At 46.4% G+C, this 71872-nt stretch overlaps 3 protein-coding genes across 3 annotated transcripts; 2 read left to right on the forward strand and 1 right to left on the reverse strand.

Moving 5' to 3' along the window:
- Window positions 1–4108: 4108 nt before the first annotated feature.
- Window positions 4109–10069, forward strand: LOC127294229 (sec1 family domain-containing protein MIP3). Its single transcript, XM_051323994.2, has 7 exons — window positions 4109–4466; window positions 4751–4894; window positions 6256–6408; window positions 7046–7546; window positions 7646–9166; window positions 9248–9316; window positions 9699–10069. Exons 1-7 carry the CDS (start codon window positions 4419–4421, stop codon window positions 9825–9827), a joined length of 2565 nt encoding a protein of 854 aa, XP_051179954.1. The 5' UTR covers window positions 4109–4418; the 3' UTR covers window positions 9828–10069.
- Window positions 10070–12536: 2467 nt separating this feature from the next.
- Window positions 12537–14703, reverse strand: LOC127294230 (putative auxin transporter-like protein 4). The gene is made up of 3 exons (XM_051323995.2): window positions 13936–14703; window positions 13563–13844; window positions 12537–13468 (listed from the first exon to the last, which is right to left on the reverse strand). Exons 1-3 carry the CDS (start codon window positions 14433–14435, stop codon window positions 12808–12810), a joined length of 1443 nt encoding a protein of 480 aa, XP_051179955.1. The 5' UTR covers window positions 14436–14703; the 3' UTR covers window positions 12537–12807.
- A 55418-nt stretch (window positions 14704–70121) lies between these two features.
- Window positions 70122–71821, forward strand: LOC127294231 (transcription termination factor MTERF8, chloroplastic). The gene has a single exon (XM_051323996.2). The coding sequence runs from the start codon at window positions 70177–70179 to the stop codon at window positions 71341–71343; it is 1167 nt and encodes a 388-aa protein (XP_051179956.1). The 5' UTR covers window positions 70122–70176; the 3' UTR covers window positions 71344–71821.
- The last annotated feature ends 51 nt before the right edge of the window (window positions 71822–71872 follow it).

The following is a 71872-nucleotide window of genomic DNA, read 5'->3' on the forward strand; positions in this document are numbered from 1 at the left end:
GCTGATGCTCAAGCATCACTATGCTGCTGCTTACTTGTGCTGTTGCTCATTCAAGCTACTGGACTTCTCCAGTGGCTATGCTGCAGTGATTAAATTGTGTTGCCTTATATTATGCTGCTGTCAGTGCTAAGCATGGATCTGTGATAAATTCATGCTTGTATTAATTAAGTTATGATGAACTGCTTATGCAGTAATGATTTAAATGACTTGCTTGCAAATGATTTGGCTATTCATGATTGTTTAGCAAGCAAATGAATCTGAATCCATTCCTGGATAATGATGTGCTATATTAGGCTTTCTTTTAAATGGTGCCAAGTGTGATGTGACCTCAGTAGCCTTGCTACTGATTGGTTGCTTACCTATTTAATTGGATCTTGTGGCTACTCAACCATTGCTTGCATATTTGGGGATCATACTAGATATGAATGCCAATATGCTTGCCTGATGAAAATCTAGGGTTTACTGATGGTTCATAGCTTAGGATTTACTGTGTAGTCTTAAGTAGCTGCTAATCCTTGCAATTCATCTACTGGTGCTATCTGTGCATCTGATCTGGCTATTGTGTGCATCTGTGCATGTTTGCTAGCTTCTGTGTACAAGATCTGTACCTAGATGCTTTCTATTTTTAGTAGCTTTTTGACTGGCAGTAATCCTTGTACAAGATCTGCTCATTCCCATGCTTTTATCATGCATATATGATGGATCAGATCCATTGGATCTGTCCAGGAACTTGGTATACCTTGTTCCAGCTCCTAGATTGAAATATTTGGTTGTTGCAAACTTGAGGTTTTTGGTGCACAGCCCTTCACCTCCAGTTTTTGGTTGAGCTTCTCAGGTCACCATGATTCCTGGGGCTAAGTGGTTGTGTTTGGTTTCTGTTCTTGAGTATGAACTGGATGAACTGGTGCTGGTTCTTGCTTCACCCTTACCTGGTGATTTGCATATCTGGTCGACTGTCATGGTTCTAGGGTTTGTGTGCTATTTATATGGTCTCTACTTCTTACCTGGCCATGACACACAAGCCTGGTTACTTTATGACTCACCCCTTGCATTGCCTTGCTGTTGCTTGGCTAGCAACAGCCTTCATATGGTGAAACTTGAGCCCCTGTGGCTTGCTCAGTGCTGGTCTGCCTATGCCTATCTTGTGCTGTCCAAGAATTTGGACAAGCACAAGTGTGCTGTGACAGTTTCACTGTCCAAACTGAATTTTGTGTTATTTTTGCTAACTGTCTAAACTGAACTTGGCTAACACTTATATTCTGGTCTAGTATTTGCTCTTTGTTTTGCAGGTTTGAATTATGGCCAGAAGATCATCCTCAAGCCACTTAGTTTAGGTTTAGTTTAGAATAAACTTGTAATTTTCCTTTTCTTTTATTTCTGATCATTATGTCTCAATTCTTGTATCAAGAATATTGTAAAGACTTTGTAATTTCTGTTGTATATCAATAAAGCTCAAGTTTTGGTTTATGAGCTTTTGTATTATGTAATGTGTATATTCTTGATTAAATATTGTATTTGATATTCACTTTGAAATTCAAAGTAATTTGAATTTATATATTGTGTTTGAATTTTGAATTCATTGTTTAAATTGTGTGATGTTTATAGTTAAATGTTTAACACTTATCAAATGCAATCATTCCCCAAAGTAACAAGATACAAAAGAGATCATGTCGAAATTTCCCTAACTCACATTGCCTAACCCTAAGTGCAAAATGAGAGAGAACCTCGATCCCTCTTAGGTTTAGTTGCAATAAGGCGCGAAAATTTCCCTCGTTTTGCGATGAAATGCACATCCCATTTCTAAATCTACCCTTCGTTGTTCCTATGTTCTGGGTTATTACATGACCCGACCACTGCTAGTTCATGAGCCAGCGCCATTGTCGCTCCTTCTTTGTATGTTGGCGTTATTTCTCGATGTTGCTTCTACCCGTGCACCGACTGCCACCGATGTAGTTGTCTCTCACCGCCGGTCATTTTTGCAATAATAGGAGCTTTCCACAGTATATTTGTTCGTACCTAGGCACGAAGAATACAATATCAAGAGGTAGATGGTTCTAGGCGCTGGATCCAAATTCAGCGAGTTCGCGGAAATAAATTCTATAAAATGGTAGATGTTGCATAAGGTGTTGCCATTTGCTCCATGTGTGCATCTTTGTTGTTGTTTAAGCACGGTAAATTGCTACAAATATTTATGTGTATATGTTGAGCGATTTTGCTCCAATGATACGTAAGTGTTTCTGAAATGTTGGATAGTTAGACACAAATATTTGATTGCATTCTTTTTTTGTTGCATACTACGACATGATTATTACATTTTGGTACAAACAAATGAGGATTCGCTACATATTGTATCTTTTTGCTACATGGCATGTTAGAATTGTTGTAGAAGTTTTCTGCCGCACGTCGCAACTCTTATTCACGTAGAAATTAGTACGTCGTCACACTTTTGTTGCCATGATCAGAAGTGAGGGATTCGCTCACTTAATTTCATCTGACTGCTTCAGAGAAGGACAATTTTTTTTTTGGAGTTTCCTGCTACATGGCTTGATTTTTTTTTCTAGCGATATATCTTTACTATTAAATGCCTACGCGACCGTGGTACGTCGTCAGCCGTTTTGCATTATAGCTCCTCCTAAATTGGCTAATCAACCCTCCGTCCAGTCTCCTTCACACCCACGCAGGCGAAAAAATCTCGCACATAGCGACGCGAGTGGTTCCTCGGTTCCTCCAGCTCCAGTCCTGCTGCCGCCGCCTCCACAGGCCACTCCGGCCCCCGCCCCATCCATACCACGCCGCCGCACAGCGACGTGAGTGGTTCATCCAGCTCCAGTCCCGCCGCCGCCGCCACAGGCCACTCCAGCCCCGCCCCGGGCGCCATACCACGCCGCCGTTAGGATATACCACGCCGCCGTTGGCTTCCACATCCGCGTCCAAGGGACATCGTCCTGCAAGAGGTCGGCCAAGATGCGTGTGCTCTAGGCAGACGGGGCTCCGAGGCGGGTCGTCGCCGGACGGCTACATTGACAGAGATCATTCTCGTGGCGGGTGCATCTTCTGAGGAGCAGGTCGAGGTGGGGAGCGAAAGGAATCGCGGCGCCGCCGTGCCGCCGGAGGCGCGGTCATGCGTTACGATCGTGATGCTTTCAGAGGTCGGGTTTTTCCTGGTTTACCATGCCGCTGTTGGACTACATGTACGACTGGCGATCCACTTCATGGCAGCGAGAAGCTCGCCGACCTGCCCACGCGGCCGATGCTAAGCCTGACAGAACCGCTCTGGAATCCCCTGCGTGGAGTCTGATCTTTCTCCTAAAATGTGCGTTTTAATTGAACGCGTCCTGAGGCATGGACATCAGAAGATTGGAGCAGGCGAGACGGTGGGAGTTTGGCAGCTTCCCAAAACAACTTTTTGAGAATATATGCGGTGGTTACCATCCGTAGTTCTTCTCCTTTTAACCTAGGTGCTAACTGGTTGCAGTCTATTACAAATTTGTATCTCACACCTTGGATTGCTGATCACATGTTTGTAGTTACGCACGTAAATAGTTCTGTCAGCAATTGAGGTGGCGCCGGCAAAAAATGGGCAACTTTCAGGAAAAATGACGAAGAGCCAAGTACCCTTTTTTTTGACATAAGAGCCAAGTACTTCGGCCTGCAGAAGTCTAGATCAATATATTGGACAAGGAGCTACGAGAACATGAACTAGAGGGAAAATCATAAGTAGGGTGAGAAAAATAGAGTTAGAGTACACTTAAGGTACAATTAGTATTCTCAATTTCACACATATGGGTGGCTCGTTGCTGAATTTTACTGCCACTACTAACCGCTAAATTTTACTAGAACCTGCTCCCTGAATTTGGAAGGGATGTACCGGGATTCTAGACATCATCTTCAGTTGGTACATCATTGACGCAGATAATTGCCATCGCATAAGTTCGTCGTTTATAATTTTTGTTTTCGTAGCAACGCACGGGTATTATGCTAGTTATACCTAGTAAATAACTAAGATGCGCTTTTTTATTACTGTGAAAGAATAGAAAGAGAACCGGCGTTGCTTTTCTACTCCGACTGCCAGGTGTAGTTGGGCCGTAATCTCATGGGCCTAATAAACTAGACTGAAGTAAAACGGAGGTAATCCGGCGAGCTCCGTCCGCACCGTCTCCTCCGCCGCGCCGATCCTCTCCTGGAGGCTGGAGCAGCCAGCAACGCATCTCCGGCGAGCTGCAGCTCCGTAGGTGACATCGATCTCTCCTCCCGCTCCTCTTTCTCCCGCGGGCGGAGCGGCGCGGATATCCGGCCTCTGTAGCCGCGGTCTCCTTCCGGCTTCTCCCCTCCCGCCCCCCCGCACGATCCGACCGCATCACCAGGTGGCTTCGCGGCGAAGGTTCCGGGACCTTCTGGGAACCTGGGAGTGAAACGGCATGGTGGCGGTGGATCTGATTGCGTCCTGCCTCGACTCCATCCGCCAGGTTCGATCTCTTCCCGAATTCCCCTTTGCTGGTTCATTGTTTTCCTATCGACCCTTCGAGAAAAATCCAGTATTATTAGTGCAAAATTTCCCCACTGTTAAAAAGCCAAACATTTTAGAACGAGTGGTAAAACATGTGGCTGCCTTACTGTTGACTCACTCAACCTGCGAAAAACTCGACAATAACTGCTCATGCGTCATGATCTTTTTGAGTAGTGATATCATCCTCCTCCCAGCTTTCACTATCGAAGCTGATCTATTTCGTGGGCTGCTTCTGCTTTGCAGATTGGAGACGAGATTACGGACGCGCTAGTGTACCTAGACGCAGGCACTCTGGAGGCGTTCCAGCTCGTAGGAGCGTTCCCTCTGCTTCTTGAGCTTGGCGCTCGTGCAGTCTGCAGCTTGGAAAGCACGTCTCCGCTTGATGCTGTAAGGTTCCCCCTTGCTCTCTCTTGATGTGAAATATCGACTGAAATCTACACCTTGGCCTAAGTTGATTGTCGTGATGCAGTGTTTGTACTAGTGGTTTTGGTGGCAGTTTGGATGCTTAATCAATATCCTATTGTTCCGATGATTTATGCACCCTACCTGCATTATTGAAATGTTTTATGGCCAGCAGTTGTCATTTGAATGTATCACTTTTTAAACTGCTATTCAAACGTTTTCTTCGTATCAAGGGCTTGTTTGGTTGCTATACTAAGGCTGCCAACATTTGCCACACTTTTTTTTTTGGCCATTCATGCCTAAGGTTAAGCGACCAAAATGAGCGCCACACTTTTCTTAGCCTATTACTTTCCATAGCTTGCATCTTACATACAACTCTTCTTTATCTAATCATCTAACCTTTACCTAAACGTGACTAACTACAACTTTCATTTCAAGAATAACTACTCGAAAAAGGAATGCTTGTTTCACTTCAGGAGCTACTGAAATCATCTGGGTCTCTGGTTGCATAAAAAGAATCTTGCCACAAGTGTGGCTACCAATTAAACGGGTGACTAACTCAGACAAACTTGCCTAATTTGTTGTGTGGCAACGCTAGTATACCTACCAAACGTACCCTAATTTAGTAGGCAAGTCACATCTCACAGGTATACATACTAGGTTTTGACAATCCAGCCCCAAAGGAAAAGCCCTGATCAATAAAAAAGATGGACATTCATTGGTGTATGAATCTCAACTAAGATGTTAACCTTCTTTTAATATGAAAAAGGTAATCCAGAATTTTCACCCTCATTACAAAGTCATGCATACCTCATCCTTTCTTTCCTAACCATTAAGTCATATACGCTGGTAGAGCCAGATGTTAGAGCCGCCCTTGACACCAAGGGCCCAAGATGGTATTGGTGTGTGTCCGCTGATATTGATGACAGTAAAGTTGCAGTGCTTTTGTACTCCCTCTATCCCAAAATAGGATGCCTATAATATTTGGATAAAGTCAAACTTCTCAAAGTTTGATCAACTATATAGAAAAAAGTATCAACATTTGTAATCTTAAATTAATATTTTTAGAACCATCATGAAATATATTTTCATATTATGTGCATTTAAAATTTTAGATGTTGATATTTTTTGTATGTAGTTGCTCAAACTTCAAAAAGTTTGACTTTGACTGAAAACTATAGGCATCCTAATTTGGGAAGGAGGGAGTATGTAGTTAACAAGCTTTTCTGTGTCCTGCTATTGAAGCAGGGAAACTTGACATTTTTTTTTTGTATCTTTTTGAGAATGGGTTCGTTTTTGTTCTCCTGTTTTTTAACCTGATCACCTGCTGTATCGTGTGTTCACAGGCTGCTGAGTGGAATTCAAGTTTTGCTCATCCAGCAAGGAAGATTGTCATAATCACATCTCGCCTTCTTAGTGATGCACATCGGTACATTCTACGCTGCTTGGGCAACCATGGAACTGTTTCACATTGTACTGTATTGACAGCAATATCCGAGGTGCTTCACCCCTACAATAATATTTTACTTGTGATGTCTGGTTTCCTTCTGAAGTGCCTGACCATCCTGCAAATAATAATTATTAATTATTATTAAATTATTACTCTCAACAGCATTCAATATATTTTAACTGGCGTAAAAGTTCATTCTATTGAAAAGAACATCGAAATACATATTGGTTACCACAGATCATGCTGTTAGCATTGCATCTCCTCTATCTGCACTGTTTGATCTCTGTTTATTAGTGACTTGGATAGTTGCTTGCTCCCTGTTTCAGGACTCGTTTGATCCAGCTTAAGGTTGCCATGAGTCACACACTTTCTGATTTGTGTAGTATAGGGTATACCTTTTTGTGTGTATCTATTTTAAAACTTGCCCGACTTGCTTGAGGTCCTCATGAGTCCTGAACCATCTGATTCATGTAGTAGCCATATATGAGGAGGGTATCGGTAAGAACTTTGCGCACATTGCTTCCTCTGCAATCCACAGTAACTTCTGCATGGCTCAGCCGAAGTGTTGAGTAAATGCCCATCTTGCTATTTTTATTCACTTCATTATTTATAACCTTCATAAATCTATTTCAAATTATCCTAAATTGTGCAAGGAACCTATTGAACCTTTCATGAATCTATTGCAGATTGGTCACTCAGCCTACGTTGATTCCCCACTTGGACCAGATGCTTTCCGGGAGTATGAGACATTACTCATTCAGGATCATGAGGAACTTCTGAAGAAGAGTGGGAAGTTGAACAAGTATAAAGATAACATCCCTTACGCAGAGAGAGATTTTACCTCAGATGGTGATAATAAGTGGGGTTCTGGAGTGCACTATGGCCCTTCTGAATCTAGCCCGAGGAAAAAAGATTTCTCTGATGATGATTTAGGCCAGGTAGAAGCAGGAGGAAAGAGATTGTCTGTAATCGTGTGTCACTTTCCGATGATTTTCTCTCCCATTTCCTCAAGGACTTTTGTTTTGCCTTCGGAAGGTACAATTGCTGAATCATATTTGTCAAATCACCGTGAGGATTCCCTTAGCCCTGGTTTACCCTCCGTATCTACTGGTAAAGCTTTTGATGGTGATGAGGTGCCCCCTGGAGTAACGTTGACTGCTCAATTCCTGTACCATTTGGCCAATAAGGTAACGGCTTTCATATATGCAACATGCTGCATGGTAGTTTCTCTTATCTATTTTCAAGCGCACAACCTTTTGTTGATCTCCATTACAAAATGTGTGTAGATGGACCTAAAGCTTGATATATTTTCACTTGGTGATACATCAAAAGTTATTGGGAAACTGATGATGGATATGTCAAGTCTATATGATGTTGGTCGTAACAAGAGTTCTGCTGGTCTACTGATTGTAGATCGAACAATCGATCTCCTAACTCCTTGCTTCCATGGCGACTCATTTCTTGATAGGATGCTGTCCTCGTTGCCACGCAAGGAAAGAACTTCATCCTATCATGTGGCAAAAAATCCTCAAACTCCTAGTAAGCATACTCAAGCTGCTGTTAAACGTTCCCCACTAGATATAAAGGTCCCTTTCAAAACAGCCTTTAGCACGGAAGAAACTAAGAGTAGGACCAGTATGTTGTCTGAAAGTATGATGGCATTTGTGTCTGGCTGGAACTCTGCAGAGGTTGACTCTGAAGTTACCTGGCTACCTGATTACACTGACAAAGCACATGATGACAAAGTAGGCAGTATATGTGGTTCTTTCTTATCCAACTATGATGGAGTGCGCTACTTAGAAGCATTACTAGACAGAGGATCAAAAGATGGGTTAATGTTGATTAAGAAATGGCTTATGGAGGCTTTAAAGCTCGAGAAGTTGTCCTTTCCATCTAAGGGTCGACAAGCAGCTTCTGTTTCAGAGCTTCATTCTATGGTGCAAATGCTCTGTCAACACCAGTTGTCCTTGGTAAGAAACAGAGGGGTTATTCAGTTGGCACTGGCTGCAGAAATGGCTCTCCAGGAACCTCAAAGTACTCGCTGGGATGCCTTTACAAGTGCTGAGAGAATATTAAGTGTAACATCAGCAGAGACAACACAAAGTCTTGCCAGCGAGATTCGTGATTTCATCAACACCAGCACTTCAGTGGAATCTCACAAACAAGGTAATACCATGGGGTCTTCGGAAGGCCTTCTGACTTTCCAGGACATATTACTTTTAACTATTATTGGGTATATCTTGGCTGGTGAAAACTTTCCTACATCGATTGCTGGTGGTCCGTTCTCCTGGGAAGATGAGCGGTCACTGAAAGATGTTGTGGTGGACTCTATCCTTGAGAGGCCATCATCTGTGAAGTTCAGGTTCCTTGATGGCTTGGAGAAGGAACTTGAAGCTATAGCTAGATCTAAAGATGCTGATAGAAATAAGGACTCCAGTGAGCCTACATCCACCACTACCGATGATTTTGATGACCAATGGGATAACTGGGATGATGATGATAATACTGATAATCAAAAGGAGGAAGCTTATGGGAACATGCAACTTAAGTTGGAAGTACGGGATAGGGTGGATCAACTCTTTAAATTCTTTCACATCTTGTCCAGTATGAGGTTAAGGAATCAAGTTCTTGGAGAAGGGTTGGCAGCATTGAGTAGATTTGAGACTGATAGCTACTCAAGAAAAGGCTTGCTTTACAAGTTGATATTAGCTGTCTTGACTAGATACGACATACCTGGGCTTGAGTATCACTCATCAGCTGTTGGCCGTTTATTTAAAAGTGGGTTGGGTAGGTTTGGGCTTGGACAGGTGCGTTGGTCAATTTTTGTTTTTTGCTTGCTGTATCATCTCTCTGTCTATATTATGTGCTCATAGTTATTTTGCCTGCAGTCTAAACCAAGCTTTGGCGATCAAAGTGTTCTTATCATTTTTGTTGTGGGAGGTATCAATACTCTGGAGGTACATTCTGGTCCATTCTCTTTGACTCCATTTATTTTATCATGTCATGATGTCTATGTCACACTTTGTACTTTCTCGTCAATATTCTATCTCGACCTGGCACTAGAGTAAGAACACACAGCAAGCTTCTAATCCGATCATTGGAACTGTCCAGCTCAATGTACTATATTAAAATTATCCTCTATGACTACATAACGTATCTCCACAAACATCAGGTTTCTAATTCATGCGATTTGAGAAGCTTATGCCGAACCAACGACCTCTAAGCCAGTGATCGCAGTACACCAAAACTAACGTCTCTTAAGGAAAAGCATAGCCCAGAATCTATATTTCTCAATATTAAGAAGCAGTGTCTTATCAAACGTGATGTTTTTTATGAAAGGTCCGGGAAGTCATGAAGGCAATCTCAGAGAGCAGCAGGCCTGATGTGGAGCTTATTCTTGGTGGTACAACTCTTCTTTCCCCAGATGACATGTTTGAGTTGATGCTGGGCTCATCCAGCTTTACTTAGACTCTGACACAATTCTGTTTGCTTCCAAGAGCTGCTTAAAGGTACAGCAGCAATCATGTAAACTCAATCTGTACATTTTATTTACCCCCCAAGAAGAAACTTTACTGGCTTAGAGAACTGTCAAATTAGTCACAGTGTTGTAACTCATATAACTTCCTCCTCATTGCTCAGTAGCTTGTAAGATAATAACAGGATTCCTGCCCCACCTTCAAACCAGTAATCTGAAGTGTACCTGTGCACTACTATACTGTCAGTGATACAAGTTCATAACAAACCAAACAAGCAATGGCCAAAATTGGCAAATGACTTGCAAGGAAAAAGTTGCTATCTTCCATCAGAAAATTTCCATGTTTTTGTGTTATTCTTATATTTGTCTGCTACAGGAGATGTTTCACCATCTTTTTTCTTTCTCCTCTCTTCCTGAAACTTCCAAATGCACCATGACATTGCTTCATTTCCATCAACTCCCACAATCTTGGTTCTCTTGTTCTTGGACACTTTGGTGTCTGGAGATTCTTGAGGTCCCTTCTTTTATCGAACATGCATGTGTAGATTATATTGGATCCCCCAATTATTGCCACACGCACACATGTTGATGGATCAAGCTTCTCCAGATCTGATGTTTGACGTGAGAGGGTGTTGCTTGGGCGCCCTACAGTCTCTGGTCTGCAAGGCTATCGTTGTAGCTTTGCTTGGCCTGTAGCATGCCTGGCGGCATCTGCTTAATCTTATTAATCAGCTGCTAAGCACTCAGTGTCGACTGAACGGTGGACATGTCAGAGACCCTGAATAATTCATGCTCTTGGATTCATGGATGGATCTTTGCTTGATCTTGCTGTCCAGTTTGTTGCTGTCTGAATCTGGGGCTATGTATCTTGTGCTTTGCTCAATCAGTCTAAGTAGATCAGATTGGACACTTCTGTCAGCGAACTCTTTGTTTTTCATTTGTGCAAGATGATATAGGAGAAAAAAAATGGTATGAACAGCTTGTGTTGCTGATACTAAAAGAATTCGATATGGAGCATTACCTTTTAGAAATATATCATCATCTAGTTTGCTTTGCCAGACTCGAAAATTTGCAATGGCACACAGTATATCCATACTTGGGAGAAGAAGGTGAAGGATGTTTGGAGCTGGAGAAGATCTCCAGTCCTCTTCTTGCCGCTCGATCTGCACCTGTGCATGCTGCCGGAGGTGGAGAATGCGACGGCTGCTAGACACAAAGGCAACTCCACAGCTGCTGAGACTGCTCATAGTGGGAGTAACATAGCTAGTAACATCACACATCTCAAAGCATTTTGATGACGTGGCATGCCAATAAATGAAGAAAGAGAGTGAAGTGGTAACTAGCTATGTTACTATAAGGCTGGCCATAGTGGTAAGTATCATGTAGTAGTATCATGCATATGATACTTGTGTATGGTACTATCTCTATAGTGGGTAGTATCATGAAGTAGTATCATAGTCATGCTATATTTATTACTTTTTAGAATCTCAATGCAAATTTGTGCACAAGATTTGTTTGGCATTAACTTTTTCTTGTGACATGCACTATGATACAGTATCCACCCTATGTTACTCTAATCTCCTCTCTCTTCCTTAATTAGCTGCCACATCAGCATTTTTGTGGGACCAATGTGAATGATACTTGCTATGATACTAGCACTATGGCTAGACTAACATCACACACCCCAAGCCAAAATGAGTCTACAACATAATAAATGACACAATACATGACACCACATATAAGTTACTACCCACTATGAAGGTAGTAACCTAAACTAGTAACATGACATATGTTACTAGTCTAAGTTACTCTCCACTATGACCAGCCTGAGGCGTGTGCTTGATTGCTAGCGTCCTTGGTCCTCTCACCATGGTTTTAAATAGCCGGCTATAGGCTATAGTCGTGGCCTCCCAAAACAGCTATAGCCGGCTATTTAAGCACTTTGGCACCTTTAGCTATGTTATATCAGTTAGATGCATCATGCGGGAAAGGCTATAGCGGGGCTAACAGAGCCTCTCAGCCTGTCATCTTGTTGTTACCGTTTGCGTTTCTGTATTATAATCAGGTTGGCTTAAGTATGAAGTAGATGCTCTCACACAAGTATGGTCTCAAAGCTAGCTAGTCTCCTAGTCCTACCATTTCTTCACAACAAAGACATGCATGGACCAGCACCACGGAGATAGCCCTCTCACCTTTCTCCGGCATGTGATCCACAAAATCCTCTCATTGCAGCTGATCTTTCCTTCTTCATCTCTCAGTAGCACTTTAGTGTTCTAGGACAATTTAAAGGTGGACCAGTCACCATGCAATGTATGATCATGCAAGCATGCATGCAGGTTTCTCTTCCTCCTCTCTGTCATGTGATTCTTCTACAGGTGGTACTGGTTGTCCTGTGGGTATCATCAGTTAACAGGATGGATGCATCATAATCATCACCATAGGATGTCTGCTTTGTGAAGGGGATAGTGACATGGATCATCAATACTTGCTCTTGGTAGTAGCTAGATGGTAGGACCCATCAGGTATGTGAAGAGGCCCGAATTAACTAATCAGTAGGGTCACTGCAAATGAAAATGCAGTCATGGACAAGATTTGAGACAATCTCCTAAAATTTGTGATATAATCTTCCAGAATTCTCTCACAGAATGAACCTCTATTTAACAACTAAGGAGAAAGATCACGCAAGAGCAAGAACAGACCAGTGCACTAATTCAGAGATTGATATATCATCATGAGATACATACATACAACTCTCATGAACTGATAATTACAAACATGACACACGAAAACACAGCAGACAAGATCAAAATTCAAAACAAGCTCTGATTTGTATTTTTTATATTTTCTTTGTGAGATAAACTAAAGTTTCTCCTTGATCTCAAGAAGAACGCATGCACGCATCCAATAATTAATCTTTCAACTTCGGTTTGCTACTTTAGTTATATAGGAAGAAGATTAAAGCTAGGTAGTTAATTAGTGCCTAGGAGGGCACTGGTAGCACTTGGTGAAGAGTCCGAAGGTGTTGACCTGGCGGACGAAGTTGACGGTGCTGGCCCAGCCGCCGAAGCCGAATCCGACGACGAGCACCCACGCTGCCACAAAGCAGTTCACGGCGTACATGCCCGCCCAACCTCCGACCCACCGCGGCGGCCGCTCCACGGCGCCCTCCCTGGCCGCGGGCGACGCGAAGACGGCCATGTGGGCGGCCGCGGGGATGATGTAGACGGTGAAGCTGACGAGGAGTGAACCCACGGTGGAGTTGATAGGCCCGAAGAAGGGGAAGACGACGGCAAGGAACCAGATGGGCGCCACCACGGGGAGCCTCGCCGCCGCGCGGCGGAGCACCGTGGTCTTGTCGGAGTGCACGCCGATGGCCTTCTCCCAGACGAAGTAGAGCGGCGTGCAGGCAAAGCCGAAGGTGATGAACTGGTGGATGAGCATGAGCACGACAGCGGCGTCGCGGAAAGGGGTGCGCGGGAGGAGGGAGAATGCGTTGGAGTGGTCGAGGAGGGCGTCGCCAAAGGCCCAGTAAACGGCAGAGGCGGACGGCAGCGTTAGGGTGAGCACGTAGAGCGTGGCCATGAGGTAGATGAGCTTGAACTTCTGCGGCTTCCACATGGCGTGCATGATCTCACTGTCCAAGGCAATGCACAATATTACCTCCATCAATGGGAGCTCAACACAGTTCTGAAGAAAGAGAAGAATGGCAAATAGTTCGATATACTTACACAGTGACAGCGTGCCCTCCGAAGGTGTAGAGTATGTTGGTAGCCCCAGTGAAGTAGAGCACCATCTTGGTTGGCGCCGAGTGCGTCACCCCCTCCGCCTTGCCGTGGACGATGGCTGCGACGGTGAGGTACCAGGCGGTGTAGGTCGTCATGAGGAGGCCGAGGAAGGACCACATCCGGTAGTTGTGGAAGGAGGGGATGAAGACGGTGGTGGCGCAGCAGGCGCCGAAGATGTAGGTCCATGTCCGCTTATCCAGGGAGTCGTTGATGTAGTAGATGTTGCTGTTCAGATTACACATACTCTAATGTTTTGGACGACAAGGAAGGAAGGATAATGGTTTTCATATAAGCAGGAATACAGTAGCTAGTGTACCTGGCGCACGCGATGAGCTGGATGACGGATCCGAAGAGGAGGAATGTGCAGTTGAAGAAGAGGCCGACGTTCCGCCAGTGGCTGCCGAGGAGGCCATGGAGGACCTCGAACCACTGGATGACGTGGTTCCGGAAGTCCACCTTCTCCCGCTCCTTCCTCGTCCGGTACTCCACGTAGAGCACGCTGATCAGGTACGCCGTCCAGCTCCCCATGAGGCCGTAGAAGAGCTGGAAGGCGATGCCGCTCGCCATGCCCAGCTGCGAGAAGGAGTAGGGCAGCGTCAGCAGCACCTGCGCCACCTGGTTGGACGAGCAGCTGAACCAGGCGTCGTAGGCGGAGCCGCCGTGCCAGAAGAGGTTCGACACCAGCTTGCTTCTGCCCCCCGACGACGCGCCGGCGCCGCCACCGGGTCCGACGCCTCCTCTCTCGCCGTCGCCTCCTTCTCGCTCCATCTCCACGTAGTTCCCCGCCACCACCGTCTCCACCTTCTCGGACGCCATCTCCGCTCTTCAGATCGGATGATCTCTCTTCCCTTCTCGTATCTCTTCACTGTTGCTTCTCCTTCTATCCTGCTATGGCAGATTTCGCAGTACTATATAGGGAGCTAGGGTCGATCAAGCTGGCGAGATCGAATGAATGATAAACAAAAAACGTTGTTGGTGTGGCTAGTGATGGGTGTGTGCATGCATGGATGGGGGCAGCACACGAGCGCCCTGACCCATCCGGCAGCTGGCAAACTTGTGATCTTCCTCGCTTCTACCTTTTTTCTTTTCCTCCCCGCTTTGATTTGCATGAGAGATCTAGACATCTAGTACATAATATAGTGACTGTTCAGCGTATAGTTAGACAGATAGAGAGAAAGATGGAGAGAGAGAGAGATGGTGAATGCATCATTCAAAGCGTACTAGCAAGATTTCTAAACATGGACTCTGATCTTTGCTTCGGTAACCAGACGTGATTGGAGCGTAGTGGCCCATGCAAAGTTGGCGCATGACATGTCCTTGTACAAATCCATCATTGGTTGGAGCTAGCTGCTGATTAGTGTACAAAAGATTTCCTGCACAATACTATGAAATATTGTAGTGTGCACTTTCATTTGAGTTCAATGTATAGTTTCTGAATATATGCTGTGATATATAATATATAGTTAGATGTCTGTGAGTAAGACATGAAGCGCGTACTGTAAATTAATTTTGCAACTAACACAGAGAAAATATTCAGTTGAGTGAAGAACACAAATTATTAAGCTGGTTGCTAATCAGACCAGATTTGCTTGTCTTAAACTCTATTGTTTATATCGACACATTTTCCAATAATAATCTGCCGTACGATCGACAAGAAGATCAGTGCAAAGCAGCAAAACATCTAATTAGTTGTCACACGTGTGGGACAATAATGTGGAGCACTATCTCACACCCCTGGAGCAATCATGGTTAACATGAATGAAATAATGGAGGAATTAGAACAGCACATTCATAGTACTAGAGCAATTAAATAGTAATAACAACTAATACAATAACAATAATATGGATCCTTGAAACTCCCTCTCTCACAGTTTATTAGGCGTGTGCGTACCCCTAAGTCGCAAATTTCATCAAGTTATCATTACTTATATATTATATATATAAAAATTATATCATTAGAAAGTTTAGATGTTCTATTTTCTAATGGTATACTTTTTGCATTATATAATTTAAATTATATAGGTCAAATTGGCGACCTATGGATATGGGGAAGACTAGTAAACTGAGACGGAGGAAATACTATTAAATAGAGTATTAGATTAGTTGTTCACCAATTTTAAGATGACATCATGTTGCCGGACATCATTCTAAAGAAGTTTTTTCCATCGATTATTGAGTCCGAAATTTTAGCATACAAACTCATCACTTTAGAAATAAATCTTGAGATACGTGGCATGCACATAGGCAATATTTTACATGTTTATGTAAGCTGCGTATATTTCAGTTGAAAAGATAAGTAACACATAAATTAAAGTATTAATGTAGGGGGGAAGGAAAAAGTGAAAAGAAGGCGTGGGGACAAAAACCTATATATGCTTAGCTTTACAAGTACGTGTGGGTTCACAAGATACCATTAGGTGGACTCTTCAAGGAATCAAGGATGCAGGCTCTAACTTAAAACATTCCTTAGTTTTGTTTCCCTTTTATTCCTTCATTGTCCATCAATTAACTAACTAGCAAAGGAAAAAACTAGTACTTAATTAGTGTAGAATCAGATTTTCCCTTTTAGATATTCTCGGATTAAAAAAAAAAGAAATCACTCTCTACTCTGTAGGACCAAGAAGTCTTGATTATGATGATGGGTTCTTATCAAGGAAGCACGATGTAACATCAGATGAAGAGAACTGTGGCTGCTTATTGTGTGCCATCAGATCACATGATCTATATGGCCCTGGTTGATTTACAAAAAAAAAAAAAACAAATAATAGGATCCCACTTGTGCAATAGATTAATTTCCTCAAGTAGGAGTACTTCATAATTTGTCATGTTAGTTTCTTCGCAATGAAATCAGTAGTATAAGGAAAAAAAAATAGTGTCATGTATTTTCATTGTTCTATCTTTTTGTAATGCTGATTTATCAAATGAGTTGCAAACATTGATTTCCATGAACAGTGAATAAATGTTTTAATAAAATGCAAACAAGAAAACGATATGCAGTAGGTCGAAAATGATGTTACAATGCGTTGAGGGTGACAAACTAACCAATCTCCGTATTATTAGAACACTTCAATTAGTTTCATGGAGACCAGCTAGGCTACGTAATTCCTTAACCTCATAGTTGTACAAATTAACATGCTAGAAAGAAGTGATCCATAATGATGATGACGAACGTGCAAACATATGAGCCATCCACCAATCTTAATTGCTTGGTAGCTCGGATTCTTTTATCTTCATTGCTTGGTAGCTTCCTATTATGTGATCTTTACCTTTGGAGTTTTAGTTTACTAAACCAAGATCATCTGCTTGTGTGTGATGCATCCATGCAGCATGCACGAAGTTGCGGTGCCGTACTGGCCACCATATATAGTCTCTCTCTCATCATGGACTCCTCCTCTTCATGCATGCATGCATTATGCATGGACCTCCCTATCTTTATCCGGACACCCTTTTTGAATTGGGACCAATGCATTGATATATACTCTTTGAAAAACAAGGGACCATGGACTATCTCAACTTCTCAAGGGACATTGATAGAGCATATGTAAGACACGTACAAGTAGCTAGCCTCCTTTGTAAAACAAGATCTCATTATGATCAGATGGTGATCGAAGAATGTATGTATGTTCGCTGGACTTTTGGTCGTGATTCCTCCACCGTCCCGGATGCATCCATCATCCGCCCATATGGTGTTGAAATATTGGGCCCACATACAGTGGTCCATATTAGATTTCAGATTTTTCTATAAATCTCAAAACCCATATAGTGCCAGACCATGTGAGTTTGAGCCCAAATTGGCGGCAGCTCACTATGGAGTGACAAGAGGTGAGAAGTTTAGTCCCACATGGAAAGCTGAGAGAAAGTTAGACCACCTTATAACATGGGTTGTTCCACCACTAGTAAGTGAGTGAGAAGAGGAGTGGTACACGCAAACTCCTCCTCCTCCTCCCCCTCCTTGCTCAACTCGATATGTCACGATGCGCTCGTGGTGAGTGGATCGAATCGAGACTTTCCTTTCTTTTTCCAGTTCAGGAAAACGAACAGAGTCGACAGACGCGTCGCAGTTAGTCGGTTCGGGTAATCTCTTGCCTGGCTACCACAGAAACACATCCAATACACGAGTTAGGGTTTTGCCACCTCTCTCTGCTTGCGCCGTCATCGTAGCCTACTCCATCCCGCCCGCCGGCGTGCACCGACGAACGAGAGAGCAAGTCTCTGGAACCGCTCGCCTTTGCGATCTTGTATGGGAGAGGGTGAATTAGGTTTTTGAGAAGCGCTCTGCGCGACTGCTCAAGCTCTTCATCACGGGTCGTCTTCCATCCAAGTCGGGCGATGCTACCTACCATCGTCTTCAACGCCGTCTACTTTGACCCGTCGTCAACAACGTTGTCATCAACAACGTTACTGCTGCATCTGCGACTGCTACACCGCCACCACCACCCCCACCAGAGCGGTATGTGCGACATATCGATCTGTTTAGCAATGGATGTTGTGTCGTTTTCCCCGCTACTATTCATGTTGATTAATTCATCTAGTATGTTCGAGTTTCACATGTTAGTAGTTGCTATCGTCATGCTTAATATTTTGGAATTAATCATGAAAATTGTGCCTAATTCTCCGACAATCCAAAAACCTAACTGTAGGCAATTTCCTGAGTAAACAATGGCTGGTTTTCCTGATGCACTGAGGCTGGATAAGTTTACCGGTGTGCACTTTAAGAGGTGGCAGATTAAGGCCACGCTCTGGCTCACTCATCTAAAAATGTTCAAAGTTAGTAATGGCTTACCTGAAGGAACAATATCTGACCAAGATCAGAAAAATTTAAAGGAAGACAATACTCTCTTCGTCGGATGCGTTCTGAGTATTCTTATTGATGGTCTGTGTGATGTGTATATGCACATAACAGACGGTAAAGATCTCTGGGATGCACTGAATGCTAAATTTGGTGCAACCGATGCAGGCAGTGAACTGTACACCATGGAGAGCTTCCATGACATCAGGATGGTGAACAACCGTTCTGTAGTCGAACAAGCTCATGAGATATAGTGCTTTGCGAAAGAATTTGAACTCCTTAAGTGTGCCTTACCTGACAAGTTTGTGGCTGGATGCATTATCGCTAAGTTTCCCCCTTCATGGAGGAACTTTGCCACAACTCTCAAACACAAGAGACATGCGATACCAGTTGAAAATCTGATAGCGTCTCTTGATGTTGAGGAGAAAGCTCGGGCTAAGGATACTACTGAGAAAGGAGAGGGTCATTCTAGCGCCAATATGGTGCATAAGAAACCCTACAACAAGAACAAGGGGAATAACAATCCCTCCTTCAATAAGCCTATGAAGACTACAACCTTCAAGAAGAAGAAGATGATAAACAAAGCAGATCTGAACTGCATTACCTGTTGAGAGGCTGGTCACTTTTCTAAGGACTATCCAAAGCGGGCAGACCGTAAGAAAAAAGGTGAAGCATGTCAACACGGTGACCGCTAGCAATGCTAATGGGTACGGTAATCTTTTTACTATTCTTTCGGTATTTCAATCTCCATGCTGGTGGATTGATACGGGTGCTAATGTTCATGTGTGTGCTGACATATCCATGTTCACTTCTTACCAGTTCGCCCAGGATTCTTCCGTCTTGATAGGGAATGGGTCACATGCTTCTGTTCATGGTGTTGGCACGGTAGATCTGAAGTTCAATTCAGGGAAGATCGTGTAGCCGAGGAACGTGCAACATGTCCCTACTATGAACAAGAATCTCGTTAGCGGCTCCCTTCTATGAGAGATGGGTTTAAGGTTGTTTTAGAGTCTAATAAAGTTGTTGTTTCCAAGTTTGGATAATTCATTGATAAAGGCTATGAGTGAGGAGGCTTGTTCCGCTTTTCGCTTTCTGATTTCAGTAATAAGTATGCGAACCATATTTGTGGCAATGTTAGTGATGATACTAGTGTTCGGCATTGTCGTTTATGTCACATTAATTTTGGTTTAATGTCTCGGCTATCCAGTTGAGTTTAATTCCGAACTTCACCATTGCCAAAGGTTCTAAGTGCCATAGTTTTGTGCAATCAAAGCAACTTCGGAAGCCTCACAAGGCGGCCGAGGAGAGAAACTTGGCACCGCTAGAACTCATACATTCTAATCTATGCGAGATGAATGGTGTGTTGACAAAAGGTCGAAAGATATATTTCATGACATTGATTGATGATGCGACTAGATTTTGCTATGTTTATTTGTTTCGAAGTAAAGATGAAGCTTTATACTACTTTAAAATTTATAAGGCCGAAGTTGAAAATCAACTAGAGAGAAAGATCAAGCGTCTTAGGTCAGATCGTGGTGGTGAATATTTTCCTAATATCTTTGATGAATTCTGGGAGGAATATGGCATTATTCATGAGAGGACGCCTCCCTACTCGCCCCAATCAAACGGGGTTGCCGAGAGGGAAAACTGCACGCTAACTAACTTGGTGAATTCCATGTTAGCCATTGCTGGTTTATCAAAGGCATGGTAGGGGGGCTTTGTTGACTTCATGTCATATCCTGAATAGAGTTCCTAAAAAGAATAAAGATAAAACCCCTTACGAGGAGTGGGTTGGGAGAAAACCATCACTTTCGTATTTGTGCACATGGGGATGTTTGGCAGAAGTCAATATACCAACTACTAAGAAGCGCAAACTCGGACCAAAGACAGTGGATTGTATCTTTCTAGGTTATGCTCCGCGGAGTCTAGGCTATAGATTTTTAGCAGTTCAATCTGAGGTACCTGATACGCATGTTGATACTATTATGAAATCTCGTGATGCAACATTTTTTGAGAATATGTTTCCTATGAAATATGCATAATATTGCTAGAATTTCTACTGAGATAATTCCTGAATCTAGTACATCTAATGAGTATTGATGAGGGTGCTCCCCGGCAATGCCCACCATGAGGGGCTTAGGGTTGACGGAATCCTGCAGGCAAGCAGGAGAGATCAGATACCAAACAAACGGGGAGAGAGATTTACCCAGGTTCGGGGCCCTCGATGAGGTAAAACCCTTACTTCCTACTTGTCTGATCTTGATTATCGAGTATATCGGTTTACAATGGGGTAGCCGATAGGCTGTGTTGGTTGTCTCACCGAGAGGCAAAGATTCTAGGTTTCTGGCTCTAACTTGTGGTGGTTCTACGTATTGAAATTTTGTCTCAACAGGCTCTCTCCTGGCCTTTATATAGCAGGCCAGGTCCCGAGAGTCCTGTCTGAACTCGACTAGGTTACAACAAGATCTATTCTAGTCTTTCCTTGTACGTCGTCTTCTTGCCTTGTTCGTCAAGAATCCATCTTCAAGTAGGTCTCCTTTGCTGGAACCGACATATAGGCCCACCTTGGTTGTTGGGCAATCTTCATGGGCCCCTAGTTGGTCCGGAGGAGGTAGACTAATGTCGGGTACCCGAGGGGTAATGCCCACATCAGTAGCCCCCGAGTGACTGGCCGAAGTAAACCTTCGGGCAGGGACTATAATTGTCTTCATCCGAATGTCCATAACTATTGAAAAGATTTGGTCCTTCTTCATCGTTTTGAAGTCGAAATTGCTTGATATCGGGTGCGCGTGCAGCGCTCCCTATGGGAGTAGCCCCCGAGTCTAGGGATGGATGCTTGCAACCGTGTGTAGACTCAAGTTGTACTACTCGAAGATTCTGATGCCGATGCTTTCTGAATTGCCTTCATCATCCGATATCTTTTTATACATCGGGTCTTCAAAAACTTCGAGTGAAGTCGTTTAGTACGTAAGGGACAAAAGTAACGAGCCTAGTCTTACTCGAAAAATCGATGCTAGTTAACTGCTGATGGCAAAACAACGTTACTCTACTCAGGATCAAGTCCCCGGGCTCGATCCTGGATCTTCTGGAACCTTCGGGTTCGTTTTTCTTCTTTTTCAGTAGTTTTTATCGGGTGCGCGTCTAGCGCTCCCGATAGGAGTAGCCCTCCCACCCTCGAGTCTAGGGATGGATGCTTGCAACCGTGCATAGACTCAAGTCGAGCAATCCAATGTTGTAGATTCCTTTGGATGCTCCACAAATGAGCAGCCGATAATTTTGATGACATCATCAATGAAGTCATAACTGCAGCTGCGGGTTTGACGGGACATGACCTGACATGCCCACCCCTGCTCCGAGTAGTATGTTTAGCAAATGAACGATCATTGTGCTTCGTCCGAGGCGTCTCCTTGATTTCCGCGTGTAGTGGAGGTAGTTGTCCTTTGGTGTGATTGCCGTGGTGACATGTGGTGACCTAGATCTGCATCCAATGTTTATGGCACAGATCCACCAGACCAAATCCTTGGTAACTTTCCCCTTTTTAAAGAGAAATGCAAATTTTACTCTTTTTCTTCCTCCTATTGCTTTCTTCTTCCTCTGTTCTTGCAACTCGTAACCGTCGCGCCACCACCATCGTCGTGCTTCAACCACCGCTATTTCTGAAGAAATTTCAAGATGGTGAAGAAGAAGGGCACCGCCGCCTCAGCAAACATTGCCATGAGTACCACTGGCCCCAAGATCAATGCGGCTGCAATGAAGAAGATTGCGCCGGAGACTACCAAGGAGGCCCCCGGTGATTGGCCTGCTTCGACAATGTCGAAGCGTGATGAAAAGAAGGCGCGCAGCCTCGGCCTGATACCAGAAAAGGAAGGAGACATCATCCTACCAGGTTCAAATTCGCGCCCCAATCCTCCCGCTGGTTTTATTGTAATGTTTGCCGCATTCTTGTACAGTAGGTTATCCTTGCCAGCACATGAGTTTCTTCGGCGTCTTCTGCTTTCGTATGAGATTGAGCTTTGGCAGTTAACACCAAACTCTAATCTTCACCTTGCAATCTTTATCACTTTCTCTGAGGCTTTCCTTAGCATTGATCCTCATTGGGGTTTATGGAAGAAGATTTTCTTTGTTAAGCGTTACAGTAGTAGCAACGGATCCTTCATCACCGGCGGGGTTGGGTTTTTGTCCGAAAAGAAGTGAATTACTTCAACTTCCCAATGAGAGAATCAGTGCAGGGATGAAGGTTGCAGTGGTTTTATCTTAGAGATCCGTCGACAGTTGGTCATAGCACATGCATGCCGAAGTTTGTTGATGCCCTTGAAGCTATGCCGAAGAAGTCTTGGAAGAACATAGTGACAGCCGAAGAAAAAATAGTAGTAGACAAGTTATTTGAAAGAGTATTGGAGATAAAGGAATCCGATGGTCAAATGATGATCGGTATTGAGGTTGCCGCTGTATTCTTGAAGCGTCGCATCCAACCGGTTATGTCTAGAGCTCATCAAATGTGGTTGTACTTGGGTCCCAAGGACGAGAATCGAATCAACGTTGCAGAACTTTCAGAGAAGGAAGTGTTGGACGAGGTCAGACACTTGACCCATTTTACCCAAGAAGATTCAATTCCCCTACTAGCCCTTCATGAGCCATATAACCTTGCTCACCAACCATCCGATGTAACTTTTTAGCCTTTTCGTGTCCATGACAATGCTTGCATTCGACATATTTTGTTTTATCTTACCTAGTCCTTGTTTGTTCTGGAAGATTCCTCCAACTACCGAATATTTTCCAATCGTATCCGAAGATCAATAAAATCCCGAAGAATGTGATTCTACTTCCAATGTATGATCCTGTGCAGAAGTAGCTGAGGACAGTGAAGCTTCCAAGGAAGAGAACAATATCCCTAGCGACCCCGAAGCTCCTCCTGCCAATCATAAAAACCTTGATGACGAATTAACAGATACAGTTGAGTTGAATCATGACAATGATGTTTATCATGCTCCCTTTGTTCATGCAGCTCCGGAGAGGCCCAACGCCCAACCGTCAAATAGTCCATCCGGCGGTTCGCCGACGAGGATGATTCGCTTCTTAATTTGTAAGTTCTTTCTGCTTCTCTCAAAGTTGATTTGTATTCCCTTTTGTCATAGTGAAATGTTTACTTGCAGCGAGGAGGGCTTTACCGAGCCTCCTTCGAAGAAGGCGAAGGCTAGTCCTTGCAAGCCAACTCCCACAGCATCCAAAACTCCTGCTCCACCAAAAGTTGCTCCAGCTACTTCTTCTCTCTCAAAGGGAAAAGAAGTTCCTTCGGCAGCTGTCGCTTCTCCTTCACCTCGCGGGGAGTTCGTGATTATTTCAACGTTTTCTTTTCCTTCATAATGGTTCTCTCTCTTCTATCCCCCGAGTCTACATTCGACTGCTTGCAATTGAGTATGGACTCGAAAGGTTTTAACGTAAGCATAATGCTGTTTGATGTGTGCTTTCTCATAGGGTATCCAAGCTGTTGTAACAATTATAAAGGACTTCGCCTCCCAATTCTCTTTGCTCCAAGACGATAATGCTCGGCTCCAAGAAGATGTTCAGTCAAAATCTTCATAGGTTGACCAAGTAGTGAAAATAGCTGCCACTACCCATCAAGATGCAGACTCTTTGAGGAAAGAGCTTGGTGATGTCTACGCACGCTTCTATTCCTGTAGACAGTGTTGGGCCTCCAAGAGCAGAGGTTTGTAGAACAGCAGCAAGTTTCCCCTAAGTGAATCACCCAAGGTTTATCGAACTCAGGGAGGTAGAGGTCAAAGATATCCCTCTCAAGCAACCCTGCAATTAAGATACAAGAAGTCTCTTGTGTCCCCAACACACCTAATACACTTGTCAGATGTATAGGTGCACTAGTTCGGCGAAGGGATAGTGAAATACAAGTAATATGGATGATTGTAAGTAGTAATTGCAATCTAAAATAAAGATGGCAGCAAACAAACATGTAGCAGAACTTGTTGGAAACGGTGTTTCAATGCTTAGAAACAAGGCCTAGGGATCATACTTTCACTAGTGGACACTCTCAACATTGATCACATAACTGAATAAATAAATGCTACTTTCTACACTCTCTTGTTGGATAACAAACACCATTCATTGTGTAGGGCTACAAAAGCACACCTCAAGCCGGAGTAAACAAGATCCACAACATCCGGAGTTCATATTTAAGTAACCTCTAGAGTGCATAATAGACCGTTGCAATTTAGACCGAGTACTAACATAGCATACACACTGTCAACAATAGCTATGAAAGGGGGAATAGATCGCATCAATACTATCATAGTAATAGTTAACTTCATAATCTACAAGAGATTACAATCATAACCTACGTCACGTACTACATGATGCACACACTGTCAACTTTACATCATGGAGGAGGAATAGACTACTTTAATAACATCACTAGAGTAGCACATAGATTAATAGTGATACAAAGCTCATGATCACATAAAGATCACACCATGGGAGAGAGAGATGAACCACATAGCTACCGGTAGAGCCCTCAGCCTCGGGGGAGAACTACTCCCTCCTCATCATGGGAGAAAGCAACGGCGATGAAGATGGCGGTGGTGTCGATGGAGATGACTCCGGGGGCAATTCCCCGTCTCGGCGGCGTGCCGAAACAGAGACTTCTGTCCCCCGAAACGGAGTTTCGCGATGGAGGCGGCGTTCCTGGAGTATTTCTGGAGTTTCGTCAATTGGTCTCGAGTTTTTAGGTCACGAGGGGTTATATAGGCGAAGAGGCGGAGTCGGAGGGGTCAGGGGGCTCCCTCCTCATAGGCTGGCGCGCCCCCCCTCCAGGCCGCGCCGCCCTATGGTCTGGGGGCCCTGGGCCTCCTCTCCGGCTCCCTTTCGGTGTCCTGGTCCGTCTCGGTGAAATATGATGTTTGGCCTTTGTTTCGTCGAATTCCGAGAATATTGCCCGAACAGCCTTTCTAGAACCAAAAACAGCAGAAAACAGGAACTGGCACTTCGGCATCTTGTTGATAGGTTAGTTCCGGAAAATGCATGAAATCATTATAAAGTGTGAGCAAAACATGTAGGTATTGTCATAAAACTAGCATGGAACATCAGAAATTATAGATACGTTGGAGACGTATCACTTGGCCAGCTGAAGAAGAAGCTGAAGGAGGAGGAGAAGGAGAAGGCAGTGGCCCAAGCCCATAAGAAGGAGAGGGAGGATCTTCTGCACAAGTCCACCACGACCCTGCTGGGTAATTTTTACTGTCCTATCTTCAAATTCCTTTTTCTTTAGCTGCATTGGTTCCTTACTTCAGCTCCTACTTCTTGCAGAAGTTGCCGATATTCCTCTTGATTTTGTAGGCAAGCTCCTAGCCAATTCTACTGCTAATGCCATTTCTATGGCGATCGAATCCAGTGACCTTGTCCGAGCTCTTCTCCAGAAAAACAAGGCGGTCTTGTCGAGATTCCACGCCATGATCTTTCCGAAGGCAGATCATAAGAAAACACTAGGGCAGCCGGTGGATGCTTTCTCCGTCAACACCGAGGGAATCATCGAGGTATTCAAACGTACCTCGCGTACCTACCGTGCTTTCCTTGCCTTCCAACTTCTGATGGGGTACGACTTCAAAGCTGATATGGAGTTGTTGACGACTGAGCTGCCGAAGGATCAAGATGGGCTAGCTATCGATCTTAGCCCTTTTAGTGTGCCGGCGCGCAAATGCGCGCGGCATCTTCTTGATCTGGTGGAGGTTAACAAGTTATCTTCCGGAGGAGCTTCCCCAATTAAGCTTGTCGACGCAAACCCAAGCTCCTTAAGTTTTTCCTTGCTGAATTGTAACTTTGACATTTTGCTTTGAACAATGGCTTTTCTAAAGCCCTATTTGTAATGAATTCGGAGTTGGCAATGTTGCCAGTTCATCCTTTACACATGTGATGTCTTTTATTTTTGACTGCGCGCTCCCGATGGGAGTAAAATCTATTAACACCGTGCATGTTTTTTAACGCATACTCGATGGTGTATTTTGCAGGTGACCCGTGTGCCTCCTTTTGTCGAAGATTCTTCGGCTGCTGGGTCCGAAATTGGTCTTCTTCAACGGATGAGAACCCGAATCTCACAGATGGAGAAAGATCTGTGAGGCATCCACGCCATGTCAGCTATGATAAAGAAGAAAGGCGAACTAGTTGTTGAAGCAGAGTGGTATGCGTTAAACGAATTGCAGAAAACCACAGAAAGCTTGAATTGTGAGTACTCGATACTCCTCCAATTCCTTTGATTGCTAGGGAAATTCTTCTTAGTTTCTGATTTTTGTATCACTGTCTTTGTCAGTCATAGCTCTGAACTTGTCGGGGGAAAGACCCCGGGTAGGGCAATGGACGCGGAGCAGCCGGCTGGCCACTGGCCGGCTCGCGGCAAAGGCCGGCTGAGGTGCAGCCGGCTGGCGCCGTGGCCGGCTGGTCCGGAAGCCGGCTGGCTCTAGGTCCTAGTCGGCCTAGCTACGGCCGCTAATGCTGTAGCTGGGCCGACTTCTACAAGCCATATCCGACTGGGGGTTTGTACCTCAGACCGACTCGAGGCTGGCGAGTCTTGCACCAGAAGGAACCGGGTTGGTGATCCGGGTTCCCAAAGTCCACGCTGACTTCATCTTCCGTAAAGCGCGGGGCACTGTGGAGCAATAGTGCCACGCGCCGGACAGGCCATCATGGTCCACGTCGATCCGTACTGGCTACAGTGGCTGATGGCGACAGGGACACCTCCTCTCCATACCGCTGACCTCGGCAGCCGGATGGGACAGGCCATGAGGCCTCAACGGCTCCTGACGTCACTGCCTCGGGAAGGAGCGGAAGCCGGAGCCGGCCAAGCCGGCCAGTAGACTATAGGGTCTTATATGTAAAGTGCCGGTGCCTATATAAGCCGCACTACCCCCTCTCGTGCAGGGGATCGATCATTCTCACTCCACTTCCACCCTTAGCGCTGCCCTGTGAGAGAGACTATCGTCTTCCTTAGCCTCCCAGGAGCAGCCGGACACAGCTCTAGGAGCAACCTTGTATTGTGTGATCACCTTATACACTCATAGCAGGAGTAGAGGTGTTACCTCCATCGGAGGGCCTCGAACCTGGGTACGCCGCCGTGTCGCTCGTCCCCATACCCGCATCCGGATACCGCCGTGAGATCTCCTAGGAACCACCTTCGTTAGCCACCCTATGGCATATGCCGTGACGATACCACGACATTTGGCGCCCACCGTGGGGCCTTCAGCATCCTCGGCCGGTGTCTTCATCCGGACGGGCCTCACCATCACCATCGGCGAGCGAGTCGCTTCAGGCTTGATTTGGAGATTCGGCTCCCTCGACTGCGTCAGCGACAACGCTGGCTGCTTCGCCGACCGGCCCTTCCCAGCCGGCGGCAGCGTCATCTCCTTCGGCGGCCACGATGTCTACGTCGCCACCGTCTCACCGCCGCGCTACCCGCGGCAGGTGCTGCGCTGCACAAGCCCTCCTCCGCGAGCCGGCAGCAGCGCTCCCGCCAGCCCCGCCGTCGTGCAAGTCATGATGGCTGGCGAGGAGCTCCCCACCAAGAACCCGCGCACCCGCGGCCCCAACCTGGAGCGCAACGTCGACCCCAACGCCTCCGGCTCGGGCCCAAAGGCGCCCCCACCTCCATCTCGGCTGGACGAAGTCCGGACGAAGTTGAGCTCCCCGCTCACCATAGGCGGCGACGCCGCCACCGTCGAGGCGGACCTGGAGGCACATCGCCTGCTCCTCCTCCAGCAGGCCGACGAGCTGGCTGCGGCCAAGCGCCAGCTGGCCATCACCCAGCGCGAGTACGAGCACGCCCATGGCTTCACGCCAGGCGGCAACAACCCCAGCCGAGCCGGCATGATCCGCAAGCGCGGAGGCGGCCTAGGCGCCGAGATCGAGCGCGACGGCGCGGAAGCGCCGGCTCCGTCCACGGAGCTGCCCGTCTACAACACCCCCGACAAGAACATCCTCGCAGCCGAAGCGGCTTCGAAGGAGCTAGCCCTCCTCGAAGGAGAAGAGCTGCGCCGCCAGACGCAGCGCGTAGCTGAACTGTGCCGGGCTGCAGCTGAGCAGACCAAGGACCCCAGGTATGGTGCTTCGAAAGCTCCTCCCGTCCGCGCTGCTGCAGGCACCAGCAAGGACCCCCACAGAGACACGGCCGAGTCCGCCTCGCCCGCACCAAGCCGGCACAGAGACTCCCGCGACACCCGCGCAGGTTCAAGCCGAACAAGCCGGCTGGACGGCGGCCACAGCGGCCGCAGCCGCCCACCACCAAACCGGAACGAGGAGCATGACTCCGAGCTGGCGGCGCCAAGGCGCCAGCACAGGCCGGCTCCAGAGCGAACCGGCACCCGGCAGCCGGCACGCTCCTGGCTGGGCCCCCGCATCGAACCCGTCGACGCTAGAGACCGCCTCGATCGGCTGGTCGAATCCCGCATCGCGGAAGAGGAGGCGCCGGCTTGCCCCAAGTGCTTCGGCCCCCGCATCGCCAACGAGCCCATGCTCGACGGCTTCCAGCTCCCCCGCGACACGCCCAAGTACGATGGCACCGCCAAGCCGGAGGACTGGCTGCAGGACTACTCCACCGCAGTCGGCATCTCCAGAGGCAACAAGCGCTGGGCGGTGCGCTACTCCCCCCTGATGCTGGTCGGCTCCGCCCGCACCTGGCTCAACAACCTGCCAGCCGGCAGCATCAACGGCTGGCTTGATTTCGAGGAGGCCTTCATCAGCAACTTCACCGGCACCTATCGCCGGCCGGGTCGCCCCCAGCAGCTCGAGATGTGCAAGCAGGGCCCAGACGAGACGGATCGCGCGTACCTAACGCGCTGGTGCGAGATGCGCAACTCCTGCGAGGGCGTACACGAGATCCAGGCCATCAGCTTCTTCATGGGCGGCTGCCGGCCCAACACCATGCTGTGGCACAAGCTGCGCCGCAGCGAGCCCAAGTCCATGGCCGCCCTCATGGCCATCGCCGACAAGTACGCGCTGGCTGAAGAAGCCGGCAAGTCGACGGCTGGCCCAGCGCCGGCTCCCTCCAGGCGGGACCACCACAAGTCGGCTGAGCACAAGCCGGCAGACGGCGCCTCTCATGGCAGCCGGCGGGACAACTACCGCGGCAAGCGTCACAGCGACCAGCCGGACCGCCGGTACGGCTCCGCCCACGTGGCCGCCGTGGCAGACAACGCGGCAGGTGGCAGCCGCCGCCAGAAGCAAGATCGGCAGTGGAAGCCGAAGTACACCTTCGAGCAGATGCTCGATTCGCCGTGCAAGTACCACAGCGGCAAGAACCCCTCCAACCACACCACCCGCGACTGCCACTTCATGAAGCGGCTGACAAGCGGTGAACCTCTCCCGCCTCCACCCCCGCCTCCTCCAGCCGGCGGGCCGGGTGGCGCAGCCGGCGCGGAGAACGCCAACCTCGAGCACCACGAGGCTAACCAAGTGCACCATGGCCGATATCTGGCCGAAGATGCTACCTACATCATCTTCACCTCCGAGCCCGAGGACAAGACGAGCAAGCAGAGCCGTTCCCTCGAGGTCAACGCGGTCATACCGCCGGTCCCCCGGTACCTAAACTGGTCAGAGCAGGCCATCACTTTCGATCGCCGTGACACACCGGCTGTCCTGCCGAAGCCGGGCAGCTACGCCATGGTCCTCGACCCCACCATTGGCACGACCCGGCACAGCGTGTGTTTTTCGCGCGTCCTCATCGACGGCGGCAGCAGCATCAACATCCTCTACCGCGACACCGCCCGCAAGCTAGGCATCCAAGAAGCCGAGCTGCGTCCCACCCCCACCGTTTTCCATGGCATCGTGTCGGGCCACTGCTGCCAGCCGATTGGCCGGATCACGCTGGAGGTGATGTTCGGGAAGCCGGATCACTTCCGCACCGAGAAGATCGAGTTCGAGGTGGTGGACCTCGTGAGTCCCTACCACGCGCTCCTGGGCAGGCCGGCCCTGACCAAGTTCATGGCGGTGCCCCACTATGGGTACCTGAAGATGAAGCTGCCTGGCCCCAAGGGGGTCATCACCATAGCCGGCGACTATCGCCGCTCCATGGACTGCACCACGCAGAGCTCCAAGATGGCCCAGACGCTGGTCATCGCCACCGAGAAGCAGCTCATCCACGACGCCGTCGCCCTCGCCAAGGCCGCGCAGACAGACATGCCGGCTGCAGGCAACCCGGCTGGGACGACTCACTTCCAGCCAGCCGACAACACCAAGAAGATCCTGCTGGACCCGACGCAGCCGGACAAGTACGTCACCATCGGTGCCGGCTTGAGCAGGAAATAGGAAAGCGAGCTCACCAGCTTCCTCCGTGAGAATCGGGACATCTTCGCATGGACTCCAAGAGACATGCCGGGTGTGCCGAGGGAGTTGGCTGAGCACCACCTCCACGTCCGGCCTGAAGCCAAGCCGGTGAAGCAGCCTCTCAGGCGCTTCGCCGAAGAAAGAAGGAAAGCCATCGGTGAAGAAATCGCCCGGCTGCTGGCAGCCGGCTTCATCATGGAAGTGCTGCACCCGGACTGGTTGGCGAACCCGGTCCTGGTTTTGAAGAAGAACGGCTCCTGGCGCATGTGTATCGACTACACCAGCCTGAACAAGGCGTGCCCGAAGGACCCCTTCCCCCTGCTGCGCATAGATCAAGTCATAGACTCGACTGCCGGCTGTGAACTGTTGTCTTTTCTAGATGCCTATTCAGGCTACCACCAGATTCCTTTGAATCCGGATGATCAAATAAAGACTTCGTTCATTACCCCGTATGGGGCTTATTGCTACACGACTATGCCGTTCGGCTTGAAAAACGCAGGCGCCACCTACCAAAGGTGCATGCAAAAATGCTTGCAGGATCAAATCGGCAGAAACGTTCACGCATATGTGGATGATGTCGTTGTAAAGACCAAGGAGACGACTACCCTCCTTGATGATCTGAGAGAAACCTTCACCAATCTGAGAAGATTCCGGATGAAGCTCAACCCGGCCAAGTGCACATTCGGTGTGCCGTCTGGCCAGCTCCTTGGCTACCTCGTCTCTCAGCGAGGAATCGAAGCCAACCCGGAGAAGATCAGTGCCCTGGAGAAGATGGAACTGCCGCAGTGCCTCAAGGACGTCCAGAAGTTCGCTGGCTTCCTGGCCTCCTTGAGCCGCTTCGTCAGCCGGCTGGGGGAGAAGGCACTGCCCCTGTACCAATTGATGAAGAAGGCGGACAAGTTCGTCTGGTCACCGCAGGCGGATGACGCCTTCCGTGACCTGAAGCGCGTGCTCTCAACCGCGCCAATCCTCGCAACGCCGGCTTCAATGGAGCCGATGCTGTTGTACATCGCAGCCACCAACCGAGTGGTTAGCGTTGTCCTGGTGGTGGAGCGCAAAGAAGCCGGCAGGGAGCAGCTGGTTCAGCGCCCAGTCTACTACCTCAGCGAAGTGCTCTCCCAGTCGAAGCAAAACTACCCCCACTACCAGAAGGTCACCTACGGCGTCTACATGGCGGCCAAGAAGCTCAAGCACTACTTCCAAGAGCACCCCATTAAGGTGGTTGCCACAGCACCCTTGGCGGAAATCATTGGCAGCAAGGACGCCAATGGCCGGGTTGCCAAGTGGGCTCTGGAGCTAGCCGCCCACACCATCCTCTACGAGCCGCGCACAGCCATCAAGTCGCAGATCCTCGCGGACTTCTTCGTCGACTGGGCCGAGATGCAGTACCTGCCGCCTGTGCCAGATTCCACACATTGGAAGATGCACTTTGACGGCTCGAAGATGCGCAACGGCTTGGGAGCCGGCATCGTCATCACCTCTCCCAAGGGAGACCGGCTGGACTACGTCCTGCAGATCCACTTCGCCGCATCCAACAATGTGGCGGAGTATGAAGCGCTCATTCATGGGCTGAAGCTGGCCAAGGAGATTGGTGTGCGTCGCATACTCTGCTTCGGCGACTCCGACTTGGTCATACAGCAAGCATCGGGCGACTGGGACGCGAAGGACGCCAACATGGCCTCGTACCGCTTCCACGTCCAGCAGCTATCCGGCTTCTTCGACGGCTGCGAATTTCATCATGTGCCACGGGCAAACAACGAGGCGGCTGACGCCTTGTCCAAGATTGGCTCAACCCGGCAAGCCATTCCGCCGGGTGTCGCCTTGGCGATTCTCAAGAAGCCGTCCATCACACCGTCACCGGACTCGGATTCAATATTCGTGCCGGCTGACCCGGGGGCTGCTCAGCCGAACCCGGGGGCTTCATCGCCCAAGTCGGGGGCTAACAAGCCGAACCCGCCGGCTATCATGCCGAACCCGGGGACTTCTCAGTCCAACCCGGGGACTTCTCAGTCCAACCCGGGTGCTTCATCGCCAAACTCGGGGGCTAGCAAGCCGAACCCGCCGGCTAGCAAGCCGAACCCGGTGACCATGCAGTCGAATCAGGAAGCTCCCACGCAGGAGGCCTTGTTGGTCAGCGTATTCGAGATAAGATGCGTACCTTCATGGGCACAAGAATTCCTCTCCTACCTCACCGACGGTGTGCTGCCTGACGATAGAGTCCAGGCCAGGCAGATTGAGAGAAGGGCCAAGGCCTATACAATCATCAACCACCAGCTGTAGAAACGCAGCGTAAGTGGGGTGTTCTAGCGGTGCGTCGAGCCGGCTGAAGGGATTGAACTCCTACGGGAAATCCATCAAGGAGAGTGCGGACATCACGCCTCATCCAGAGCCATAGTGGCCAAAGCTTTCCGGCACGGTTTTTACTGGCCGACTGCGCTCAGAGACGCAGAAGAGTTGGTGAAGAAGTGCAATGGCTGTCAGCGCTTCGCAAAGAAGAGACACCAGCCGGCTTCCGCCTTGAAAACCATCCCCATCACATGGCCGTTTGCCGTATGGGGGTTGGATATGGTGGGCCCGTTCAGAATAGCGCGAGGCGGCATGACACATCTCTTGGTGATGATTGACAAATTCACTAAGTGGATCGAAGCCAAGCTAATCAAGAAGCTGGACGGCTCCACAGCCGTCACATTCCTCAAGGAAATCATCGTGAGGTTCGGCTACCCCCACAGCATCATCACCGACAATGGCAGCAACTTCTCCCAAGGCCGGACAAGGCTGACGAGGAGACTAAACGTCCCTGGAATGTCAACTTGCTCCGCCCATTTTACACTTGAGAGCAGGAATGTATGTATCCCTTGTATCCCTTTTGTAAGCTATGAAAAAGCATGCGCCAAGAGCGCCATTTCCGACAAGTTTTTCGCGTACTCTACTTTGTTCCGCCAATTGGCTTAAACCCTCTCACGCGGCCGGCTTAGTAACGTGATCCGGTTTCCGACAGCCGGCTTCCGATCCAGCTACAGACCGCAACCCGGCTGTCCGGCTGGCGGGAGAAAGGCCTTGGGAGCCGGCACGCGAAAGACGACTAAGGGAAAGAGTAAAAGCGAATTGACTTGCAACTTTTCACAAAAGTGCCGGATTGCCGAAATCGGCTCGTTTGACTGAAATACTGTCGGCCTCACCCAGCGGCCCGCTCTTGATCCGGCGACGGATCGCAAGTCGGACGTACGACCGGCAAGAGCAAAGCCAAAGAGTGGGGCGGATGGGAAAAAGCGAACAAGTCGAAAGAAAGCAAGTCGGCACACAAATGATTGACAAACACATTAAAGTGTGACATAATAAAAAGACAATAATATTCATACATATGCACCCGGCATCCCGGGGATTTAACAAATTGTCTTGGCAAAAGCAACAGCTAAAAGACAGGTAAATTAAGCACCGGCTGGAGGAGGACCAGCCGGAGGAGCATCAGCGGAGCCGGCTGCCGGGTCGTCCCCAGGCGCATCTTCCGCCTCCTCATCTTCCATCTCCTCATCCTCGTCGTCAGACGGCGGGTTCGGGTCTGCGACGAAGAGGCCCTTGTCGACGAAGTCGGCGATGGCGCTGGCTCGGGCAAGCCGGGCAGTCTTGTATTCGGCCGGGAGCTTGTCCTCCACGCCGGCTCGCCGGTACTCGAGCTGCCCAAGGTCCACCTCGTTGTACCAGGAGAGGACAAAGGACAACGCCATGTCGGCTCCAGCGCGCGTGGCAGACTCCTTCCAGTCGAGGAAGCGATCCGGCGCCCGCTCCAGCCAGGAGATGAGGTTGGAGAGATCTTGCGGCACCGCCTCCGCGGGCCACAGCATCTGGACCAGCTCCTCAGCCGCCTTCCGGAGCTCCCAGCCAAGCTTGGTGATGGGCTCGACGCGGGCGGCCATGGATGCCATGTAATCTTCCATGGTGAAGTACTCCGAGCTGCCCTCGCCAGTCGCCCGCCTCCTAGCCTCGCGCGCAACGCCAACAGCCGCCAACGCCGCGTCCTGCGCCTCCGGGAAGGCCGCTGCAAAGAAGAAGCACGTCAGAATTCGTCAAAGCCGAAATAAGCTGAAAATGCGAATTTTCGAAGTCCTAAAGTAGGCCTGCCGGCAGCCGGCAAGAGCCGACTGCCCCCAGCCCGAAGATGGAAATTTCGAAGCTCTAAAGTAAGACGGGCGGCAGCCGGCACGAGCCGACTGCCCCCAGCCCGAAGATAGAGATTTCGAAGGATAAAAGGAAAAGCCTGGTGGCAGCCGGCAAGAACCGACTGCCCCCAGCCCAAAGATGGAGATAGCGAAAAATCAGAGTTTCTGCCGCCGGCTGCCAACCTAAGCCGGCAGCCGACAGCCGAAAGCCGGCAAAGGGAAGGGAAGAAAGAGAACATGCACTCACCCGACAAGCCACGGTCGAGCGCGACAATCTCCTCCACCCAGCGCTTGGCGGTGGCCGACAGCTCCGCCGACTTGGCGGTCACCTCCTCCTGAAGCGAAAGCCGCTGCTTCTCGACCTCAGTCAGCCGCTTGCTCAGGTCCTCCACCTTCTCCTTCTCAGCCGTCCTGAGGAGGGCAAGTTCCTTGAGGTGGTTCTCCTCAAGCCGGCGCAGCCGCACCAGCTCCCGCGCAGCCACATTGAGCTTGGCAGCAGCAGATCGGCCCGCGTCCTCGCTCTCGGCGCACTGAGCGCGAGCAGCCCGAAGATCCGCCTCCAGCTGCGGGACCTTGGTGGCTTCAGCTGCAAGGCAGCCAGAAAGGAACGTCAGCCAACCAAGACTAAAGAAAGAAGACATCAAGTCGGAAGGAGAAAAATCTTACCCTTGACGGCCTCCAGCTCGCGAGCCAAGTCGGCCCGGTCAAGCTTGGCCTTGTGATAGTGGGTCACGGCGCGGTTGTACAAGTTGGTGCGCCGCTCCGTCACAGCCTAAGCAGAAAGAAAATCAGTCAGCTAGACGAAACCCAGGCCGGCTCCAAGCAGCCGGCCCACGCCTCGGAGGGCTACCAGGATAATAACCAAAGTAAAAAACAGATGAAGTGCTTACCTTGCTTGCTTCCTCCACCTTGGCGAGGTTGGCCGCGGTCTCAGCAGCCCTGGCCTTGAGGTTGGCCTGGAAGCCGGAGAAGAACATCTTCACCGACGCCTGGCCTGGGTTCCCCTCCCGGCTGGTCACCTCGTAGGAGTCCGCGCTGAGCCACGCCTGCTCCATGGTGCCAGCCGAGCCAAGGCTGGAATTGGAGGCGGACGGCACGTGCAGAAGCCGCGCGCCCTTGGCAATATGCAGGCCCCCCAACGACGCCGATGGGGCCTCCGTCCTCACCAGCGCGCGCGAGCCGGTGTCCTCCATGCGCGCCGGCTCGTCCCTCGCCGGCTCTTTCCCAGCCGGCTCCTCCCTTGTCAGCTCCGGAGGCGAAGGCGCTCCGGGTGAAGCAGTCGGCCCGGTCGGGGCAGCCATCTCCGGCGCTGGAGGTGCCCCCTCCGGGCTCTCCACCAACACCACCACGCTCGGCCCGGCTCCGGCTCCGGTCGCAGGCGGCGCAGCCCTGCTGGCTCCGGCTCCGGTCGCAGGCGGCATGCCCCTACCGGCTCCAGCCGCTGGGTCTAGGAGACGAGTGCGGCGCGGGAACATGTCGTCCAGCGTCGGCTGGCGCGTCGGCTCGGCCCGTGTGCCGCGGCCAGGCGCTGAAGCCAATGGCACAGCGAAGGAAGGCGCCCCTGCGGGAGGCGGAGTACCCGCAGGCGGCGGCGGTGTAGGCGCGTGCGCCGAAGGCTGTGGCGTCGGCTCCCTCCTCTGTCGCGGCGGCGGCGACGCAACACGCGGAACCTGCCGGGAGCCGCCGCCCTGGGCAAACTTGATGGGGGGCCTAGCCGAACAAATAAGAAAAAGATAAGCATAAAGAGTAAGGAAAGAAAAGGAATCAAACAAGAGAAAGAGAGAACTCACCCGGCCTGCTCCGGAACCTTCTTCGGCTGCTGCCGGCGGAGCTTCTTCGCCTTCGCTTCCAAGGCGACGGTGGAGCGGGGGTCGCCGACCCGCTTCTTCCCCTTGGGCGCCGAAGTCGCCGTGGTGCTAGGCGGCCTCGCGCGCAGGGGCACTGCGGGGATTGGCCCCGTGGCGGACGTCGCCGGCTCGTCGTCCTCCTGCTGCTCTGGCGAAGGAGGCGGATTGTGCTCCCCCTGGCCGCCTAGGTCAGGCGCCTGCAGCAGGTCGTCGTCGCCGGCCTGGTCGCCGGCTTGGTCAGCCGGATCAGCGTGATCCGGCATCCACCTCCTTGTCGCCAGGTCGCCGTCCTCGACGTTCTGGCGGTCGAAGAGCTAGAAAAACAGGAGACATAAGCAAACAGCAAGCCGGAAGTCGGCAGTAAGAGAAAGAAGTCGGCCACGCAGCCGCAAGCCGGAAGTCGACCAAAACAACAAGCTTACCAGCTCGGGCGGCAGGTCCCGGTTGCGGGGCGCCAGCCCGTAGTTCCAGTCCTCAGGCATGTTCGCCTTGGTGATGTTGTTCACCCGGCGGGCCACCTGGGCCTTGGTGAGCGGCGCCTTGGACGTCCGGGTCGGATCGAACCGGCCGGACATGTGCCCAATCTTGTGGGTGCGCATCTGAAGCGGCAGCACCCGGCGCTCGGCGATGGTGCAGAGGAGGTCCTCGGCGGTCAGCCCGTTCCCGACGGCGGCCCCCAGGAAATCCCAGAGCTGGCTCACCTCTGCGTCCGGATCGGTCGTGCGGGCGTTGTAGCCCCAGTTGATCCGGCCGACTGGAGGAGCCGGATTGAACTCCGAAAAGTTGATCCGGTCGAAGAGCGGGTTCTCGTTGCGCACGTAGAAGAATGACATCTACCAATTCTTCACCGAGTCAACGGTTGGAATCTTGGGGAAGGGCATACCCGGCCGGGAGTAGATCGAGGCGGCGCCGCAGGTCTGCAGGTGGCCGTCGGTGGTCTGCGCCTTGATGAAGAAGAGTCGTGTGGTGACCCGGCATACCACTGCATGGTGTAGTATGCAAGTCTGATATAACACCAATGAAACACCGTTCCACTAGTATTATATCGCTCAGAGTGGTACAACAGAAACATATGCGGGTCCAAGGCATGTCTATAGAATTACATACAGACTCTGTTACATAAGATCAGCACAGCCTCCTACTTTACAATGAGGTAAATCTGCAAATAAACTCCAGAAGAACGACTCGTAGTCTAGTCTTATCACGGACTCTATTTGTAGAGTATATAACTAGCTACAGAGGCTATGAATAGATTCTAGCTAAATAGGAGCTAGGTTTAGGAAGCTAGTTCCCTTCTATGGTTAAACTAGGGTTTCTCCTTGTTGGATGGGTATCTGACTCCTCTGACAGGGTCTTGTCTCTTGGAGTAGTTGTTGACTCCTCGGTCTTCGAGTTGCACTGTAGTTCCTCCTTCGAGGTCTCCATACCTAAGCAGGGGATTTAAGAGTGGGATGAGTACGAGCGTACTCAACAAGTTCATTATAGGAAAGAGGTGTTTAATGCACTAGCTACAGCATTAGACCAGAAAGTCTAATACCAATGCAAGTTTTCATAACCATTTCTTCAAAAGATTGCTTTTATTCAGAAGAACTATGTCCGTCAGCCTTCACCGGTTTACTAGAACTTCATGGAGCTCCTTTCCGACAGCGTTCGCAGTTCCATATCCCGGAACAGGGAGTGACAGGTCACGGTTCTTTACACTCTGCAGAGGTGTGTTGCTTTACCCATAAGAGATCTTAACCTTGGTGCCAACCAAGCTGCAGGCTTGTCCACACTTCCTATGGTGTGAGGCCCGGTATAAGGTCTAGCCAATCATGTTCCTCCGCTACCTCGAACACCCACCCTTTGTTGCATGCCCCAACCCTGGGTCCTCGCCGGTCCCATTATTCCCACTCACGGGTGGACCCCGACCACGACGACAGTTTGGGATCGAACCAAACTCCTTCGCCGGTAGCTGCAACCCATCATAGACCACAATACCGTGGGGACTTAAGGCTTCCCCAGCCAACCGCTTGCACTTCGAGCGACAAGTGTCTACGGACTATGCCGTGGGGACTTAAGGCTTCCCCAGCCAACCGCTTGCAATCGACAGTGCATACAAGTGTCTACGGTAAAGCGCATCCGTTGATGAACGAGAGGTGGAAACACTTTTGACTACTCCGTCCCACTCCGGATCTTATGGTTAACACGGGTATTACGGCACAAGAATCACTGGCGACATTTGTTGTTTAATCCTAGATGGATATAATCTCGTGCAATGGAACCTCCACCATATCAACACAATCCATGGTTCCATTGCCCACCACATAGTCATATTCATAGTTATGAAAGTAGTGGTTTTGATTTTTATGCAATAGTGATAACCATAATACTTTGCAAGTAATTTGATAGAAATACTCAAATGGCATGAGCAAGTGATGAACTTGCCTTTCTTGACTGCAAGATTATGCAGGCAAGGTCTTCGATACGTAGTAACTCCAAATTCTGAAATAGCATCATCGTCCGGTAAGGACGATGTTTAAAAGATTGGCAAGGATGCAATAATGCATAAGAATGAGATGCAATCGCTCTAAGCGTGACCTAACCCCGATGATTTAGGATTAGTGAATGGTAAGGATTGGTTTAGGGTGTTTGCACTTTTAGAGTGGTTCATATACAAGGTTCTTATTCAGGTGTGGTTACATGGTATCATGAACAGTTAGATAATAAAGCACAATAACCAATTGAGCACACAAAGAATGGTAATTGGCATAATGTTAACATGTAAAGAACAGTTGTCAGTTTTAGTACTTTATGGCATGGTTAATGATTGATTATCTTATACTTTAAAAGAATAACTTTTGAAGAACATGTTCTTTAATAAAGAACAAGTATGATAATTAAGTGGGTGGTTTTCTATGGTTGACTATGGCTTCATGTAGTTGGGATAGGTATTAGATGGATCCCAACAAAGTTGGATTCATCAACACCTGGGGCTTGTAAGGTTAAGTTAAGCCTGGCATTCTAAGCAATTATTCATACAAGATTGTTGTCAAGGTTGGTTTATCTTGCTAGTGATAGCTGGCTAGGGTTTATAGGTCCTTATAAGCAGGGTTGAGGATGATTCTTTATTTGCTTCAAAAGAATAACTTTTGAAGAATATACTTCTTAAATAATAAGAAGTATATCAATTAGGTTGAGGTTTGTTTAGGTTTGCTATTTAATTCCCTAAGTAAAGAATGATTGACTCCTAAATAGGATGGTTCATAATTATGAGGTATTGGTAGGGTTCAATGGACTATGGTTATGTAATGATAAATATTGGGCCTAGATGCTATTGGGTTAATCACCATGGTGTGATGCTAATTAAAGTTACTTAAGGATGATATTTCAAAGGATATGAGCTAGGGTTTGCATTTGGTTGACCCTATTTGATCAACCATGTAGGATAGGGGTGCATATATGGGGTACTAAATGATTGATAAAAGAGCTCCTACATTTTATGTGGACATAACAAGTATTTAATTGCTAATTATGGTTTTGTGGATCAGAAGTAATTACATGATCACATATTCTAACCTAGGTTTAGGTTTAGAAGCAAATTAAGGTTTACATGAAGTAATGGAGCTAGGGTTCCTAATGATATTAGGGTTTTAGGGATCACATGAAATGATGAGTTCATGGTTCTATTACTTATGAAATTAGGGTTGTCTAAATACCCTAAAATTCTTGAATTAATAACTTCACTTTAAGGTTGAAGTTATTAATATTTTTGAAATAAAATTAATATTGGATTTGGCATTTTATTATTTTCAATGAGTTAATAATTAAGGTAATTATTAATCAGGGTTTAAATCTCCACTAATAAAGATTTATTAAAATAACAAATAAAGAAAAATAGCTTTAATGTTTTCTTTAATTTCTTACTGGTTTTTATTTATTTTAGAAGGTTTTCTTAATTATTGAACTTTAATTCAATTTAGAATTAAAGAAAAGGCTTATTTAATAAGTACTAAATAATTAAATTTATTATTAAAAATAAAAATTTCATTTTATATTTTTATTGGATAGAGTTTAATTTTCTAAGAATTTTGATATCTTATTTACATTTTTCTGAGTTATAACGAATTTTCTACATATCTATAAAGTTTCAGTAATAATTGAGTTGAAATTAAAATAAAGAAAACGGTTTGATACCGTGGCAAACCCTAACCCTAGTCACTGACCTGTGGGGTCAGTGACACGTCGACTGCCATGTGAGCAGCGACCAGTCAAAGTTGACCGGGAGTTTGACTCTACCGGCGGTTAAACGCCGGCGAGTTAGCGCGCGGCGGCGCCGCCGTTTTACGGCACCCCCGGACGCGCGACTAGGCTTTTCCGGACCCTCTCTACGCACTGAGGCTGCTGGTGGTGTTGGCCTCTCGAGAAACTCACCGGAGCATCGCCGGAGACCATGTCTGCGGCGGCGCAGCTCCGGCCAAGTGTCGAAATGAAGCTACAGGTGGCCATTTGATGCAAATTATAGGGCTACAGGTGCGTATTCATACCCTGGTTCTGTTGAGGTGGTCGGCGATGATGATCGTGCGCGGAGATGAGCTCAATTGCTTGTATGCCGGAGATGAACTGCGAAAGGGAATCTCCAAATTGGCATCAATCACTGCTCCCCCGGATGCTATCTTCCTCCTAGATGCTCTACTCGACAAGGCGCATCTCCTGGACCTCCGCACGGGTGCTGGGGTGGCTCCAACCGTCGGGTTCTTCCTCGACTCCAGCGGCCAGTAGGTGGAAATGGCGAGAGAAGGAGAGGTTCAGAGGACGATTGAGTGAGTGGAGAGGCACTAGGGTTCGCCGGGGAGTTTCAGAAAGTCTTTATAGCTCATGGCGAGGCTTAGAGCGTCAGCTCGACGGCGATGACTGGCCGGGATGAACGACAATGTCGGTGCATGATTCGGGCATGAATCTTGGCGATACAGGATAAGGTGGACGCGAGAGAGGTTATGGGCAGCTCTGGCTTGGTCGATGGCGTCCGCGTTCGTCCTTATCGACGACGGTGAGGTGGCCGGCGAAGTCCTGCACGTCGTCTCGGTGGCGTTCATGCGAGGAGGAGAAAGAAGACGATGGCCTGGCGAAACGGTATGCTGGGCTGGCCCTGGGCCGATGCTGCTGGGCTGCTGGTGGGCTGCTCGGCCAGGTCAAGTCCAGGTGAGGCTTTGCTTCTTTTTCTCTTTTATTTATTTTCAGTTTTGTATTTCTCTTTTGATTTATGTTTTTTAATTCAAATTTCAATCATTCTGTTTTGCAGGTGTTTTATAATTTGAACTCCCTTAGGATTAAGAAAGGATCAATGTATTACTGAGTTGTTTTGAATAACCATTTAATATATGAGAACTTTATTGCAATTTTTCATTTAGGTATGGTTTTATATATGAATTTGGATTTCCTTGTTCTTAGAGAATCAAATCTGTTTTTAATTATTAAAGTTGATAAGTTATACTCCAAGTGTTTATCATTAGGGCTTGATCTCTTAATTGAGAATTTGTTCCTATGCATATGATTTTATGAACACTTATTTATTAAGATCTTGAAGGTTTAATTATAACCCCATTTCAAGGTTAACACTATTATTATATTTTAATAGCACCTTTAAGTACCTAGAGTAGATATTACTCTCATCATGGTTTGGTTTTGATTCTAATGATAAGTGGTTGATCACCACTTATGGGTTTTAATTATAAAATATAGCACAAGGTTAATCTTAGGTTCATAATTGAAACCTAAGATATAGTTTGTGAGCAATTTCTAAGGTTCTAATGAGATTCACCTAATGGCAATTGGTTTGGATCTCATCTATGGCCTGGTTTGTTTTATGATCACCATAGTGATACATAAACTAGGGTTGAGGTTTGATTCTAGGTGGTGAGATGAGATGACACCATATTGCATGTGCTAGGGTTAATCTCCCCTAACCATGATAAAATGGTTACTTGCTTAATAGTTCATGTTCTCCTTCAATTTCTAAGGACTTGAGAATTGGTTTTATCTAATTCCAATGGACTTCTACTATTATCCTAATCCATTATTTAAGTAATTAAAGTGGCTATGGTTCTTTTTATAGTTAACTTTGGTTATAATGTTGAATGGTTTCTCACCATATAGAGTATGGAGTTTGACTCTAAGGTTTGCTTAGGTTCTTTAATTTATGAAATATAGATGTGGTAGGATTCCACTTATGATCACTAAGTGATTCACAAGTTCAGGTTGTGATATAAGCCTAGGGTTTGCTTACTATTGACCTTTTTATAATTTCATGTGGTTAATGATATCTACTTATCCTAATAGGTTCTAACTTATCCTCACATAGCTCAAGGGCATGATCATGAATTAGGCATAATCAACTTGTTCTTAATCTCTCTACCTCAAGTTCTTAGGGTTTATGATCATCACTCAATTTATAATGATCAAGGTTTGGCTTCCTAAGGTATCTCTCATTAATTAGGTTTCTCCGTTCCATGATCAAGCATTGTCTTGATCAACTAGGGTATAGTACTTCTAATTTACCTTCTTGAATGGGACTACTATGGTTGCCTCTAAAGTTTATATCCCAGGAGAATGCTTGAGATATTATGTTAGGGTTCTACTTGATCAATGATGATATAATCATCTGGTATATGGATAGTTCTCTCCCTTATATTCAAGTGTTGCCCCAACTACTTGGGTGTAACACCATAGCTTGGGCTCTCTTATAAAGGGATGGTTATTCTAGGGTTTATGGTGTACTCACAATATCTCAATAGGTATTAAGTCTAAAACTCCACTTGGCTGTCTTGATTATTTCACCACTCCAAGATGAAATGGTTTACCTAATACTTTAGTTCAAAGTTTATCCTTGATTCTTAAATAGGTAAAACTATAATTAGTATGATTGGTCTCTCTCATTTGCGAAAGTCTTCAATGCTAACCTTGGTTATTCTCCAAAGGTAATGATGTGGTCACCAATATCTATGGTTAACATAGATGGATTCTCTCTCTAGGAATTGTCTTGAATAATATCCTAGGGTTCCTCTTAAAGATGATTATTTGAATACTTGGATGTATATCCAAGGTTTTAGCTTAAGGTTTTCCATTGCTTCTCTAATAAATACTATAGACTCTCACCTCACTAGGTTTGATGTACAATAATATGGAATAGAGAAGGATATATATTTCTAGAGTGGATCTCCTTGTTATGTTTCCAAGAATGAAATAATATGAATACCATGAGGTTCATGGTAGGATCATGGAGTTGTTTAAGACATGAAAAAGATTAGTGAAGAATGGTTTCTCCATTTATTGTTACTTGATTTCCAATTAAATGGATGTTCATATGTTATGGCAAGGATTATCATGTTGTGATCTTTAATAAGATCAAGTAGTTGATCCTTGATTAATAAGTTCTTGTGTTGATTTTAATTCCATTTGATCTAACCCTTTAGATCAAATCATCTCTACCCAAAACAGGTTTTAACAAAGGTCACACTGAGGTTTATAGCGCTTGACTTGATGAGCTACTGCAATTCCACCAAGATCAAGTGAAACTTCAGTTACTGTGACTATTTTACTTTAAAGCGCGAAAATTCCCCAGATTTTCTATGCATGAATGCAATGCACACATCTGTTTCCTCTATTTTTGTAACCCCAATACCTGGGATATTACAGTCTCTACCCCTTAAACTAAACTTCGTCCTCGAAGTTTGATCTCTCTCACGTTTCGGAGTGTGGATCTGACTTGTGCAGACTACTCCTTTTCTCGAACTCCGTGGTGATCTCACTGGATATAATTGAATATATCCCTTGTCCAGATTCTTCCTGGAATCCATTAGGGTTTGTCTCTGAACATTAGTTTCTTACTCTAGTTCTACGATACCTGTCTCTGAGCCATGGCTTCTAACTTTAATTATTTGATTTCTTTCAACCCTATAGTCTGGTTTCCTTTCTCATTGAAGAATCAATGATGGGACTTCTTCTTGTCCTGACAGTCTTAATTGAGGACTAATTGGATAACATTCTCCTATTTGATAAAATAGGTCTTTGTTTTTCCCTTACTACCAAAACTGCAATAATGGTACTTGGTAAGGTACTAAACATGGAATGGTCGTGATGGTTTATTTCTTTAAGAATGGATTAGACTCATTTAGTCCATCCAATCATGGTTTATAGTTGATACCTATAACTATTTGGGTTTATTTAGGTTCCATGAAAGGAATCATTCTATTAGTCCTTGATATTATTAGGTTCAATCTTCTTCATTCTCTGACCATCTTAGGCTTTATTGGTCTACGGTATTTCCTTCGTCCAACTACTTTATGCTTGACTTACTTCAGCTTCCGTACTTCTGAGTAAATTTTACTCACTTTCTCAAGTTATAGTCCACTTCTTACTTCCTCGAGGTATAATCCTCGGCTTCTTGTCTGACATCCTTATGAAAGTAGTGTTCACAATCTTATGAAAATAAGATTGAACTTCCTCTCAGTTCAGACCTTCTTCATCTATCTTACTCAAAGTATTGAGTCATTGTACATCCAACTCAATATTTACTCTACCCCTTAGAGTTTTCTTATAATCTTCAACTCCTTTTCTTCCAACCGTTGGGCTTATGGTTAGAATATTGGTCTGGTCTAGTTTATGGTTTGTACTCTTCTAAGGTCTCATGAAGAATGTTTGTGGTATATCCACTCAATTTGTGGACCTCCAATGGGAATCCTTCGACTAAATGATTTTAGGTCATTGTTATTTGGCTAACAAAATTTTATTTGTTCACAACTTCTTGATACAAAAAATCCAATGGTGGACTACTTGATACCAATTGTGGCTATTTGTTATCTAAAAAATGGATTCTATTATAGGTTCTGATCAACTGGACGAGACACCTTCTACTTTATCTCGCAGTGTTGATCTTATACCACAACTGTGGTCTTCTGATATCAACTATGGTCTGCTTATATTTGCTATGGTTTCATATATCATCTTCTTTCATTCAGGGTTTATTTTGCAAGAAAACCACTAGCTGACACTATGAATATAGTATCCTAAGTGATTTCCCATGCATTCCCTCTTCTATATTGACTATGGATCTGCTTGAGCTTCACCATAATCACCAGATTTCTCACCTTCATGCTTCCTCCTTACTAAAATACTCCTCTGTTGAGGCAAGCATGAGTTTCTGATTGTACTTCTTTCAGAGTATTGTGGTTACTTCCCACAACTTTACTTCATTTCTCCGATGAATCTTCACCTTGGCTTCAGAATCTTTAGAATTCGTCACTTCCTCACACGAATACCATTACCCTCTAGATCTATGACATCAAGTAAGGACTTGACATTGCAACATGCATTTGCATATCAAAGTCAAACTTCATGTATGGATCTAGTCAAACAATGAAAATCCAATAAAATCCAAGAAGATTCAGCCTTGTGCATATAATACACACCATCATAAGCCTGAATAAAATAGTTGAGTAAGACATCTCTAAACATCAGGCTCTGATGTGTAGTATATAACACCACATAATATAGGTTTATATCGTGATACTTAGCACGAATAAGTGGATTTCTACTATTTCTCTCAACACTTACCTTAATTGCACATTTGCAATGAGATAACTTGAAACAAAGTGGTCTAGAATATTTAAGGTTAACTTAATTTTCTTTGGAAGTACTATTTAACTTCCATTTTGTTGAGGACTACCTCACATGATATGTTTGTTTCTAACATCATTATTCTGGACACATAACTATTGGATTATAGCTCCTATACTTCCAAGTTATTGTACCATAAAGCTATGTTTCTGATGTGCTTGACACAGTCCCCATGGTTTTGGAACACAAATCTTGCTTTGTTGTTGAAGACCTGACTTCTTATTGTTCTCCTCCTAAATGTTTATGATATTCTAGTCCATCACATAACGATTCTCAGGTGAATCATATATGATTTCTATCCCTACCATGTAAGTAGGCATATTTTATTCCTATCTCTCTTCCTTACCTCCCATGATTGACTCATCATGGTCTATACTACTCATGTCACTTGTTTGTATCACTTACTATCAGTTGTTTCACAAGTTTAGATAAATTTTACTTACCCTATTACTTGTCTAGGTCTACATCTTCTATTAGGATATCTTAATTATCTTTATCACTTGATATAACTCATATTACAGTTCTGGATAACTCTTACTTAATCATAATATATGTTGGTACACATCTTCCAATAGGATAGCTTCCTTATGGTTGTATCCTCTCTTTGGACTACCATGTATTGTATACCAACTGTAATCTACTCATCTATTGTTTTCAGGACTTCAATGGTGTGCTACATGTTCGGGCTTAGCTAACTTTACTTAGGAAAGTTAGATAACAAGGTTGACTCAAGTGTGTCAGGATTATTCTCAAGTGAATATCCATCTCAAGTCACAAGAATTATTTGGGTTACCTAGGACAACTTCCTATAGACACTACCAATCCTATAGGTCTCCTTTAAAGGTTTTAATCCTAAGGTCAAAGCATTTGCTCTGATACCAACTGTGGTGACCCGGCATATCACTGCATGGTGTAGTATGCAAGTCTGATATAACACCAATGAAACACCGTTCCACTAGTATTATATCGCTCAGAGTGGTACAACAGAAACATATGCGGGTCCAAGGCATGTCTATAGAATTACATACAGACTCTGTTACATAAGATCAGCACAGCCTCCTACTTTACAATGAGGTAAATCTGCAAATAAACTCCAGAAGAACGACTCGTAGTCTAGTCTTATCACGGACTCTATTTGTAGAGTATATAACTAGCTACAGAGGCTATGAATAGATTCTAGCTAAATAGGAGCTAGGTTTAGGAAGCTAGTTCCCTTCTATGGTTAAACTAGGGTTTCTCCTTGTTGGATGGGTATCTGACTCCTCTGACAGGGTCTTGTCTCTTGGAGTAGTTGTTGACTCCTCGGTCTTCGAGTTGCACTGTAGTTCCTCCTTCGAGGTCTCCATACCTAAGCAGGGGATTTAAGAGTGGGATGAGTACGAGCGTACTCAACAAGTTCATTATAGGAAAGAGGTGTTTAATGCACTAGCTACAGCATTAGACCAGAAAGTCTAATACCAATGCAAGTTTTCATAACCATTTCTTCAAAAGATTGCTTTTATTCAGAAGAACTATGTCCGTCAGCCTTCACCGGTTTACTAGAACTTCATGGAGCTCCTTTCCGGCAGCGTTCGCAGTTCCATATCCCGGAACAGGGAGTGACAGGTCACGGTTCTTTACACTCTGCAGAGGTGTGTTGCTTTACCCATAAGAGATCTTAACCTTGGTGCCAACCAAGATGCAGGCTTGTCCACACTTCCTATGGTGTGAGGCCCGGTATAAGGTCTAGCCAATCATGTTCCTCCGCTACCTCGAACACCCACCCTTTGTTGCATGCCCCGACCCTGGGTCCTCGCCGGTCCCATTATTCCCACTCACGGGTGGACCCCGACCACGACGACAGTTTGGGATCGAACCAAACTCCTTCGCCAGTAGCTGCAACCCATCATAGACCACAATACCGTGGGGACTTAAGGCTTCCCCAGCCAACCGCTTGCACTTCGAGCGACAAGTGTCTACGGACTATGCCGTGGGGACTTAAGGCTTCCCCAGCCAACCGCTTGCCCTGACAGATACAAGTGTCTACGGTAAAGCGCATCCGTTGATGAACGAGAGGTGGAAACACTTTTGACTACTCCGTCCCACTCCGGATCTTATGGTTAACACGGGTATTACGGCACAAGAATCACTGGCGACATTTGTTGTTTAATCCTAGATGGATATAAGCTCGTGCAATGGAACCTCCACCATATCAACACAATCCATGGTTCCATTGCCCACCACATAGTCATATTCATAGTTATGAAAGTAGTGGTTTTGATTTTTATGCAATAGTGATAACCATAATACTTTGCAAGTAATTTGATAGAAATACTCAAATGGCATGAGCAAGTGATGAACTTGCCTTTCTTGACTGCAAGATTATGCAGGCAAGGTCTTCGATACGTAGTAACTCCAAATTCTGAAATAGCATCATCGTCCGGTAAGGACGATGTTTAAAAGATTGGCAAGGATGCAATAATGCATAAGAATGAGATGCAATCGCTCTAAGCGTGACCTAACCCCGATGATTTAGGATTAGTGAATGGTAAGGATTGGTTTAGGGTGTTTTCACTTTTAGAGTGGTTCATATACAAGGTTCTTATTCAGGTGTGGTTACATGGTATCATGAACAGTTAGATAATAAAGCACAATAACGAATTGAGCACACAAAGAATGGTAATTGGCATAATGTTAACATGTAAAGAACAGTTGTCAGTTTTAGTACTTTATGGCATGGTTAATGATTGATTATCTTATACTTTAAAAGAATAACTTTTGAAGAACATGTTCTTTAATAAAGAACAAGTATGATAATTAAGTGGGTGGTTTTCTATGGTTGACTATGGCTTCATGTAGTTGCTGGGATAGGTATTAGATGGATCCCAACAAAGTTGGATTCATCAACACCTGGGGCTTGTAAGGTTAAGTTAAGCCTGGCATTCTAAGCAATTATTCATACAAGATTGTTGTCAAGGTTGGTTTATCTTGCTAGTGATAGCTGGCTAGGGTTTATAGGTCCTTATAAGCAGGGTTGAGGATGATTCTTTATTTGCTTCAAAAGAATAACTTTTGAAGAATATACTTCTTAAATAATAAGAAGTATATCAATTAGGTTGAGGTTTGTTTAGGTTTGCTATTTAATTCCCTAAGTAAAGAATGATTGACTCCTAAATAGGATGGTTCATAATTATGAGGTATTGGTAGGGTTCAATGGACTATGGTTATGTAATGATAAATATTGGGCCTAGATGCTATTGGGTTAATCACCATGGTGTGATGCTAATTAAAGTTACTTAAGGATGATATTTCAAAGGATATGAGCTAGGGTTTGCATTTGGTTGACCCTATTTGATCAACCATGTAGGATAGGGGTGCATATATGGGGTACTAAATGATTGATAAAAGAGCTCCTACATTTTATGTGGACATAACAAGTATTTAATTGCTAATTATGGTTTTGTGGATCAGAAGTAATTACATGATCACATATTCTAACCTAGGTTTAGGTTTAGAAGCAAATTAAGGTTTACATGAAGTAATGGAGCTAGGGTTCCTAATGATATTAGGGTTTTAGGGATCACATGAAATGATGAGTTGATGGTTCTATTACTTATGAAATTAGGGTTGTCTAAATACCCTAAAATTCTTGAATTAATAACTTCACTTTAAGGTTGAAGTTATTAATATTTTTGAAATAAAATTAATATTGGATTTGGCATTTTATTATTTTCAGTGAGTTAATAATTAAGGTAATTATTAATCAGGGTTTAAATCTCCACTAATAAAGATTTATTAAAATAACAAATAAAGAAAAATAGCTTTAATGTTTTCTTTAATTTCTTACTGGTTTTTATTTATTTTAGAAGGTTTTCTTAATTATTGAACTTTAATTCAATTTAGAATTAAAGAAAAGGCTTATTTAATAAGTACTAAATAATTAAATTTATTATTAAAAATAAAAATTTCATTTTATATTTTTATTGGATAGAGTTTAATTTTCTAAGAATTTTGATATCTTATTTACATTTTTCTGAGTTATAACGAATTTTCTACATATCTATAAAGTTTCAGTAATAATTGAGTTGAAATTAAAATAAAGAAAACGGTTTGATACCGTGGCAAACCCTAACCCTAGTCACTGACCTGTGGGGTCAGTGACACGTCGATTGCCATGTGAGCAGCGACCAGTCAAAGTTGACCGGGAGTTTGACTCTACCGGCGGTTAAACGCCGGCGAGTTAGCGCGCGGCGGCGCCGCCGTTTTACGGCACCCCGGGACGCGCGACTAGGCTTTTCCGGACCCTCTCTACGCACTGAGGCTGCTGGTGGTGTTGGCCTCTCGAGAAACTCACCGGAGCATCGCCGGAGACCATCAGCTCCGGCCAAGTGTCGAAATGAAGCTACAGGTGGCCATTTGATGCAAATTATAGGGCTACAGGTGCGTATTCATACCCTGGTTCTGTTGAGGTGGTCGGCGATGATGATCGTGGGCGGAGACGAGCTCAATTGCTTGTATGCCGGAGATGAACTGCGAAAGGGAATCTCCAAATTGGCATCAATCACTGCTCCCTCGGATGCTATCTTCCTCCTAGATGCTCTACTCGACAAGGCGCATCTCCTGGACCTCCGCACGGGTGCTGGGGTGGCTCCAACCGTCGGGTTCTTCCTCGACTCCGGCGACCAGTAGGTGGAAATGGCGAGAGAAGGAGAGGTTCAGAGGACGATTGAGTGAGTGGAGAGGCACTAGGGTTCGCCGGGGAGTTTCAGAAAGTCTTTATAGCTCATGGCGAGGCTTAGAGCGTCAGCTCGACGGCGATGACTGGCCGGGATGAACGACAATGTCGGTGCATGATTCGGGCACGAATCTTGGCGATACAGGATAAGGTGGACGCGAGAGAGGTTATGGGCAGCTCTGGCTTGGTCGATGGCGTCCGCGTTCGTCCTTATCGACGACGGTGAGGTGGCCGGCGAAGTCCTGCACGTCGTCTCGGTGGCGTTCATGCGAGGAGGAGAAAGAAGACGATGGCCTGGCGAAACGGTATGCTGGGCTGGCCCTGGGCCGATGCTGCTGGGCTGCTGGTGGGCTGCTCGGCCAGGTCAAGTCCAGGTGAGGCTTTGCTTCTTTTTCTCTTTTATTTATTTTCAGTTTTGTATTTCTCTTTTGATTTCTGTTTTAATTCAAATTTCAATCATTCTGTTTTGCAGGTGTTTTATAATTTGAACTCCCTTAGGATTAAGAAAGGATCAATGTATTACTGAGTTGTTTTGAATAACCATTTAATATATGAGAACTTTATTGCAATTTTTCATTTAGGTATGGTTTTATATATGAATTTGGATTTCCTTGTTCTTAGAGAATCAAATCTGTTTTTAATTATTAAAGTTGATAAGTTATACTCCAAGTGTTTATCATTAGGGCTTGATCTCTTAATTGAGAATTTGTTCCTATGCATATGATTTTATGAACACTTATTTATTAAGATCTTGTAGGTTTAATTATAAACCCATTTCAAGGTTAACACTATTATTATATTTTAATAGCACCTTTAAATACCTAGAGTAGATATTACTCTCATCATGGTTTGGTTTTGATTCTAATGATAAGTGGTTGATCACCACTTATGGGTTTTAATTATAAAATATAGCACAAGGTTAATCTTAGGTTCATAATTGAAACCTAAGATATAGTTTGTGAGCAATTTCTAAGGTTCTAATGAGATTCACCTAATGGCAATTGGTTTGGATCTCATCTATGGCCTGGTTTGTTTTATGATCACCATAGTGATACATAAACTAGGGTTGAGGTTTGATTCTAGGTGGTGAGATGAGATGACACCATATTGCATGTGCTAGGGTTAATCTCCCCTAACCATGATAAAATGGTTACTTGCTTAATAGTTCATGTTCTCCTTCAATTTCTAAGGACTTGAGAATTGGTTTTATCTGATTCCAATGGACTTCTACTATTATCCTAATCCATTATTTAAGTAATTAAAGTGGCTATGGTTCTTTTTATAGTTAACTTTGGTTATAATGTTGAATGGTTTCTCACCATATAGAGTATGGAGTTTGACTCTAAGGTTTGCTTAGGTTCTTTAATTTATGAAATATAGATGTGGTAGGATTCCACTTATGATCACTAAGTGATTCACAAGTTCAGGTTGTGATATAAGCCTAGGGTTTGCTTACTATTGACCTTTTTATAATTTCATGTGGTTAATGATATCTACTTATCCTAATAGGTTCTAACTTATCCTCACATAGCTCAAGGGCATGATCATGAATTAGGCATAATCAACTTGTTCTTAATCTCTCTACCTCAAGTTCTTAGGGTTTATGATCATCACTCAATTTATAATGATCAAGGTTTGGCTTCCTAAGGTATCTCTCATTAATTAGGTTTCTCCGTTCCATGATCAAGCATTGTCTTGATCAACTAGGGTATAGTACTTCTAATTTACCTTCTTGAATGGGACTACTATGGTTGCCTCTAAAGTTCATATCCCAGGAGAATGCCTGAGATATTATGTTAGGGTTCTACTTGATCAATGATGATATAATCATCTGGTATATGGATAGTTCTCTCCCTTATATTCAAGTGTTGCCCCAACTACTTGGGTGTAACACCATAGCTTGGGCTCTCTTATAAAGGGATGGTTATTCTAGGGTTTATGGTGTACTCACAATATCTCAATAGGTATTAAGTCTAAAACTCCACTTGGCTGTCTTGATTATTTCACCACTCCAAGATGAAATGGTTTACCTAATACTTTAGTTCAAAGTTTATCCTTGATTCTTAAATAGGTAAAACTATAATTAGTATGATTGGTCTCTCTCATTTGCGAAAGTCTTCAATGCTAACCTTGGTTATTCTCCAAAGGTAATGATGTGGTCACCAATATCTATGGTTAACATAGATGGATTCTCTCTCTAGGAATTGTCTTGAATAATATCCTAGGGTTCCTCTTAAAGATGATTATTTGAATACTTGGATGTATATCCAAGGTTTTAGCTTAAGGTTTTCCATTGCTTCTCTAATAAATACTATAGACTCTCACCTCACTAGGTTTGATGTACAATAATATGGAATAGAGAAGGATATATATTTCTAGAGTGGATCTCCTTGTTATGTTTCCAAGAATGAAATAATATGAATACCATGAGGTTCATGGTAGGATCATGGAGTTGTTTAAGACATGAAAAAGATTAGTGAAGAATGGTTTCTCCATTTATTGTTACTTGATTTCCAATTAAATGGATGTTCATATGTTATGGCAAGGATTATCATGTTGTGATCTTTAATAAGATCAAGTAGTTGATCCTTGATTAATAAGTTCTTGTGTTGATTTTAATTCCATTTGATCTAACCCCTTAGATCAAATCATCTCTACCCAAAACAGGTTTTAACAAAGGTCACACTGAGGTTTATAGCGCTTGACTTGATGAGCTACTGCAATTCCACCAAGATCAAGTGAAACTTCAGTTACTGTGACTATTTTACTTTAAAGCGCGAAAATTCCCCAGATTTTCTATGCATGAATGCAATGCACACATCTGTTTCCTCTATTTTTGTAACCCCAATACCTGGGATATTACAAGTCGGCTCGAGCGGAGCGGAGCGGAGCGCGGACGCGAGGAAGAAGAAGGAGTGCGGGGAGTGCCGCCTCGATCCCCCCCCCCCCCCGCGCGGCATTTATAGCCGCCCGGGGCGGACGGTTGGCCTCCAAGTGGCAGACGTGGCCACGTCGCCCGGATTTTCTGCGCCATAACTCCTCCCACGTTCACTGCGGTTACCAGAAACCGCCACACCACGTCGCCCACAACCGCACCGGATCCGGAGGAGACAGTGATGTGACCAGACGAACCGGCGGCAGAGCCCTGACGTCAGACCGGTCAAGTCGGGCGCAGGACCCGAGGCGGCGGAGACTCCGGCGCGCCGCAAGCCGGAGCCGGACATTAAGTTCGACTCGGCCCAAAACTTGCCCAGCAAGGCGGAGACATCGCCAAAACTTGTGAGAAAGCAAAAGCTGCATAAGTGCAAATAGTGGCCGGCTAGGAACAGCCGGCCGGAACGAGCCGGATGAGGGCGCAGCCGGCTGAATGGAAATTCTCAGTCGGCCCCTCCGAGTGCCGCCAAGTATATTCAAGAAATCGAAAGCCAGGGAAACCTGCCTAGGTCCTTCTAAACGCAGGACCTTGCCAGCTTCGGGGGTTAATGTCGGGGGGAAGACCCCGGGTAGGGCAATGGACGCGGAGCAGCCGGCTGGCCACTGGCCGGCTCGCGGCAAAGGCCGGCTGAGGTGCAGCCGGCTGGCGCCGTGGCCGGCTGGTCCGGAAGCCGGCTGGCTCTAGGTCCTAGTCGGCCTAGCTACGGCCGCCAATGCTGTAGCTGGGCCGGCTTCTACAAGCCATATCCGACTGGGGGTTTGTACCTCAGACCGACTCGAGGCTGGCGAGTCTTGCACCAGAAGGAACCGGGTTGGTGATCCGGGTTCCCAAAGTCCACGCTGACTTCATCTTCCGTAAAGCGCGGGGCACTGTGGAGCAATAGTGCCACGCGCCGGACAGGCCATCATGGTCCACGTCGATCCGTACTGGCTACAGTGGCTGATGGCGACGGGGACACCTCCTCTCCATACCGCTGACCTCGGCAGCCGGATGGGACAGGCCATGAGGCCTCAACGGCTCCTGACGTCACTGCCTCAGGAAGGAGCGGAAGCCGGAGCCGGCCAAGCCGGCCAGTAGACTATAGGGTCTTATATGTAAAGTGCCGGTGCCTATATAAGCCGCACTACCCCCTCTCGTGCAGGGGATCGATCATTCTCACTCCACTTCCACCCTTAGCGCTGCCCTGTGAGAGAGACTATCGTCTTCCTTAGCCTCCCAGGAGCAGCCGGACACAGCTCTAGGAGCAACCTTGTATTGTGTGATCACCTTATACACTCATAGCAGGAGTAGAGGTGTTACCTCCATCGGAGGGCCTCGAACCTGGGTACGTCGCCGTGTCGCTCGTCCCCATACCCGCATCCGGATACCGCCGTGAGATCTCCTAGGAACCACCTTCGTTAGCCACCTTATGGCATATGCCGTGACGATACCACGACAGAACTTGTCCGAAGAAAACAAGCAGGTGCATAAACGGGTCGATGCTTTGACAGATCTTGCACAATTCAATGAAGTCTTCTGGATAGATAAGTCGAAAGCTTCTACGGTTGCAAAATTCCAAGATCGGGTGCAACAAGTGCACCGGTTCTTCGATAAGTGCCATGCAGACTTAAGGATGATATGGAAAGCCATGTTCCCTCTCAATCTAGTTCCTCCAACGCTACTGGCTCTAATGTCGAACTTCAGAAATGCCGAAAGAGTTCGACAGCTGGTTTGCAGCCAGCTTCTTGCGGGAGCCAAATCAGCCTTTGCTTTTGTGTTATCTCAACATCCTTCATTAGATTTGGAAGCAATCACGAAAGCCGACGGCAACATAAGCCAGTACTTTCCTGTTGTTAGGAACCATGCCTCCATTGTAGTTGCTAGATTATAGGCTAGCTCAAAAGCACATGATGTAACCGGGATTCCCCATGAGTAGATTTGACGCTATTGTAATTATGTTGTAAACAATAAAATCACCTCTCTGATAACTCCTTATACCCGAATATTCGGATAGTTTGGGTGCAAGTTTATTCGTGTGTACGATGTAACTTGTCTACCCAATCCTAAGTTTTTTCCTTTGTATTAATCTTGAAAAACTTTTGTAAAGATGAATAAATTGCTAGATACGACACGTTTGCCACTTTTGACAAAGTATCGATACCTCGCAGGATTATCTTTAAACACCGGTGGCGATGTTTGATCATTCAACGACTAAGCTGCAATTTTTGATGCGCTAGTCTTTTTGGCATCGGTATTGTGATACTTTTTAAAAATTATGCGTCAGCAAATTTTTTGAGTGATCAGCTCATGCCGCGGTTTCAAGGAACCCGTAGAAATCGCAACTTTGCTATAACCTAAAGTGTATATTTTGTTTGGCAGCAGCCCCCGAGTAAATCGAGGAAACTATGCTCGCTATCGACTCCGTTGCTCTTAGTACTCTTTGTTCGATGTACTGGCATGGGCCTTTCTTGACTTATATTATCCTTGCCATTTGCAGTGCTCGCATGTTCCCCGAGGCTTTCGCAGAGGACAATGTGTATTCTTATTGTATTATTCGAAGACCCTTTGATTATCATCCATTGCAGCACTCGCATGTTCCCTAAGGCTTAGATGATAACCTTTGAGCGTAACCAGCATAGGCGACTCCCGATCTTTTTTATCGAGTTCGCTTACTGTACTCACATATTTTGAAGACGACGCTTGCGGTATTATGCGAAGAATCTTGAAAAAATTGTCGGGTGTCCCGAATCAATCGAATGCTCGTAAATGAAACTTGAACTTTTATTAATTAGTCTATGATGATAAGATAAGCTAAATTTCCATGGCTTAAGAAAGCCTTATTAAAAATAAAATTCTACGAAAAAAGGAAGATGCATGCCACCACTTGTCTTCTCAAGTAAGAGGAGGGTCCTTCTTCTCTTGGCCGACGTCTGCTGAAGTGCCGATGGTTTCTGGGGCGGTGCCGATAGTTTCTGTAGAAGCACTGGTAATTATTGCCAAAGAGTTAGTGCCTTCTTCTGAGGCTCTAACATCTGCTGCCGAAGCTTTAACAGTTGGTACTGCCGTTGTAGAATCGTCCGGTTGTTTCTTCGTCTTCTTGCCGCCGTCTACCTCCTTAAGCTTAGAGTCTTTGCCTTGAAGAGCTAAATGCTTGGGAGGGAAGTCTATAGTTTTAACTTCTTTCTTTATCCCAAACTTAGCAGCAATCTTCTGGAATTCTTGATCGCAATTGTCTGAACGAAAAAAGCTCCCATGAACCGTAATATAGGTTCTGTTTTTGCTTGGCATCTTGAGCTTTAGGTACGCGTAGTGCGGTATAGCCATGAACTTGGCGTAAGCTGGCCTTCCAAGCATAGCGTGGTATTGTGATTCCCAATTCACTACCTCGAATTCAATCCTTTCTTTCCTGAAATTGTTGGGTTTCCCGAAGACTATATTCAAGGAAATCCTACCGAGAGGGTATGCTGGCAAGGTTAGAACAATGCCATGGAAACATGTATCTGACTCCTGCAACACATCGGCTGTAATGCCCATATTCTTGATTGTGCTTGCGAATATTAGATTCAATCCGCTTGCACCGTCCATTAATACTTTGCTCATATTGAATCCTCCGATATGTGCTTCGACTACCAAAGCTGCATGACCTGGCCTTGGAATAGACATCGGATGGTCGGCTCTGTTGAACAAGATGCTTTGCGCAGACCAATCGATGAATTCTAGGACGTTAGCCATGGTGCCCTCTGCAAGATTAATTTCTTGCGTAAGCTTTTTCATCTCTCTTCTAGAGACGCCAGTTTTATGAATCATGCTCATCCGCCCTCGAGGTGGAGGAAAAGCTTCATTGGAGGCACGAGTTTGAACTTATTGAACTTGATGCTGAGGTGGCGGTGGTGGGTTCGGGAGCTACGTCTGCCCTTCATTCGACTCATAGAACTTCTGAAGATCAAGAAACTATCGGTCCCTGAGCAGATGAATTGACTTTTTGGTGTTGTCCTTGGGGTCGATGTACGCGTGTATGTAACAAGGAGCGTTTAACTGCTCGGCAAACGGTAACTCTGGGACCTGTGGTGGTCGTTCCATCTAGTTGCCTCGATTTCCTTCAGAACGGCCACGGTTACCATCCCGACGATCGTCACGCCTGTCACCACGCTGATCATCATACCTATCATCACGTCCATCAGAATATCCGGCAGCTACAATGTGGGTGTCGCCGAAGGTTTCGTACCCACGGTCTCTACTCTTTTTACGGCGATCACGCTGGTGACCTGAGTCATGCTTCTGGTCATCATCTTCGTCATCACTACGCGGGCATGACTTCCGCACGTGGTCTTCTCCATCAGCCCAACTATTGGCAATCTCCATAAGCTTGGTAATAGTCTTCGGCTTGATCCGGCCAAGTTCTTCGATGTAGGATTCGCGTCGGATGCCATCACCGAATGCATCAATCACCCTGTCAACGGAAAAACCTTCGACATCATTTAGGAGTTTTGTAAAACATCCAATGTATGCGCACATTGATTCCTTCGGCTTCTGCTGGCAATGGCGCAATTCTTCGATTCCAATGGGCCTCTTGTATGTGGCCCAAAAATTCTTGATGAAAGCATTGACCAGCTCTTCCCAAGACCTAATGATCCCTTCGGCAGACCTCTCAACCAAGCGCGTGCTGAATCTTTCAGGTAGAGTTGCAGGCATTACATTGCCGCTACTTGGTTTCCTTTGTGTAAGATCACGGTTTGCAGATAATCGTCTATCCAAGACCTCGACTCTTGCTGACCATCATACTTGGCAGCATCAAATGGAGTAGGCTTGAATCTTTTCGGTGGCATCGCCTCCTGAATCCTGTAGCTTAGACAATCGGCACCTTGGATCTCACCATCGTACTCCTGGGTTTCTTCGGAATCATCGCTATCATAGCCTTCCCTTGCAGCATGCGACGGCGAGCTTTGTCGATTTTACTCTGTGTAATATCATCGCAAGCATCTTTCGAACGATGCTTAGATCCACTGCCCTGATGCGTAGTTTTCTCCTTCCTAGGGGTGAGTTTATCTCCAAGGATCGCGAGGCTTTCCAAAGCGCCCCGATGAGCTTGCGCCATTGGATCGTTGGGTGTTGGCTGGTGGTTGATCAGATAAGCTGCAAGATTAGGTGTTGCCCGTTCAACAGTTTTTGGCCTAACCATGCACACGGTGTCCATGTTCATAAAAGATTTGGATAGATTCGAAGTGATGTCCCTTGCGTCGGCTTCTGAAAGACGAGGAATTCGCGGTCGAAACCTCCCTGGGCCTTGGTTGCTGCGAGACGCGCTTCCATGCGAGGGCAATGCCCTTCGTCGTTCGCTTGATTGATCGGCTGCCTGCTGGCGTCGATCAAGGTCAGCTTGATCATTTGCTAATCGAACCCGATTCCTCTCCAGAATATTGTGATACGCGTTGAGGGTTCCTGCCGAAACTCCCGAGGGAACTCGAGTGTTATTGGCTACAGCATTGCGAGCAATCTCCCACTCTTCCTCAGTGATGGTGTAAGCGCTATCATCGTTGTTGGCGCTGGTTTCGATGTTGTGGCGTCCACCACGATTGACGCATAGGGTACGTTCACCTTTGGAGGGTTCACCTCCGTTAATAGGGTTGAGAATAGCATAAATTTGGTGATGCGCCACTCTCCAGGTGGCTGTCTTGGCGATGCTGTTGATGATTTCTTCATCGGAGGAGTACTTGGCGTTGCAGACGAAAGGCGTGTCATCCAAGCCTAGCCCATTCCTAGTGTTGCATTTGAGGAAATAGTACGATGTCAGATCCGATGATGCAGAATCATCAGATCCAACGGACATAGATGATGTGGAACGGCGTGAAGACGTCGATGGCGAAGAGGTTGGAGTCGATGCTGACAACGTAGCCGATAGATCGATTGTGATTGGGGATGAAGCGGTTGATGCAGCAGTCGATGAAGCCACGGTTCTTGACATGCTAGGGGTGAACGGGTCAGGCAGCCGAAGGATACCCTCAGTGTTGACGCAGTAGTGAACGCTCTCGAACATCATATCTAACCCGCCGCGTAAGCCTGAGAAAGCCCAACGCGACGAGTCGGTGTGCGGAGTAAACTCGAAGGACCCGAAACGAATCGAGTTCCCCAAGCTTGGCGATGAAGGGGCCGACGATGGTGTCGGTGATGCTGGTGGAGTCGTAGTCGACACAATCGAAGCAACCGATGAAGTGCCTTGAACCAGCAGGTTCCCCACAGACGGCGCCAATTGACGAGGGTGCTCCCCGACAATTCCCACCATGAGGGGCTTAGGGTTGATGGAATCTTGCAGGCTAGCACGAGACATCGGATACCAAACAAACGGGGAGAGAGATTTACCCTGGTTCGGGGCCCTCGATGAGGTAAAACCCTTATTTCCTGTTTGTCTGATCTTGATTATCGAGTATATCGGGTTAAAATGGGGTAGCCAATAGGCTGTGTTGGTTGTCTCGCCGAGAGGCAAAGATTCTAGGTTTCTGGCTCTAACTCGCGGTGGTTCTACGTATTGAAGTTGTGTCTCGACAGGCTCTCTCCTGGCCTTTATATAGCAGGCCAGGTCCAGAAAGCACTGTCCGAACTCGACTAGGTTAAAAAAAGATCTATTCTAGTCTTTCATTGTACATCGTCTTCTTGCCTTGTTCGTCAAGAATCCATCTTCAAGTAGGTCTCCTTTGATGGAACCGACGTATAGGCCCACTGTGGTGACCTTGCATACCACTGCATGTTGTAGTATGCCAGTCGTTGATATAACATTCACGAAGTACCATTCCGCAAATATTACATCTCTCAGAGTAGTACAACAGAACATAGCAGGTCCATAACTCATTCATTTATTATTACAAGCAACATGTACATATCATCACTGAGCTCCTCTTGGGTCCTAAGAGGGATACTCCTGGGTTCGAGGCGAACCCGACTTAACTTACAATATATGAGTCTTACTAAGTTGTACATTTTATTCCTCTCGAGCAGTTAAGTACTTAGAGTCAGTACTGCTCGGATACTACTACTACTTGATCGGTCTAAGCTTGCTCTCCTCCGGAACCCTCCCCGGTTCCGTAGACTATGAGGTAGTCTACACCTTCAACACCTCCAGAGAGGTCTGGTTCTTCATAGCCGATGATTTCGGCTCCTTCAGGGTCGTCGTTGTTCTCCTCCAGATGATTCAGACAATCTAAGCAGGGGATTTAAGAGTGGTATGAGTACGAGCGTACTCAACAATTTCATTATAGAAAAGAGGTGTTTAATGCACTAGCTACGATATTAGACCAGAAAGTCTAATATCAATGCAGGTTTTGGTAAACATTTCTTCAAGAGGTTGCTTTTATTCCAAAGAACTATGTCTGTCAGTCTTCACCGGTTTACTAGAACTTCATGGAGTTCCTTTCCGGCAGCGTTCGCAGTTCCAAATCCCAGAACAAGGAGTGACAGGTCACGATTCATTACACTCTGCAGAGGTGTGTTGCTTTACCCATAAGAGATCTTATCCTTGGTGCCAACCGGGCAGCTTTCCCGTCCACACTTCCTATGGTGTGAGGCCCGATATAAGGTCATAGCCAATCATATTCCTCCGCTACCTCATACACCCACCCTTTGTTGCAAACCCCGACCCTGGGTCCTCGCCGGTCCTCTTACTCCAATTAAGGATGGACCCCGACCACGACGACTGTCTGGGATCGAACCAAACTCCTTCGCCGGTAGCTGCAACCCATCATAGACCACATTACCGTGGGGACTTAGAGTGGGATCCCCACCCTCAAGTTGTTCCGTAAGCCGCAACTGCTACGGTATGCATAGCATAACCGTGGGGAATTAGAGTGGGATCCCCACCCTCAAGTTGCTCCGCAAGATACAACCGCTACGGTAAGCGCATCCGTTGATGTACAAGAGGTGGAAATACGATTGACTAGTCCGTCCCATTTCAGATCTTATGGTTAACACGGTTGTTACGGCACAAGAATCACTGGACGACATTTGTTGTTTAATCCTAGATGGATATAAACCCTTGCAATGGAACCTCCACCATATCAACACAATCCATGGTTCCATTGCCCACCACTTAGTCATATTCATAGTTATGAAAATAGTGGTTTTGCTTTTTATGCAATAGTGATAAACATTGTACTTTGCAAGTAATTTGGTAAAAATACTCGAATGACATGAGCAAGTGACGAACTTGCCTGAACACTGCAAAGTGTTGCAGTTGGATGGTGTGGACTGACCCTTGTCCTCTGTTGCTGAAAAATAGCATCATTGTCCGATAAGGGCAATGGTTAAAGAAGCATTTATGCATGATTCCCGTTTTAGGGTTTGTTCCCCCCTTCCGATGTCTTATCATTTCATGTGAGAGGTTAATACTAAGAATGATTTAGGGATACTCTGTTTAGGGTAAAATACAACCTTGAAATGTTGTCAAGGTGTTTTTAAAGTCCAAAAGAATTTATGGACTTATTTTCATTATTGAAAATATAAGGTGTGATTTAAATAATTATTTAAATCATCAAAATTGAACTTATTCTTGTTTATCTTCAAAAATTCTGTTTCATATTTTATTATGATAGAGAATTTTATTCTGAGTAGTTTTCATATTTTTTATTATTTTTTAGAGCTATTTATCGTTTTCTATGCATTTTCAAAGTTTCTGTTTTAATTGGAATTATAAAATACCAAAAATGTCCCTGGGCCCACCTGTCAGGGTGGCCCAGTGGGTTAACCCTAACCCGAGCCGCACGTTGGGCTCGGTCGGACGCACCCGTCCCCTTCCCTTCTCTTCCTCGCAAACCCTAGCTCCTCGCGACTCCCGCGTCGCCGCCGCCTTCGCCGATTTATTTCGGCCATCTCCGGCCGTCGCCGCCGGCGAGATGTGGTGCATCTGAACCGCCGTTCGACGGCGCTTCAGATCCACCGCGTCGATCTACGTTTCACCGCCTCCTCGACTCGTCCCCATCGCCTCTGCTCGCCTGTCGTGTTGTGCTGCGGCGATTTCGTCACCGCCGACGCTCCTGGCGCCGTAGCGTCACCGTGCCCTACCGTGGTGGTGCTGGGTGCTGCGGCGCTGCCGTGGCCTGGCTTGGCCTGGCGCCGCCGTGCCCCGGCGTGTGCCGCCGTGGCCTCCATGGCCGCGCTCATCGGCTCGTGTCACCTGTAAGTGCTCCGTCGCCTCCTTCTCTCCCTCTCTGCTCTACTCTCTTCTCTCCTCCTCCTCTTCGTCTAGCTCGGCCACTGGCCTGCTTCTCCATGTGGAGATGCTTGCTGTGTCGATGTGCTGCTGCTGCTACGCTTCTGTGGCCTTGCGCTATGCCAGCCATGGTGCTGTGCTCGCTGCTGCGCCGTGCTGGACTAGGCAAGCTGCTGCGCTACTGCTGCTGTGCTTGTGCTGCCATGTGTATGCTGTTGTTGTGCTGCTGGCTATGGCTGCTGCTGCTCTGGGCTTGCCATGATGTGCTATCCACGGCTACTACTCTACTGCTCTATTCTTTGCTCTGCTATTTCTTGCTATCCACCCTGGCTTGCAGTCTCTGTGCATCCATGCTGTTGTGCATGCTACTGATCCCCTAGCTACTTACCTGATCAGCTCTAGCCATTGCTCTGGCCATTGCTGCTGCTTGATTACTGGTGTTATGCTCTTGCTAGTACTGATGCTATAACTTCGTGTAATTATTGCTTGAGCAAGGTCAGTGATGGGTGCTATTTATGTCTAGCTTGATCCAGTGGTACATTATGTATTTGATGTGCTTCTGGATACAATTATAATTCATTGATTTGATTATCTGTGGAGCAATTATTGATTATATGTGGCTATTTCATTGACTGGTTCCTGCTTTGCTGCTCAGTGATGCTCTAGCATGCACTGGCATGCTCTAGCAAGCTTCTGATGATCATATGATCATCAGTTGCTTATAAAAGCTGCTATGTTGTTCATGTGCCTCACTGCTACTCAACCTGTAATGTGTGTGTGTCACACAGGCTTGTCCTGGGGTGTGCTGGTGCTTTCTCAAGCATCAGTTGATGCTTGCAATGATCCATTGGATCATCTGCAAGGTGCTGGTGCTTTGATTACTTGTGTAGTTCATTTATCTGTATTAGCTTGCTTTATTAAATGGATAAATGATGTGAACTGCTTGCAGTAATGATCATTTCAATGAATTTGATAAGGCTAGATGGATGCCAACCACTGGTTGGGTACCCTAGCCCACTACTGAACCCTATTGGGTGGTGATGTGGTGGCTTAAGGTGTTGGCTGTAGGTTGAGGTGGCCCTGACAGCTCTTTAATGCTGTCATGGGTAGCTCCCCCTCTCTGTGGCTTTGTTGTGGCTTTCTCATGCTATCTGTTTGATTCCTGAGGGAATTTCCAGTAGCTTTTGATGATGACAAACATAAATAGACACACATGGTCTATCTGTCTGATGGTGTACTGGTTGTAGGTGCTGGATAACTTGGGCTGGCTAGATAGGTGTGCATCCTTGCTGGATTTCTTTGGTTATGCCACTGATCTGGCATAACCAGTGTTCCCTTGGTTCATTTCCTATTGGTTTCTCCCATATTTGTTTGCACCAACTGACTTTGTAGCCAGATGATGACACAAACAGGGTTTCTACCCTTTTTGCTTCTGTGACATATGCACATGCTTAATTATGAGCAAAACCATGGTTCGCTCATGTTCATCTGGTATACCTCACTCCAGCTCCTAGAAATTGGTGTTGGTGTAGAGGATTGCTTCTGTGATGCGTGGTTTGCTTGCCCTGCTCCTCCTTACAAGCTTGTGATGCTTGGTTAATTTCTGTGGCTGTTTGAGTAGGTTGAACAGCAGTGACTGTTCTTCCTGTTCTTGTTGTTCTTGTGTTCTTGGTGCACTTACCCAGAGGCTTGTGTCGATGGAATGGTTAGGGTTTACTGTGGAGAGCTTTTATCTGTCTGGCCCCTTTCTTCTCTGGTCGACAGCAGTGCCTGGCACTTGTTGCTGACTCACTGTGTGTGTGGTGCTGTTGTGCATGCACACTAGCTGTGTGAGCAGCTAGTGTGTGTGTGTGTACCTGGTGCTTGGGACTTGGGCTTGTGAGAGGATCAGCTCGGCAGAGCTGTGGTATTATCCACCATTTTCAATTCTTTTCTAATCAGCCAAGTGGCTTTGCCACTTGGCATAACTTGTTTTTCTTCTTTGTGTGTTTGCAGGGAACTTGGAGATGATCAAGATGAAACTCAAGATCATCTTGATCCAGGATTTCATGAAGAGCAACTTGTAGTTTAGGATATTTCCTTAACTTGTAATTTTCCTTTTTCTTTTTCCTTTTATTTGGTCAATTCTTGTAATGTGTTGTAAATTCATATTTCAATTCTGGATATTGTAATTGACATTGTATTTTGTGTGAATTATCAATAAAGCTCCAATTTTCTCTAATGAGCTTTACTTAATCGTTGTATTGTTTATATCCTTTATTATTTATCATTTCTTTAAAGAATTACCTCAATATTGAATTATGAGATATTCATATGGTGTTTGAATTTGAAATTCAAATGCAACTTGTGTTTGAATTCAATCATGCAACTTAAGTTGTAATGTACTTACTCTCCTCTCTTCTCAAAACCCTAAGTTAGTTAAGTGAGAAGCAAGTTTGTCGCACTCTCAAAACCCTAACCCTGTAAGGTGTCGAGAGAGAAACTTGTCCCCCTTCGATGCAGTTTTCTTTTAAAAGCGCGAAATTTCCCCAGAATTTACGATGCAATGCACGTCCCTTTCTAAAATCTACCCCTCGATCGTCTCTAAATCTGGGACATTACACCCACCTTGGCTGTTGGGCAATCTTTATGGGCCCCTAGTTGGGCCGAAGGAGGTAGACTAATGTCAGGTACCCGAAGGGTAATGCCCACATCAAGTATTTTGAACAATCACATGAGAATGTTACTAATAAGGATGACAATGAAGCTTCTATACGGAGCAAGAGACAAAGGATTGAAAAATCCTTCGGTGATGATTTCATTGTGTACCTTGTGGATGATACTCCCACGTCCATTGCAGAGGCATATGCATCTCCAGATGCAGATGGCTACAATGAAGTTGTACATAATGAGATGGACTCGATTATTTCTAATGGAACTTGAGAGCTATCAGAACGACCCCATGGATGCAAGCCTTGGGGCTGCAAATGGGTGTTCAAGAAGAATCTAAGGCCTGATGGTACTATTACAAGGCGCGGCTTGTAGCGAAAGGCTACACACAGAGGGAAGGCAAAGATTACTTCGACACCTATTCACCTGTCGCTAGACTTACCACCGTTCGAGTACTACTGTCCATGGCTGCCTCGTATGGTCTTATCGTTCATCAAATGGACATAAAGACAACTTTTCTTAATGGAGAGTTCGAAGAGGAAATCTGTATGGATCAGCCTGATGGGTTTGTAGTAAAAGCTAAAGAAAGAAAGGTGTGAAAGTTGCTGAAATATTTATATGGCCTGAAATAAGCACCTAAGCAATGTCATGAGAAGTTTGACAAAACTTTAACTTCTGTAGGCTTTGTTGTTAATGAGGCTGACAAGTGCGTTTACTATCGCCATGGTGGGGCGAAGGGGTTATACTTTGTTTGTATGTGGATGATATTCTGATCTTTGGTACAAACATGAAAGTAATAAACAAAGTCAAGTCTTTCTTATCAAATAGCTTTGATATGAAAGATCTGGGAGAAGCTGATGTGATTCTGAATATCAAGTTGATTAAGAACGAGGGTGGGATTACTCTAACGCAATCCCAATATGTTGAGAGATGATCTTGAGCCGGTTTGGCTATATTGATAGCAAGTCTTCTCCAACACCTTATGATCCCAGTGTGACATTACGGAATAACCGGAGGATTACCATAGATCAATTGAGATATTCTCAGATCGTTGGCTCACTCATGTACTTAGCGAGCTGACTAGACCTGACATCTCATTTGCTGTTAGCAAGTTGAGTAGGTTCATGTCAAACCCGGGTACTGATCACTAGCTTGCACTTGATAGGGTCATGCGCTATCTATGTTGTACAATGAGTTATGAGATTCACTATGCAGGACACCCAGCTGTGCTTGAAGGATATAATGATTCGAATTGGATCTCTGATGTAGCTGATCTCTACGCCACTAGTGGGTATGTATTTACCTTTGGAGGTGGTGTAGGGTCATGGAGATCTTGTAAACAAACCATATTGACGAGGTCAACTATGGAAATTGAACTTATTGCTTTAGACACAACCGCTGTTGAATCAGAATGGCTGCGTGAGCTCTTGATGGACTTGCCTGTGGTTGAAAAACCTATTCCAGCAATCATTTTGAATTGTGACACAAACTGTAATTGTCAAAGTGAACAATTCTAAGGATACCGTACCGCGAAGTCATCAAGACACGTGAAGAGACGTTTGAAGTATGTCAGGAAATTGGGAAACTCCGGAGTAATAACTGTTACGTATATTCAAACAGAAAAAAACCTTGCAGATCCCTTAACAAAGGAACTGTCACGTAATGTGATAGAAAGTGCATCGAGGGGGATGGGGTTAAGACCCGTTGATGTTACACCATAGTAGTAACCCAACCTTTGTGATCAGAGATCCCGTGAACTAGGACCCATGAAGAACAAACTAGTGGTTTAATTGAGCAGAGTATTATGTAACCCTTCTATGTGAAGATGCACAACACTCAATTGTTGTAAGACACGTTGGCAATAAGTCTTAATGTGTTTATGTTGGCTATTTTAGCACAGATGCAGTCCCACAGAGCATTCTTGAAAGAACACACCTATATGAGTTCGATTGTTAAACATCGCAATCTATGAGATTTGGGTGTTCATGAAGAGACCACGAAGTATGATGCATATGCTTCACCCGCGGGGTAGGCTACTGGCAGCCATGTACTGGTTATGGCTTTGAGTGAAACGTGTTCACGCAAAACTTGTAATTCAAGGCTTAGAGCACCTCCAGCCGTTTGAGGCCCCCAGGCCGAAATCCGGACAAAACAAACGCCGGATTGGATGAAAAAAGGGCGTGGGTGATAACATTTTCCCAGTCGCACCCCGACATTCGCCCATCAACGGGGATAGTTTCAAAAAATCGTCTTCCTGCTACACAAAAGCATCACCCAATAGTTTGGCGATCGGATCAGCCACATACTGGCAATCGAAACAAAAACTAGACGATAACATGCACATCGGTGGACCCTTCCTGCGCCTTGTCTGCAGCGGAATCAGGCGGCGATGCATCGTTGGCCGCCGGTGTCGTAGCGGTGGGAGTGGATGTCGAAGGAGAGGACGAAGCACTCGACATCTTGGTCGGTCATAATGTGCTCCGGTTGCACTCCATCCATTGCTCCAAGCCACCTTTCAAGCACCCACTTGAAACCTTCTTTTGTCTCATTGGCAAGCAAAGCATAGCCAAACACCACTGTTTGCAGATGGTTGTTAATTCCAACAATTGGTGCGAAGGGCATATTGTAACGGTTGGTGCAGAATGTTGTATCAAAAAAATACACAATCTTTGTACTTGGGGTACAACAATATGGTCCTTCCTTCAACCCAAAACAACACTCGAACATCATTATCTTCGTCGACATCTTTAGCATAATAGAAGTTTGGGTTCTCATCTTTTCGCTTCTTGAAATATTATATTGTTAGGTCCATGTCCTGAAACAAAAAATTTGCTCTCATCTTGGATCTCTCATTTGTAACATCCCTCTTGACATACCCCAAGGTTTGTATGTCGCCACCATGTACATCACCCATCATACCCATAATATCAGATGTTTTTAGATTGCAGCTATGCATTAGTTCCAAGAATTCAAGGTCTTCTTCCGAGATCTTGCGATGAGACCGGTAGTACCTACGAGGCTACGATGTCCAAGCTCTTTGACAAGTGGATGTGTGTGCTCATCAGTGAATGTTGTAACAGTGAATGGTCCCTCCCTCAACGAAACAATCATCTGAGCTTTGCAATTGTGACGAACCATCCTATTTCTCTGCCTAGAATCTGACATTTCCATCAGGGCACTAGCAGGCTGGTGGCTAGTGTTCTTGCTCCCACTGCTCATATTTGTGGCAGCACAATGCTTTCTTGCAGCGCTCTCTGATGTACCTCCAAATGTTGCTGCAGCAGCTGCTCCCTTTCTAGCGCGTACACACTCGAACACCGTGCTTATGAGCACTTTTTCACATCCCCTCTTGCGGCTGTACTTGGAGCTACAAATCCTAGTACCGAAGCCCATGCATATTCATTGTATACTTTGAGTGCAACATCTTCATTGTTGAACTGCATGCCAACAAATGGGACAACAAGCTGGGACGACACATCTTCATCAAAGTTGCCATCACCACCACTTTCTCCATTTTCTTGGATCAGCTCATGGCTGTCATCTTCATCATCTGAGTCAAGCGGCTGGTTAAGATCAAAAAAGCCTGCACCTGATTCAGTTTCATCATCCGCAACTTCCTGTTATTTTAATGCTATGTTAGTTACAATGTTATTTTTGTTGCTAACATTACAAATTAATGTTGTAAAATATTAATTTTACATTGTTAACATTATAAATTTACTCACAGTTCATTTGCAAACGGAATATAACGTTTTAATGTTTAACAACAATTTCATATAAAACAATTATACATCATCTGTAGTTAATTTCGTCCAAAATGTGAAACAAACACTTTCAGTGTATCAACAACAATTTTTAGGGTATCAACACAATTTCCGTTGGAGCTCTGTGACTGCTCGGGGCGGAGGGGTCGGAAGTGGTTCACCGCGGGGGTGGTGGAGGTGGCGCTCGTGAACGCTGGTTCGATCTCGCCATCGAAGCTCTTCTAAGAGGGCATCGTGGAGGAGGTATGCCATGCTCCGATTTGTCGTGGACGAGGCCGGGAGGCTTCCTCCCCCGTCGCCGGTGGCCACTCCAGACGGACCAGTTTCGTCGCGAGAGCGACCAAGCCTCGCTCGGCCCGCGCGGGGAACTCGGAGGTATTTTTTTTTTCCTGATTGCCAGGGTTTTTTAGATCCGACGGTTCGCATAAAGGCGGACCGACGGCTAGCACGGCCCAAATTTTGTGGGCGGATCCGAAACTCGGTTGTTTGGCTGTGAATCGCTGCAGGTGGAAACCCTCTCCAGTCTCCACTCTAGAGTCAAATGCCCCACCGTCCATCATGTTCCCCTCCTTCTGCCGGCGGCGGCTCCTCCTCCGCATCCCCGGCGAAGCCACTAACCTCCTCCAGTCCATGTCCATCCATCTCGCCCACAGCAGCTACTCCTCAACCGCCGTCTCCCGTGTACCCAGCTCCGACCTCTGCCCAGCCACCGTCTCCTACCTCATCTCCTGCGGCCTCTCCCCCGCCGCCGCCGCCACCACGGCCACCACTCAAAGGATCCGCATCGTTTCCCCCGACAAGGTGCACGCCGTGTGCTCCCTCCTCAGAGACTACGGCTTCGCCGACGCGGACATCGTCCGGACGGTGCGCAGCGCCCCGTCCATCCTCGTCGCCGACCCCGAACGGATCCTCCGCCCCAAGCTCGACTTCTTCGCCGCCCTCCGCTTCGAGCCCCGCAAGCTCGCCGCCGCGCCTTGCCTCCTCGTGCACAGCCTCGATAAGAACATCGTCCCGTCCGTCCAGTTCATCCGCGGCATCGTCGGCAGCGACGACCAGCTCCGCCGCGGCTTCTCCCGCGTCCCCTGGGCCCTCGCGGTGGACGTCGACAGAAGCATGCGCCCCGCCGTGGAATCCCTCCGCCGCTGCGGCCTCGACGACGCGGCCATCTCCAAGCTCCTCGTCATCCAGATGGGCGTGCTCATGGCGTCGCCGGATCGCATCAGCGAAATCTTCCAGGAACTCAAGGCGGTCGGTATGTGCACCTCGGACTCGCGCTTCCTCTACTGCTTCAGCGCGATGTGCAGCCTTAAGAGGGGCGCGTGGCGGCGGAAGCTTGCATTTTTCCACAGCTTCGGGCTGTCGGAGGGTGAGGTGATCAAGGCCTTCAAGACGCAGCCCATGCTGTTTCTTTCCTCAGACGAGACCATAAAAAAGAAGCTCCGGTTCTTGCTGGACGAGGTCAAGCTTGGAGTAAGCGATGTGATTGCCCAGCCTGTGATTCTGTCCTATAGCCTGGAGAACTGCATCCTGCCAAGGTGCGCCGTGCTGAGTGTGTTGATGAAGGAGGGCAAGATCCCGAGAGATATCAAGTTGCTTCCAGCATTGCTTGGTAGTTCCACGGTTTTCTCGACCAGATATGTAGTGAGGCATGCTGATCATGTGCCAGATGTTGTTAAGGCGTACGAGGGTAAGATCAAATTCCAAGGATTCAGACATGACACATGACTTAATTATCCATCATCCTGGATTTGCACCATATGTAGTGAGGCATGCTGCCGGATGTTGTTAAGGCATATGAAGGTAAGATCGAATTAGAAGGGTTCAGACATGACACATGATTTATCCAATAGGAGAATAATATCCTTCACCCTTAGGCTTATGTATCCAGTGCCTACCAGGAATGTTATTGATAAAGTCGTGATCCATGATTTTAACACCGCTTCAGACTACACCATTGGTAGCCCATACTTACATGCTGTACTCTTCTGTATCATCGACCTTTGTAATTTAGCAGCTGCCATTAGCATCATGTAGCCAACTGAACTGTAGAATCATGGTAGATGACGTTACTGTTCTCCAGGTTCCTTCATCTGGTATGGAGTTAAACTGGTTCTGCTAATTTATGTTTACTAAATCGATTGTTGCAACACATTTTGAGTTACAAATGTTATTACATGGTAATGAACTAAGCGCTTTTCTTTTACATGAATGAACTGTGTTGATGCTTTACATCATACTCTATCCACTACCCATC

The sequence above is a fragment of the Lolium perenne genome, chromosome 4, assembly GCF_019359855.2.
Source record: "Lolium perenne isolate Kyuss_39 chromosome 4, Kyuss_2.0, whole genome shotgun sequence".
NCBI classification, from domain to species: domain Eukaryota; kingdom Viridiplantae; phylum Streptophyta; class Magnoliopsida; order Poales; family Poaceae; genus Lolium; species Lolium perenne.

Coding starts and splice junctions, on each gene's coding strand:
- LOC127294229 (XM_051323994.2), top strand. CDS start 4,419: ATGGTGGCGGTGGATCTGATTGCGTCCTGCCTCGACTCCATCCGCCAG. Junction 4,467..4,750: donor GCCTCGACTCCATCCGCCAG/GTTCGATCTCTT, acceptor TCTGCTTTGCAG/ATTGGAGACGAGATTACGGA. Junction 9,167..9,247: donor GTAGGTTTGGGCTTGGACAG/GTGCGTTGGTCA, acceptor TTTTGCCTGCAG/TCTAAACCAAGCTTTGGCGA.
- LOC127294231 (XM_051323996.2), top strand. CDS start 70,177: ATGTTCCCCTCCTTCTGCCGGCGGCGGCTCCTCCTCCGCATCCCCGGC.
- LOC127294230 (XM_051323995.2), bottom strand. CDS start 14,435: ATGGCGTCCGAGAAGGTGGAGACGGTGGTGGCGGGGAACTACGTGGAG. Junction 13,845..13,935: donor CAGCTCATCGCGTGCGCCAG/GTACACTAGCTA, acceptor TAATCTGAACAG/CAACATCTACTACATCAACG. Junction 13,469..13,562: donor GGAGGGCACGCTGTCACTGT/GTAAGTATATCG, acceptor TGCCTTGGACAG/TGAGATCATGCACGCCATGT.